The 72089-nt window shown below is 43.8% G+C and overlaps 1 protein-coding gene across 1 annotated transcript; it reads left to right on the forward strand.

The window, feature by feature from the left end:
• The first annotated feature begins 2158 nt into the window (after positions 1-2158).
• On the forward strand, positions 2159-58296 carry tnfsf10l (TNF superfamily member 10, like). Its single transcript, XM_041965347.1, has 7 exons — positions 2159-2741; positions 28496-28645; positions 53892-53928; positions 54025-54132; positions 55327-55490; positions 55963-56073; positions 56159-58296. Exons 1-7 carry the CDS (start codon positions 2493-2495, stop codon positions 56342-56344), a joined length of 1005 nt encoding a protein of 334 aa, XP_041821281.1. The 5' UTR covers positions 2159-2492; the 3' UTR covers positions 56345-58296.
• The last annotated feature ends 13793 nt before the right edge of the window (positions 58297-72089 follow it).

A 72089-nucleotide genomic window follows, 5' to 3' on the forward strand; every position in this document is an offset into this window, starting at 1 on the left:
TCTCTCACCATCTTTTCTTCTTTCCCTCAGTCCACATTTTATCCTGTCACACCTGCAGACCGCCGCACCTCCTTCCAACCCACCAAGATCTGGACAAAAAGTATGGGCACGTCAAGTCCCGGTCAGAGGAACAGATGGCTTTCACATCTGCTGCCGGCCCCAGGTGGATTTCGCTGGAGTTTCCTTGAGGAGAACTTGACTTGGGACCATTTTTCTAGACAACACCTGGATTCAACAACGGCTTTCACGGATTAAAAAGCGCTTTGAGATTCTCAGAGCAAGCGGGCTTGAGTCCAGAAAAAGCACTCAGATCAGGATGCCAAGGGGTTTTACACCGAAGAGGAGTCACTTATTCTAAACGGCACAAGCTTTAAAGGAAGGAGCAGCGGGTAACTGTCTCAGGGAGTGTCTTTGTGCTGAACTGGGTACGATTTTCTCATGGTCTCAGTCTTGACTTGGCTTCAACCCCCATCGAGCCTGGTCCATTTTAACCAAAGTCTGAGCAGGAGAAAAGTCCTCTGATGGTCCATGGCTGTTGGACTGGCAGCGGCCCAAGCTCGTCTGCCTCCCATCCTTGATAAACAGCTCTGACTGCTGGGCACACACAGACCACTTTCCAGCTGTTGGCGGTGATGGAAAGGAAACAAAGGAAAGGCTGTTGTTTAGAGCAACGGTTCCCAAGTGGGTGCTTTTAATAATGCTTCACCACATTAAAAACAGTCACTGATATTTACCTTGACTACGCTATGTGTCTCGTTTTCCCGTTCTGGAGTTTTTCAGGAACTCAGCAGTTTGAAAATCAGTCAGGACTGAGTCTGAGCTGACCGACAGACCCAGAATCAGACTAAACACTCTCGGCTACAGGCTGAACAGACAGGTTTTGGCTGCTTGTGGAAGATGGATATCCATCATTGTAAATATTTATCTGTAAATCTGCACAGCAGGGTTTTATTCCGGGTGAATGCGAATGGATGTGCTATAGTATAATATAATATAATATAGTGGTTTAGAGCTGAACTGTAAACACAGTGTCTGACTGGGAAAATATGAGTTACACCACAATTCTGTGTCCAAAGACAAGCCAAGCCGATAAAGCCGACGCTCTGCTCCATTTTAAAGTGATTTAACACGGGATGGAGGCGTCACAGACAGCAATAAAATCTAGATGTTGGATTCCACGCATGAGGTCTTATCTCATCTACTAGCAACGAAGTCAGCGGCCTGTCTGCAGCTTTGTGATGGTGTAGGACACCGAAGATCAAATATTGAACCGCGGCTACACTTGTTAACAGCGACGAACTGCAGGGCACGAGGCAAATATTTGCTGTCAAACAGTGTGAAACTGTGAGAGAGACCACAGGCAGCAGCTCAGAAGACAAAACGGAGGTTTTCTGCTGTGATTTTCTGTGAACAAAGAATAAACTATCAGTATGTTTAAAAAGGCTTTGAACTGCAACAAACAATTGTTTTCATTATTGATCAATCTGCTTTTCATTTTCATCTGTTAATAGCTTATATAAAATATCAGAAAAAACAAATATTCATATTTAAGATATTAAGAGAAGTGATTTTGTCTGTTTTGCTTTAAAAATGAATCAGAATCAGACTTGCTGCGCGTCAGTTTTCAGTCCATTCACTGCTGCAAAGAGTCAAACAAAGAGAGAGCGCCCTCTGCCAGCTCACCCTGGAACTGACGCTCCGGGCAGGAATCAGTCCGGACAAGAAGAACTCAAAGATTTAGAGCAGAGATGATGGAAATGCATCAGATCTTTATGGTGCACAGATGTTAAGTGGACACAGTCTGGCTACAGGCTGTGGTTCGTTGATGAAACATGGAAAGATTCTGAACATGCAAATCGCACATTGTAAAAATATACAGAAATCATAAATCAGATCCAAAATCTTGCAATTTAAGTCGGGGGATGTGGACAATTAGTGAGAAATGCTGGAGGTAAATAGTTTACTTTGACAACATCTGCTCTCTCTGCTCTTGCTGTTGTTTTCTGTTTGCATGTAAGGAATGACTGTCCCATGCTTAGAAAGCGTCATAGAGAGAGAGAGAGAGAGAGGGAGAGAGAGAGAGAGAGAGAGAGAGAGAGAGAGAGAGAGAGAGAGAGACATTCCTCCACAGCTCCAGGGTGATGAACAGGTTAAGCCAGCCCTCTCTGCTGCTCTCTCTCGGTTGCACTTTATCAGTCCTGCGCTGCCACCTCCTGCAGCTCCAATCCCACTTTTACGCAGCAGCGGGCCGCCGAACGGACATGGACAGATCCAAACTTTAACTTCCAGGTTTCTTTCTCTTCTCCTGCCCGCTCCCTCTGCAGCTCCCCCACTCCTCTCCTCCTCCTCCGTTCGCTCCTTCATCCCGCTGAGCTCCGGGTGAAAAGCTCCATCGGCGGCGCACGCATGGAGACCTAATTTTGCTCCAGTTTTCGGTCAGGTCTGCGGAGGTTGTTGTTGGCCCGCTGTTGTTTTGCTGTTCCCTTGGTTTTATGGTCTGCTCATGCGTCGGGAATGCCATGGCCGCTCCGAGCGCACAGCAGCAGCACCAGGATTATTTCAGATCGGTGAGCAGCGAGTCCACCACCTACATGATGGTCCCGGCCGGCGGGCCGAGCGGGACGAGGCGCCGGGAGGCGCCGTCCAAGATGTGGGTGGCGATGGTGGTGATAGTGGTGGTGGTGCTACAGATTGCCTCCACCACGGGGCTCTTTCTCTACCTGAACATGTCCATATCGCAGGTAAGAGCTGTTTCCACTCTCTTTAACAGTAAATAAGACGCACTTTGTGCTCTTTGGGGGAGATTTGTGAGGGAGGGAAGCCTGCAGAAAAGTCGCTCTTGCGCACGGAACTGCTAAGAAATACATCAGCATGAGTCTAAAAACTAAACTAAACTAAAAGTTCAATGTCATATATTCTCTTGCTGTCACAGCGATGCTCGGAAAACACTGAGAAAGAGCAACGCTTGTGCACATCTGCAGGAGTATCACACAGATACCATGAAGAGTAAGTCAGTAGAAACAATCTGTTCAGCTGCGCAGTCACTTCAGAAGGGTTGCAGAGATGGTTTTGCTTTGTCGGAGCTGCAGTGAAACTTTGGTTTGGGTGGTAATTCATTCTGGAGGCGCTTTGGCGAACTTCGCCCCCGCTCCTGACTTGTCAGGCGCTTGGAAAACAGTTTTCGCCTGACTGAACTCGTTAAACAATGCAAGCCGAAATTTACGAGCAATCGAGGCGGAGGGAATAAGCACTCTATCTGTCCGGCAGTGATTGTCGAAATAAACGGCTTAAATGAGGTGCCTGAGGGAACATGCTGCAGCCATTTGGGTCTGCAGAGAGTCAGATTGCTTCTCAGCGAGCTGCAGATGTGTGCGGAGGTGAAGTATGCAGGTCAGTGATGGAGGTGGGCTCTCCACTGGGGGTTTATTTAAGTCACTCTTATCTCCTGAAGGCGATACCATTGTTAGTGCAATGTGTCTGTAGCGCTCAGCCGTGAAGGTGTTTCAACTATATGGTGTCTATAAAGCACCTTTGCTGCACAGCTGTCACCGCTGCAGCCAGTGAAAGTGACAACAAGGCTTATCTCTGTGGTTTATCATCTGTGCTGCAGATAGACGTGTACCTGTTCAGCTGCTCGCAGGGTGACTAGCGGACTCATTTCTCTCCTCATCTGTCTTGTTAGTGTGCAGAAAATGTGGGAGAGATAAGTTTATCAGGCAGAGTAAAGCTCCGAATGTTTTGAGTACAGCAGTAGAGGTGCACCGTTTCATCTCTGTCCTCCTTTATGGATTTCACACCACGGAAAAGCACTCGGCCTGCCCGATACTCTGGGTTTTAAAGGCACATGTCCCGTGCAGTAGGCCGAATTTGTGGCCTGCAGAGAGAGTCGATACATGTGGTTTCATGGAAAGTGTTTCTTCTTTTTGCGAAACCCTGCGGGGATGAAGATGGAAGCGTGCATGGTCCAGTTTAAACTCCTCTGTCATAGAGAGGAAAACTGGCATCAGTGCTAACCTCTGCATCCTCATGAGAGTACACATCTAAGAAAGAAGCTGGGAAACATGTCACGCTTTTCCCCCTCGCCACGGGAAGTTCGCTGTACATGCTGAGGCGATGAGTTACGCAGGTGCTCATTGTTGAAGACCTCCATCGAGCACATTTATCCTGCAGCAGCGCAGCAGATAACCTAACAGTAAGACTGAAAACCGTATTCTTGGCCTGTGTGGTGGCCGGAAAAAATCCAAATGTCTCAACCTTTCCTCTTGAAAATAAGACAGCAGAACAATGTTTTCCTAATTCTTTTGCAGCTAGGTTTCACTCTAAACAGGCTAAACCGACTTAAAGAGAGCAATCAGTGTGATGGCCAAACATTTGTATACTGAAAGGATCAAATCTGTGACGTTTGGCGAGCCAGCAACAAGCTGGAACGAGTCCAGGCATCTTTTGCTGATTTGCTAATTAAGCCTTCATATATATATATATTTAGGATATAGTAGTTAGCATGGAGTTGGTGAAATCTTCTTAAAGTTCTGGATGCTTTTGTGTTTAGAAATAAAAAGATGAGCAATCTCCATAAATACAGGTTTGGATATAGTGTATAATACTATGTTACACTGCTTTAAATAGCTTAAAATAGCATGAAATACTGAAATAGTGTTCTCTTCTGTATGGAATGAGTCTTGTGTGTCTGTTAAGGCTGTATTTTATGCTGCTTTTTGTTGAGCAATAGCCGTCAGCAGGGAGCACAGCGTACAGTTGGACGATGAAAACTCATTTTAAATCACGCAATAACGCATCAGCCTCCTCGCAAAGTCGCCGCTAAGAGAGTTTGAGTAACGTTTAGAGCAACTTCCAAGGTGAAGTGTGTGGTTGCTCTAGAGGATAATGTATGTTTTTTGTGTCAGAAGTCCGTGTACATTCTCATTTTTTTGTACAAATTTGCACAAACGCTTGATCTGCTTGGTTTACGGTCACGAGAGGAACGCAAAATAAAGACAGATATATCAGTTTGACTGTGTCTGCTTCCAATTGACTGACTGGCATAATCAGCAGAGTCAGAGCGGAGCAGAAATGTTTTTATATACTTTACTGATTAGATAACTAGTGAATATAAATACGTGGCAGGGCCCATTTCGCTCGTTCTTGGAGGTGGCAGGAAACCGCATAAGGAATAGTTTAGAGACGATACTGGACAGAGACAAAATGAAAAACACGGAGCTATGCATCTCGCATGCGGGGAATCCCCCCGTTCTCATGCGAAGGCCGGCTATTTTTAATCTGGAAACAGGCCCGTCTTTGAACGGCAGTGCAGTTACACCCCAGTGCCAGCCTGGTTAAGACAAAAGATAGCTGGGAACAATGAAGAGCTCACAATGAGGAACTCTCCGGCGTTGCCTCAGCGCTGCTGCATTCACGCACCAACAAATACAGACGTGTAAACACAGAAGCCTCGTGGGTGCGTGAGCGCTGGTGATACTGTGCCCATTGTTGCTGGATGGACTATTCACACTGAAACATAAATATACTGCATGTTTTCTGCCATTGGCTGAGGCACGTCTGAAAATAATAGCAATCTACCCGAGGCTAACATGCAATTAAAAAATATGTAAGAACAGGAATAGAAAACGAATTATTGGAGCAAAAATGCAAAACATTCTCCAGTTCTGGCTTCTGTTGCTGCTTCTCTTATTTTCTGTGATAATAAACTGAATTTGTTTGGGTTTGGGAGTGTCGGTTGGACAAAACAAGACATCTGAAGACGTCATTGGGCCTAAGGAAGTTGTGATGGGCGTTTCTCTTTTTTTCTATTATTTTATAGACCAAACAATTAATCGGTTACTCTAATAAATATTCAGCAGAGTGACTGATGATGAAATGAATTATTAGTTGCAGCCCTACTTCTCCTCTGAGTAAAAAAAAAGCTTAAAAGACGGTGGTTTCTTAGTTCTGCCACCTTAAAAACTGTAAATGTATGAATGCTGTCATCAGGTAGTAAAGCGAAGAACAATGTGCGGGATTCTTTGGTGTCTTCACAGTCGATACTCGTCGAATAGTGTTCAAGAACTTAGTCAAAATTGTCCAAATAAACTTAAAAATTAAGAACCGACGTGACATTTTGCTTGTTTGTTGCTTAAATAATTGTTTTTTTATGTGAAGAAGCTTCTCTTCAGTGGGTTAAAATTAAGCGTATAATGTAAGAGGACTGGTCTTTAATGTGCTGTATTTATAGTTCTCTGGTTATCAAATGTACATCTTACAAGTTTAACACTACATCAGATATGCTCTCTGTACATTAAATAGCTGTGATGAAGGCTGTGAAACATCCTTTAATGTATTTCTCAATATTTCATCTTTACATTTGATTTTTTTTTCATCTCTGTGGATAAAATACTGGACTGGACAGATGAAACTATATGAACCGTGTTTCAGCTTCAGTTCCACTGAGTTTATATTGCATCTTGTGTCAGTATTAAAACTTCATAAATTCCATATGTTTTATGACTTCCTTGATCTGGGTCGCATGAGCCTCCAGATGTGTGACAGTTGCAGTATTTAGCCAATATGAAACTATAATACGCGTAAGCCTTTGATGTTTCGGGTGCATGCATGCACATTTGCATGACTGTCAGAAATCTTAGGTTCTCATGGCATCTGTGTTGATTAGTCTGAGATTTGGGGGGTTTCTGTGTTATCTGTGTGTGTGTGTGTGTGTGTGTGTGTGTGTGTGTGTGTGTGATTGGCATTCCATTCCTAACAGTTCACTGGTCCACTTTATTATTGTTTGGGTTCACTGATAGGCTCTGACTCACCCTTGCAACAATACACCGTGCGTGTGTTTGTGTGTGTGTGTGTGTGCGTGGGTCTTTGTGTGTCTGTGTGTGTGGTCTGACTCACACAGAAGAGGTGGTCTGCTTAACTCCCTCCAAAAAATGATCTTTCTTTTTGTCTGTTCTGTGTGTGTTTGTGTGATTTGAGTGTGTTTTTACGTGTATGATCTTGTGCTTTTATCAGTGTGATGACAAGAGGACCTTCAGGCACAGAAAGATGAAGAAACTCCTGCAAAATATTGACATTTCTTCCTGGTTTCCTTAAAGAAACCCACAGGAGTCACTTTAGTTTTCCAGTTTGGAATCACTGTCCGGTTGGATTAGCGGTTAGCGTTTGGCTCCAGGTGGCTAACAGTTAAAGTTAGGAGACTTTGAAGTAGATAAGGGAATCAGGGCCACATTAGAGGACCTCAGCGCTTTGACAACCATGTAATTACATGTTAAAGTTCACAGTGAAAAGGCCTAAAGATTGGATAATTCCTGCAGTTTTTCAGCGGGAACTGGTGCTTTTGCAAGTGATCTGATCAGATTTGAGTTTCTGTCAGCTTGTTTTGCCAAACGTGGGTTCAGCACAGGCAACAACCATCACCGCCAAGAACGGACGGCTACGCCTGCTGCGGCGATTAGTCGATTAATATATTCAACTGGAAACGAATTGGCAAATATTTTGCTGTTAACTTTTTGATTAAAGTTTTCTTCAGCTTATTAAATGTGAAGACTTTGTGCTTTTCTTTGCTTTACATGATAGTAAACTGAATAAATAAAAGCCATGTCAGGACATTGACGAAGCAAGAAAACAAGCAGCAGGTTAATTGGTAATGGACATAAAGGTTATTTGCTGTGGCCTGGTTTGATTCCGGCTGGGCACCGTCGTTGCATGTCACCCCCCTCGCTCTGAATCCGCCCGATACGACGTCTGGTCACAGGATTGATTGGCGCTTTAATTGCGTGGAAGTGAGCCACGAGTTCTGGCTGCACCTGTTAAAAGCCTCCTGCAAAACTGAACTGAAACTAGAATTACGACCCCGCCGACCAGCCAAGTTGCAGTTTGAATCCATGTCTGTTCAGACTCAGATAATATATGTAGTGAAGACTTTGATGGAATTTAATAAAAAGGTATGAAGAGTATTTTTTGGTGTAATAGAAGTTCTCACTATACTGACATGTATGATTCCAGTGAATGATGTCTGGTGAGAAACATGCTGTCTTCACTTACAGACTATCGAGTCACAACCACCTGAAGATCAATATCAGCAGAACCTGAATCAGCTTGTGTTTGACTACCGATGCTTCATGTATGGAGCCACACACTGTAAAACATGGACGCACAGAAGATCTGTACAATCAGCACTGTTTCAAAACAAGATATTCAGTTTCTGACCAAAGTCGAATCTGTTCATCCTCGAGTCCAAGTGAACGTTAGCACCAAATCTGAAGAAATCCAAATATTATTAGATTATTTGACTGGCTGCACACAGGCTCAGATACCCGCTGGAAAATCACGTTAGTGGCCTGTCAATATCAGTCATTCACACACAGAGCCTCCTCGTGTGACCTCAGCTGTCGCTGCCAAGATATTCCTGAGGCTACCACCTATAGTGCAGCATAGAGCACTATAGGCCAGTTGTTCCATTACCACTGTACATAAATCTGCTGTATATTTACCCAAGAGTTTCACACTGGATCGGGTTTTATTGGTGAAGGTCAGAGTTAAAGTTAGGGAATCAATGGATGCCCTGACAAGAAATATGTGTGACTGATGTGTGTTGGGGGGGAGGCATGCGACACGTGTGCTCTGCAGGGGGGTTTGGTGTCATTGGGTGGGCAAGCGTGGACCAGAGTGTGTGTTTCTGTGTGTGTGTGAGAGAGAGAGAGAGAGGGAGAATGCACACACACACAAGTGTCATCATCAGTAGTTCCTCGCCGCAGATATTAAGATTTAATCCAAAGCAACTAATGTAAACCTCCAGCACCAGACTCTGCCGCCAAAATCCACAATTCTCCCTCTCTGTCTCTGCGTCACACCTTTCTCTCCCCCTCTTTGTTCACCCCCCGCCTCCCCTGCTGCCTCTGTGTGTGAGGGTTCAAGTCCACGTCGGGGCATCGAGTTACAGTCAGCTTCAGGGCTCGAGGGGGACGACGAATATTTCAGGAGTGACACAAGCAGTTTTTTCTTTCTTTTATGAGTTAGGAGTTTAGAAGCGGAGTGATTCGTTGCCAGTGTGTGTGTGTGTGTGTGTGTGTGTGTTCTGTGCATCTAAACAGGCCTTGGGCACGTCTCCAAAGTTACGTAAGGTGTTTATATGGGCGCAACGCACGCATGTAGATGCTTGCCAGCACGCATATGGCTAACGGAAGAAAGCATGTAAAGATGTATTATCAGGGATTTTTGACTTTTTTTTAAAGTTGGCAAGCGCCCGTTTTCATTCAAGGATTGGATATATTTTATTGCTCTCTGTGAAATGTGATCATACGCGACACATATCATTTTTAAACCAATAAAAAGAAACTTCCCGATCCGATTCAAACCCGCTGATTGTGTTCACAGAAATACTCACATGTGTATTGGAAGCCTGGTGCAGACACATCCAATACACGCAGTGTTTTGTGTGTGTGTGTGTGTGTGTGTGTGTGTGTGTGTGTGTGTGTGTGTGTGCGCACAGACCTGCATGAGCGCTCTGTGTTTTCATGGCCAGGTCATTTGGATGGGGATGAAAAGGAAGGCAGGGATCACAGGACCGAGAGGGGAAGAGGAGAAAGTTGGCACGAGGGTTGAAAGAGATGAAGGTGAGGGGGGGCAGACAGGAGGAGATGATGGTTATTAAAGACTGACATAGAAGAAGTTTTAGTATCACCAAACACGTCAGGTTTGATTTTGAGTGGGTGAAATCTATATTTCCATTCGGAGAGGTAAAGCTTAGCATACCTTTTATTTCTAAACAGATAAATTCACTGTTCATGCTAAGCTAAGCTAACTGGCTGCTAACAAATAGAAGTGTGATTGGCATCAATCTATTCATCTAACTCTGGGCAGGAAGTCAAAAATGTCGAAGTATTTCTTTGATATAACTCCGAGAAGAACCAGGAAACCAGATTATTTTTCGATTTATTAGCGAAAAATCTCCACATGCAAATTTAAAATCGAAGCAATTTTAAATGCAGCTGCGCCCACCCAGGTAGAAGACAAATGTATCATCACAGAGAGCTCAAGCATTCAGAAGTTAACCTACTATTATTTACTATTTTTCATGCATCTAATTGTTTTAGAAATATCAGGCTCCAGGTGCTGTTCTGTGTTTGAGCCTCTTTTTGGGCTTCACTTCGCTGCAGCTGCCCATGTTGCAAAAATGTAAAGCCCCCCTGAGACCCAGATTTCTATCACAGCTCATGAGCTATCGAATAATAGCGGCTCAGTTGTTTTCAAACATGTCACGTTCCCTCACCGCAAACTCTGAAAGAGTGCCCGAAAAGAAAAATGGCTGGAAACCGGAAGCAGGGAAGCCGAAAGAGCTGAAAGACGGAGAGGGGAGCGACAGATCATTGGCGTGTTCAAAGGGAAGAGAGGGGGCTGCTGCCATCCTTTACGTCTTGTGCAGATATACATACCCACCACACACACACACACACGCCCGCGGTTTAACAGCCTGACACGTGAAAACAGGATATTTACGTTCCCACATTGGAATGCTCATTAGGATGTGGCTACAGCTGTGGTGTGTGTGTGTGTGTGTGTGTGTGTGCGCGCGCCAACAGCTGGTGCTGTGTGTTATCACTTTGTTTGCTCAGTCAACATGGCTATAAAGTGCTGATAAATGCTGCTCATGCGACCCGAGTGGACTAAAGCTCCTAATAAACTTCTGCTACGTCTGCTAACTGATAGCAGTGCCGCTAAATGTTCGACGCACCTGGCAGCAACGCGGCGTGCTCGCGTCTTTACAACATGCCGGCTGCAGAGTCAGCTCAGTTTCTCTTTGCCACGTTTCCTTATCTGCAACCGCCGTGACAACGAGGAAATGAAACCGTCAAAATAGACAGAACAGTCACTGCAGTTCTCCGTTTACGGGTCCACCAAACAAATCAGTCCATAGATTACAGCTTATCCAGAACTCAGGAGCATGAACCAGGACCAAAAAAAACGTTAACTCCAGCACTTTCTGCTGAGGTGCACCTGAGAAACGGATCGCAGACTTGCTCCAACGCTTCAAAAACTAGACCCCGTCCCTTTTCAGTCGAGCACTTCCTTAGATGAGCGCACCGTGTTCGTACAGTATGTGTGATTGCATGTGCAGGTATGCATGGAGGTTTATGCTTACGAGCACTTTCTTGAGATGCTACACAGCTAAAATTTGAATTGACCTGAATGTAAGCGCTAAAGAGCGTCCTGACTTTTTGGAATCGCTTTTGTATAATTAAATTTATTAAAAGAAAAGCCGATGTGCCTTCTATAAAGTGAGAAACGACCCTGATCTGGTCTTTAAGTACCTGAAACTGAGCGTGTTGGCACTGGATAAGAGAGCGCTTTGGTTTCTTTACTATGTGTTTGTTACATGATGCAGACTTTGCAGAGTAATGAAGCCAATGCCGGAGCTTTTAGTTCTATATAAGGTCTAAAAATCAAAAAACGATGCCTGCTCCAGAAACTGTTTTACATTCTACACTGTTACTAGGAAACAGATGTGTATATAAATTGGAGAGCTGAAGTTCACCTCCACGTTGAACCAAATGTCCTTTCCTCTCGTCGATCAGTCATCCCTCATTTCCGATCTCCACAGTAAGGGCCCCATATGGGTCCCATCATGTGGAAACAGAATCGCTCCCATACTTTCTATACATGTATCATATCAAAAGACGGGCAGAAAAGAAGCCATTTTCCCTTCTGGAACATGATCATTTGAACTGCAGCGAAAGCTTGAGTTTGAGGGGGGACAAAATAAAGTGCAGAAAATTGGCTTTTGGTGGTGATTGTGTGCCATTAACGCACTTTTCAAGCTTTTTTGACAACTGAAAGAAATGTCAATGTTTGTAGAGTGGAGTCGCTGATAGCAGACATGTGTCCAGTGTCTTTGAATGAGACCACTTTCTTGCCAAAAACGAACTTTGCATTGCAGTAAAAACATCATTAGACTCTAAGACTCTCAACCAAACCCAATTGAAATTCCTTCAGATTTAGCGGCTCTTAGGAAACACACACACACACACACCTATTCAACAATAGAGAAAGCACTAAACATGCACTTCCCACACATCCTGTAAAACCTGGGTTGCCTTTATCATATCCTTAATTCCCTGCATTTTTCTCCTGAAATGATTAGTCAATTAACTGATTAACAGAGAAATAGCAACTATTTTCACATTAATGCCCCAAGCATAAAGGCATATGATGGTTAGTTATTAAAAATGTCCTGGAGAGGAAATCTTGAAAAGAGTGACTATTAATAGTGGACATTTTATCTCCTATGTGCACTCATATGTGCTGATTGTGTGTTTTTGCAGGCATACTGAACACTGAGTTGAATGTTGTCCATGTGTGCATGGATTTGAGTGTGTTTTACCTGATGAGCCTGCAGTTGATTGGATGGAAAGTTCTCAGCTGGTCTAACAGGATCCAACCCTGGGAACGGGCAGACGTCGCTGTCCTGGCTCAAGAAGGAGGGCTTGTTAGTGTCAGCCTGAAAAGTCTGTCACACTCCCGTTCTCAGTCTGATATCAGCGTTTTCACCTCGAACCCCCCTGTCAGCTCTCATTTCTGTACCAATTAAACAACCAGTGGACTCGTAACTGAAGTCTAATCTCTCCCCAAATGATCTTTTCTATCTTTCCACCCACTTTCACAACAGTTGCCTCTTCCATAAACCTTACTGTTGGCCGTCCTTTTGTCTCTCTCATGTCTGACTGCCTGTCATGAACACTGTGGTTTTGGTTTTTAATGAAAACCCATCTTGACCTATAATCATGGCTTTCGTGGATCATAAACCCACAAAAACATTATCACTGACATTCCCCTTCCTCAGCTCCACGCTGAGCTCCAGGCTGCAGCTCATTTTTGGCTCAGTGTCTCACAACATAACACCACCTCATTGAAAGCGCGTTAGGTTCTTGGACATGTGCGATCGCAGGTCATCCATGAACCAATGAATCAAAAACTGAGCATGGGTTTGGTTTTTGTCTGCAGCTGCTGAATGGAAAACCTTAATCAGAAAAGCTCCGGGAAAAGAGGTGAAATCATGAACCTGTCGGGCAGCCGGTCAGAGCCTCCCTTCAGCCTCCAGAACTGTTGAATAATGTTGTCATTTTTGGTAGAAGTTTTGTCTGCGAAAAGTTGGAGGCGAGCAAGGCAAAGAAAGCAGATGTTGCCTTGATTGGTAGATTATGGCACCGTTACGGCATAAGTTTGGCTCTCCAGGAAATAAAACTCTGGATGAACGAATGGTTACATCTGCATCAGGATGGATCACCATTTTGAAAGAAGTCAATCCTTGGCCTTTGTCCGTCTTCATATGTTAGAAGACTGGAATTCAGCGTCCTAATTCGAGGCTCCATTATCGCTCGGAGGGATCTAAATCAAATATGCCGAGACGTTCCAAAGAAATCCTAACATACTGTACCGACACGGATAAAACGACAGAATCCCTGTTTCCAGAAATAGCGAAGAGATAAAAATCTTGCATGACTGTTATGAAAATTTGTCTGATCTAGGGTTGTGTTTGACCTGCGACTGAAAAACACAAAGACACAAAAAAGATCTCAGGCCTTGCTGCTTTTGAAAATATTGTGACGAAGCAGGGGACTGAAATCACAAAGGCTTCTGTTTCTTACAATTTCATGATTTTGTCCATAAAATCTCAACATCTTGGTGTTTTCTGCTCATGCTCCTCCAATCTTTTAACAAGACTAAGCATCGACAGACATGCTTTAAGCTAAATGCTAACATTAGCATGCTAACATGTTCATAACGTCAAAGCTAAAATGCTGATGATTTGGAGGTTTACGGTTTGCCGTGTTTACAGTCTTATCTTTTAGCGTGTTAGCATGCTAACCATGCTAATTAGCAGTAAACACAAAGTACAGCTGAGGCTCATGGTAACAGCATTACTTTTTCAAGTATTTGGTAGTAAAGCAAATTAATATTTTGACCCTAATGATTGCTGTAGATAACAAACAGGCATCAGGATTCATCCTCTGGGGGTCGTGAACATCTGCACAAAACCCATCTGGTAGTTGTTTAGATGTTTCAGTCTGAGCCAAAGTGAGGAAGAGGAATGACTGACGAACCCTTCCATTGCCATCCCAGAAGACACGCCGCTAGCAGAATTTCACTGTTTCTTCCAGGGTGAGAGCTAATTATTCTCTGAAATATACATAAACTCTTTTGAAGAGCTCAAATCACAACCTTGACCTTTTTGTTTGAAGGAAGGAGTTTCATTGTCACTAAGAACTGGAATGACTTCAACATCCTGCTATAGCTTCTCAGAACGGTGAAGGCATTTAGAAGCAACGTGCAGCAAAGAATCCCATCAGTTTAGATCACAAACAGGTTCTCTGGCCTTTAAGAGTTGGCAAATATGTGAGCTGGCAGCGAAGGCAGCATTCATCGCTTCTCATGTGATGCTCAAGATGTTTCTCAACACGCTGCACAAACGCACGATGATGGCTTCAATTGAAAAGCGAAACTTGAGCACATCAACCAAATTGCAGCCACAGAAATTACCTTTAGCAGCGACGTGCCGGCGGGGCTTTGTCAATTTTGGTTTTACCAAATAGGACCGGATTGATCCAAGTCGTGACCGAAACGAGGAACACATGGCATGTGAATTTTTTTAATTCTGAAGGAAATGTGTGGGATCCATCCCCCGGAGAATTTTCCAACTATCAGGATGCTAACAAATACAAAACCAGCTGCACACATGCCCCCCGCTTAATCACCCGTTTACCGACTCTTGTGTTATTAGTTGTTCCAATTCTCAGAAATTTAACACATAAAAGCAAAAATTCTATTTTTCAGAATAATTAAACCCGTTTGTGAGCTGTTTTTTAAAGCTAATTTCCCAGTAAGCAAACTGAACCCTTAAATCTGCTGCAGTCATAACTGAACAACCACTGATGGCAGAAATCCCTCTGCAGAAACACACATCTGGTTTAAAGATTGACGGCCCTGATGTCTATGCAATACATTATTCTTTACTATTATTAAGCTGAGGCATCACATGTTATACAGGAAAACCCAGTTAATAGGAAATGTAATGTTTGTTGGTGCTTGAATATACAGACGAGAGCCATAGATTCACAGTAAATTTAGTGTTTTTTGTAAGAAGTATGTAATTTTGTGAGAAAATACTAGGATTTGTTTCATTAAAGTGATTGTAAATAACACTAGTCTACGGCAGAATTGCATTACACTGCTACGTTACGCTCTTTATTCCCAGCAGACACACAGGAGTTGTGCTTTGAATGAGAAAGTGTTGTGAGCACATTCCTAGAAGTCAACGGCGTCTTTATTGTGGTAGCTGGTGACACCATCGACCGCTCATCTGCTGCAGCAGCAGCAGCCACACACTCCGGCTGTCGCTACCACACACACACACACACACAGGAGTGATGTCATCGCACCTCCACTTCAGCAACTTCTCAATGCATTTTTTTTTTTACTTCCCAGTGCAAATAAGTCGGCATTAATTAAAAAGTAAAGTTAATTTTAAACATCGCTTTTGTTTCGCACTGGTTAGCATTCAGTATTTTCACTTTCCTTCTTGTTCAGCTAAATTTCTAACAATAACTCTAAAAATACTTGTAACCTTGGCCTAAAAAAAAAAAGCCATTCAACAGGCCCACTTTCCTTCTTCTTTTCTTTCTTGTGGGACCCCACCAGAGAAAAGCTACATCAGCTACAACTTCTACCAGTACAATAACACTTGTAAAGGCCCCTCTTGAGTCATACTCCACATACAAAAACACATTTACAGGCACACTTGCCCACCCATGCTGGACCTGCCCACCCACAGGCACCCAAAGGGCCCCACAGCAGCATGCTGACCTAAACTCTGCCTCGTTCACCACCTTCAGTGACTGCTCTGGCCTCACTTTTGTCATTTCTCCTCTTTAATTTTTCACCCAGCAGTGCAAACTATAATCTTGAAAGTAGGCTTAGTTGCATGCAGCAGACTTGCAAAAACCGCTTGTTTAGCCTGTCGGGACTACAGCTAAAGAATCTGAGGTCGCTCTGGGTAAAGGTTTACATCAGGACGACAAATGATGTCCAGCTGTCTGCCTGATTTGGTCTGGCTGTCACGTACCAGCCATTAGGCTCGCTTTCAACTGCTAGCTCCATCCCAATTTGAGGCTGGCATGGAAGTTCACATGTCAGGCAGATCACATCTGCGATCACGCGAAGAAACAGCAACGGTCCCAAATGGACCGGGAAATGCAGCTTTCTTTTGTCTGAATTTGGTGGACACGACAGATGTCTCTGTTGTGGTCCTCGATGTCCCATAATCCACCAAGTGCCAGTCAAGTTGTTGGGAGGGTTGGAAAGAATTCGTGTCATGTCTTTGTGCTCAAGTCATCAGTCACTGATAAATATTTAACATGGAGTGGACTGAAGAATGGAAGTCAAATGTAAACACGGCTGTTTGGTCTTGATATTAGCCTGGAAGTGCTGTTATTTGTAAGGTCGTAAGCTGCAGATAGTTCGAAGTCTGTCCCAGTTAACCGGTCAGAAGACCTGAACACAGCTCATTCCTCTCGCTGCATCACGTCAACGCGATCGCCCCGAGCGTTTCCGTCGGTATGTGTGCACAGGTGACTGAGGCGAACTGGAAAGTCCTGACCTCTTATTGCTCTTCTCCCGTCCTCCATTCTTTTTCTCTCTCCCGCCTGAGGCCAGATGACGAGAGCCAGAAACTTAACCCTTGGAGCGAGAGCAAAAGTTTGTGGCTGCTCTTAATTTCTCAATGCCACTAACTTAGATAACGCAGCTCCTGCTCCCATAAACAGAGTTTCAGTCATCTCTGAAATACCCACAGCTAATCTTTATCACGGCTAATCTTAACTGCTCTTTTTTTTACCTAAACAGTAACACGCTCAATTGTTTCAAGGAACAAGGAAGTTAAATAGAAAGAAAGAAACGACCGGAATATCAGCAGGCAGGTCCGCCCTGCTTTTGTATGTCTTTAAACTTTATTTAAACTGGAAGGAATCCAAACCAGCAACACTGACAAAGAGAGGTCATAGTTCCACACGCAGAGGCTGGGAGTGGTATGCTGCTGTCTTGCTGTGGGGTTGTGTACACCATCGCGAGCGCCGGCGCCTGCAAACGCGAAAGTGCACGCGCAATCGCTCGCAGGTGAAACAGTAACCCGCCCAGCACACACTGATCCCATCCAGCATTCCTCGTCATGGAGGAAAGTCATGCTAGTTGGAGCACATGCAGGCGCACTGAGCTGGGCACAGAGGAAGCCACCGCTCGCCAGCAGCGACACTAATGCCTCTAAGCAGAAGCAGACTATCTTCTGGACTGATTTTGAAACGGGCCGGGTGAGGAGCAAAGCATGTGTGGACCATATGCTTTCATGTCAGTCTGGTGAAGAAGAATCGCTACCTGAAGCTCATTATCAAATACTTTCTCATGTGCAGAGAGTCTGCTTTGTTTGCTATGATTTAAAGCTCCAAAGGGGAGCTTTGAAGACTTCATTAGCCAGCGACGGCAGCAAGTCAGCCTGTGAACTATTCAGACACGGACGGAGTCGTGTTTGTGGGCGCTTTTTGTTTTTTACTTCTGGGTTTGTTTTTTTTTCCTGCAGCAGTTTTTCTGTATCTGCGCATGGAAGAGATTGCCTAGCATCTCTCCAACTGCAATATTAATTCGTTTTTATTCAGGGATATAAATCAGCTCCTCAGTGGTTGTATTTTCTGATAATAGGGACTCTTTATGACCTCTTTCCCAGCATCAAGAAATAGAAACAACTCACCCAAGCAGGGCTACACCTCCTGCCACAGCTGCACCCACTGCTTAACCATGCAGCAATAAAACACTGATTTGTAAATGCAGACGTACATATGGAGTCTTTGTTCCGTGTGCTGTGCACCTGAGGCCCTGCTATCCTCTGCTCTGTTGAAAATCTCTGCACTGACGTCACTCTTTCTTTTGATTGTGTGTCGTGATTAAAGTCACGGTTTAAAATGACTTTTAGAGCTGCAATCAGAGAAATCTAAAAATCTAAACACACGCTCATTAGTGTCAGCAGAAACCAAAGTTGATGAGTTTCTACCCACAGTGTGATTAAAATGTAAAGGCAGAGAAGGGATTAATAACTGTCATCAACCTGTTTACCTGTGGAATGATCCAAACAGGTGTTTTTGGAGCGTTCCACATCTTTCCCAGTCTTTAGTTGCTCCTGTCCCAACTTTTTTGAAACATGTTGCTGCATCAGATTCAGAATAAGCAGATATTTATAAAAATCAACGAAGCTGATGAGCTCAAACAGTAAATATGTCGTCTTTGTGCTGTTTTCATTTGAGCAGATGTCAAAAAGGATTAGCAAATGATCACATTCTGTTCTTTTTACAGAGCAACTTTATTGTCAGAGCAACGTGTTTCAGTTTGTGGGCTTGACCCTGACGAAGGCCACAATAAAGAGCCGGAGCTCTTCTGCAATTTCATGGCAATCATGATATTTATCCCCTTAATCGGTTTTGTCCTGCGGTATAAATCAGAGACAGCTACGGAGCAGCGACTCCACATTTAGGCAGGAGAGATGAAAGAAATTCGATCCATAAAACAGAACAGAATGCTCTTTCACTGCCGAACAGGGAGCCTGAAGTGTGGCGTGAAACGGCAACGCGGCCCAAGCGCGAGTCGGGATCGCGCCACATGAGCCGTCCTCATCGGAATTCTGCTTTGAAAAGTGTCGTCTTGACCTCGACGGAGACGACTCATCGCTGCTGTTATCTGGGCAAATTTACAAAGACCAAACACGCATTCCCAGATGACTGGTGTTTCAAGGAAAGACAAGTGGGCCATTGAGAAGGGGAGGTAGGGATCGGAAGCCGAGGATCAGCTTTGGTGGTTTTTAAATTGCCTTTCGGCCTGAGCCGGGACTTTCTCGTGTTTCATGATGAACAGCGATTTGTGGATACGTTTCCAGAGCTATGTAATGCTCAGCGCATTGCTTTTAGACTATCCAGAGCAGCGGGATAAGCCTAAACGTATTTAGATTTAAGTCTCATGTCACAAGCAATTAAAAGTGAGGAGTGTAACGAGTTAAACCCACAGCATTTGTTCGTTTGCCCTTTTTCACGTCCTCACTTCAAATGTCTTTCTCTGCAGTTTGATTCTTCACTGTTGCCGTGTGAGGAGAGGGCGCGTGTGGTTGCATGAACCCATGTTAAAAGCAAAAAGGTTTCTGCTTCCTAACCCTCTAATGATTGTGCCTTTGGCTCCGACGTTTAAAATACTCCCCTGAAGTCTGTGCTGCGTGTGTGCTGGGCTCTTCTGGCAGCCGTTTTGGGGGCAGAGTCTGTCTTTTCGCTGCAGACCAAAACTTGGCCTGCGCTGCGAAGCGAGGTAGAAACTCAGCTTATCCTCTGTTCTTGATTGAAACGGTCTTTGTTTTTTCCTCGTAAATATCTTGCGCGTATGGTCGGCAGTAAAGAAACACTCCCCGCGCTCCGCCCGGCCTCGTTGTTCTTTAACGCGGCTGTTGGTCATTAAAAGAATATCAGGGACGAATCAGACTGTTTTAACAAATAAATCAATGTCTGCACCACACTGGCCGCCCGCCAGATATACTGAAGCCTTGAAGAGATGATAAACAGGGAAAAGACACACACACACACACACAGGCTGCACACAAACCTGCAGAGACACACACATTCACATTAAATTCACACACACACACACGCGCGAAAGCAAGTATGTAAACACGCACATGCATCGACACATTGTGCGCTGCCAAACGCTTGTAAGTTCATGTGAAAACACGAGTTTCCAGGTTTAGGTGAACAGAACTACATGCAGAGCAGTTTTTAACGATCGCTTTGGGCCAGTTTTCACAGAGGAGAGTCAGAGCGTAAATATCGGAATGAGATAAAGAGCCAGACGGACTTGCCGAAGTCTCTGCTTCAGTCAAGTAGACATTGCAAAAGTGCAAAGGTCATAAATCACCGGCGCGCCTTCCTCATGATGAACAGGCGTTTATGACTACACTTTCGCTAAATCAGATCAGCAGAGGAAACAGGATGTTTTATGTTTTTATTTTGCGTGGTTTCGACACAGGGGCTAGGCTAACAATGAGACTGAGCTGTTCATGCATTTATCATCATCGTGTTCATGTTTGCTGGTTTCTCAGCTTGAAGCAGTTCGTCACAATAATGGAAGAAATCTGCCAGTTACAACAATCCGCTCAGCTTTGTTGATCTCATCCATGTAGCTAGCTAGCTAGCTAGCATTAAGATGACATCCCCATAATCTGCAACACTTGATTGTTTCTCCTCTTTAGGGAAAACATCCGTTAACAAGCGAAACACCAAATTACTTGAATCGCCGAACAGATTTTGGGTGCTGGTTCAGAGGTCCGGAACCAGAGTACACAAGGACATAACCCTGCTAGGCCTAAAGTGTGAAACCTGTACTGCCGACAATGATGGTTAGCTAACATTACCAGATATTTACTCAATAAAGCCTTTCTAGGCTTTAGACGGTCTAGGTTTTGACATTTCCTTCACGTTTTGTCAGAAGGCCGCTTTGCAGCATCGTGGACGATAAAGTTTTTTTATGTCATGATTAACAAAGCTAAAGACTTAGCAACAAACTTTCACCAACTGGTGTTAAATAGCACCCCTGAGCAGCTACGTCGTTCAGCAGGTTGGGATAAGAATTTAGAGAAAACACTGAATCCCACCACCACAGGTGCTGTGGAGCTCTTTCACACCTGCCCCGTTTGGGCTGATCTGAACCAAAATTAAAAGTATGGAACCAAAGTCTGGACCAAACAGCTGAACCGTGGTCTGACAAACAGAGTCCTGATCAAATTCAACAGTAGTTCGGTTCATTTCTAGTGTGAAAACCTTTTTTTTGCCCGATAACCAACACTTTGTATCAGGCTACCCACCGACCTGACAACACGTCGATATTAGGCACCAATCAATAGCAAGTATGGGGAGATGCAGCTAACGCATGTGATGACGACAGGATGTAGGTATCATCAGAAAATAAAAACTGAGCACTCAAGTGTATGAAATGGAACAAAAACGTAAAACTTTGGTTTGGACTTTCAGGCGTGAAAGAGCAAACGCAGCAGACACCACGCACTCCGCTCTGAACGACATCGTGTCGAAACTTTTCCAGCCGTTGTTTTCCATTAGCATGATGCTTCTTCCCTCCCTCTTCACTTATCTGTTACTGTTATTCTTTCTGCCAGAAGACACATCATACATCAGCCTGGGCGATAATTGAATTTACTCAGACAGCCTTGTGCATCTCCGCCAGTTCCACCTAAAACATGCCAGAGTGCTCTCCACCTCCGCACGCTGACGGCACGGGCTGTAAGGAACACAGCGGGGCGTAGCTCAACATGATGGAGCTGGCTCCGCCGTGTTGCGCTCCCTGTGTTTTACTGCGCTGCTGCTCTTGTGTATGTCGCTGCCTCAGTGTTTGGGTAAAGATATTTATGTGCAGCGGCACTGCAAGCGAGGTCTCAGCTGTTATTTCACCCCCGCTCTCTTGTCTTGTCAGTTTCATCGCAAAGCAGAGAGAGAGTATACGGAAACGCAGCCAGCTCTCTCCCCCTGTGTTCGCTGTTTGCCCCCCCTTCCCCCCCACAACACACACATACATACACTCCTGGTCCAGACTTCTGGCCTGCTGGATTTGAGTTTCGTGGCCACCTTCTCCTCTTCCTAATCCCTTCAAATGAGAGTTTTGGACTGCCAAGGAACTCCCAGACCAGCGCACGCACACACACACACACGCACACACACACACACACAATTGTAGCCGGGTTTCCAAGTGGCCCACTGAGATATTCTTTTCAGGGTTTGGTGTCCAGCGAGGGCCAGCCAAACACACACACACACAATCACTCTGTTGCACATACACACTGAGCGACAGGCCACACACACACAATACATATGAACATGCGCGCACGCACACACGTACACTCATGCAGGGAGGGAACAGTGAAGCATTGTTCAGGGCTTCCTGAGAGAGCCGGCATCAGGATCACAGGAGCTCTGTCAGCCCCGGACCCTTCCTCTCTCTGGAGCCCAGTCATCCAGTTCACGATGCGGAGCCATGAGAGACCACATGTCTTCTGGCTGAGATGGGATAAAAACTTCTCTGTGTGTGTGTGTGTGTGTGTGCGTCCCCTTCCCAAAATCAGACCAACAGGGACGATCCCAGTTTAGCTCCTGAACTCGTAGGACAGCTATAAATGATTAAGGTTTGGGTCCAAAGCCCTAAAATAACATTCTGACAGTCTGAGAAGCCTTATTTTCTGTTTGTTCTTTTGGCTTTAGCAGCTTTGCAGTTTCATCCTAAATTAATCTGACAAGAAAAACAGATTTACAGGATGTTAAGATGTGGTGAAGACCTCATTTTATCATGACATAAAAATGACCCAGTCCTCTTCAATGAATCAAGAGTCAAATGGTCTCACAACACAAGAAGCCGCCTCAGTCTCAAATGAGCAAAGTTATTATTCAAATCAGGATCAATCTGACAAAGATTAACTGAAGCACTTGACAGATAGCAGTCAGCACAACATTTTTAAGGCTCAGTCCTGTTGAAGGCCGCATTTTCCGCATCTTGTGTCGTCGTTCTAATAAGGACCCCCTCTGATTAGCCGGATATTTTCACAGAAAATATAAAAGCGGGATATGAAGTGAAGGTTTTGGAATGGTCGAATGTTTCTTGTGGAAGATAATGAGAATCAACCTGCTTTGTTGTTGTCGATGAAGACTTGTTGAATCACTCAGAGGTTAATTGTGCCTTCTCAAGCCAGCTGTTTCACCTAAAAGACCACGAACATGGCCGCCTAACGGTGTCCGCTGTCAGAGGACGTGGAGGTGTTGCGTCTTCACATCTGTCACTGAAACTCGTCACCTGTACCTCTTTTCTTCTATCGGAGCCAAAATCCTGCGAAGGCGATTAGCCTAGTTTGACAACGCAGCGGAGGGTTGCATCAGATCGTGTGTGTTGCTGAATGGTTTTAGCATGTGTGAGCCTGCGCTTGGCTGTTAGACCGGCCCGACGGACTCATCGCTCAGGAGTCCAGGGGAGGGCGAGACGTCGAGGTCATCTCACTGAGAAAATACGCCGCTCAGGGGACGAGCTACCCGGGACGAGAGCGAAGATCTGCTCTCCGAAAAAGGAAGCATGCCCTTTGTGAGAAGGGAAAACAGAACGACTGCAAAGCACATTATGGGCTACTAGTCAGATTTTGATTCTTCTTAAAACATTTGTTTGGGAATTAGAAGTAATTAATGTGTTCTTTGACAGACGTCAAGCAGCTGAAGGTCACCTGCTGTCAGTTTATTGATTTGTTAATGCTGAACCAGCTTGAAGTGATAGCTAATGAGGCCTGTTTTACAGTTTTGGCTAACTGGAGTCGGGACTTGGCAAAGAGAAACTGCTGTGAAAGGAGCACTCAGGGGAGAAGGGAGGGGGTCTTCTTCTTGAAAACCTGTGGAGCAGTTCCAGTTGCATGCTCCCAGGGCATGGCAATGATGTAGAGGCCGAGTCCTCCATCTCAGAGGCTTGCGTGTCTCTACTGGCCTACAGAAGATATTTTCCTCTTTGCTTTCCAACAGTTTTGCCGAACGGAAAACACAAAGAATCAGGGAAGTGACTGATAAAATCACCTAAGAGAAGATCTAATTTCGGCTCCTTGGCCTCGAGAGGAACAAAGGATATTGCTATAATGCAAATCAATGACTGCACGCTGTAACAGAATAGTCATGTGAGAGGAATGAGAGACTGACTGCAAGCTGACGGAGCAGCAGAATCTGGCTTGCAGGGTGTTAGCAGGATCAGAAAAGTGGAGGAAAAAGGATGGAAAGATCCTGCAGGGAGACTAAAGTTGGGAGGGCTGGTGCTGAGTTCCAGTTACGGCCAGAAACCAGACTGCTCGCTGTGGACAAAAACCATTACAGACACCACAGCTGAGAGGAAGCTTCACACGTTTTTAATGCATGTCAATGGTTTTTGTCATGAAGCATGTTTCTCGGATTCGTAACGCTGTCCGTAACGTGTTGAGTGCGATAAAAATCTTACAGGCCATGAATATTATTGAGTTGTCAGAGCCTGAAGTCGTTTTTTTTTAGCTGCTGGGGATGCTGATGTCTGTCGATCTGGTGGCTCCACCACTGAGATATCTCTACAACTACTGGATGGATTTCTATTAAATTTGAAACCACATGGCCAGACGATGAATCCTAGTGATTTCAGTGATCCACTTTTCATCTACCGCCATCAGTACTTGAATATTTGTGCTTTTGAGCTAAATGTCTCCACAATTGTTGGAGGGATTGCTACTTGTATGAATAACCGGTACCAACATTCATGATCCCCTTAGGACTTTCAATCCTGCTCCATCATGCGATTAAAATACCTGCAAGATTAACGACTGATTGATTCCCAACAGCCTCAGCCGTAGTTTGTGCTTAGTGCTAATTCGCAAATGCTAGCATGCTAAACTACAATGGGACACGTCATACCTGCTGAAAAGCATGTTGGCATTGCCATTGCGAGCATGTTAGCATGCTGACGTTAGCATTTAGCTATTAGCATGACTGAAGACTGAACAGTAATTCACAACCTTCAAACAGGACTACATTTCAGGTATTGATCAGTTTATTTAATGAGTGATGCATTTTCTAATCATGTTTGCTTCTTTTTTGCAAACTTGCTATCGCTCGCTATCTGAAATTATGTAGATTTGTGTTATGTGAAAGTCATTTATTGTCTTTGGCAGGAAAATCTGCAAACTTACTAAAGTAAAATATAAAACTTTCTCAAAACTAGCAACAAATCCAAAGAAAACTGACTCATCACCTGTCTGTAAATCTGGATTACTGACTTAACATTTTAATTTCTGGGTAATGAAGCTCTCAGACTTTCAGAAATTAAAGGATCTCTCACTTTTGATACCTCAGCCAGATGTTTCTTTGCTCAGCTTAAACCCAGAGAAAAGAAAGTGTACCCGCGGGATGATAATGTTTGTCGGCATAGCTTGGTTTAGCCTCTGGCCTCGTCTCCGTATACTAATGGAGCAGAAACGTTTCTCCTAATCTTCAGCTCAGTGCAGTGATGTGTACAGGCTTTATCTCCTCACTAACATGGATGAGACACTCCCTACTGGCCCTGTCAAAACTTAATGGACACGCATGCACAGAATCACACGGACCTGCATGCACACACACACACACACACACACACACACGCCTTGTGAAGGCTAACCTTTAATTCTCATATACAAAAGACACTCCTCAATAGCAATTAATCCTTCAGCCAGAACCACCAAAGCAGGGAGTGTGTTTTGGCAAAGGTGCAAGAAAGAAATGAGGCCTACTTTCACTCCATTTGTTGCGGCGAGCGAGCTCGGATCCACTCATGCATGTGTGAACCTCCCCCAAACTTCTGCCAGTGATAGCTGTCATCACACACCCTTTGTCTCTGCCCAGACTCCACCGTCAGCGGTTTCTGTTTAGATGTGTCCTGATTGTATGCAGATGATCTATGACGACCTGCTACGCTTCCTTTTCTCTCATCACAGAACTGAAAGACAATCAAGCGTATATGGACCAAAGTTCTTGGCAGTGGTGGGAGTATGTTTATGCAAATACTCGGAAGAGCTTTACTAGTCCATTTTAGGGGGAAATATTGTACTTTTTACTCCACCTCATTTATTAAACACTTATGATCACATTTCAGATTGAAACATGCATGATTATCTTACACAATATGTTGCATTATTATAGATTAAACTGCCCAACAGTATATAAAGTTTTTACAATCTGCTTCACTTCAACCAGGAACAACATCAACATGCTACTTAAGCCTTAACATGTCAGTCAAAATAGTCTAACATTACATGTTGAATAATAATGAGCACTTTTTGCAGATGATACTGTACTTTTACTTGAGTAGACGTTTGAATGCAAGACTTGTACTGGGACTTTAACACTGCCTGGTGAAGCGAGAGCAGTGCTCAGAATCGCGTTAACCTTTTGGTGACCTTCTTTTCTTGATGAGCAACTGAGATTTTTTTGTCCGTGCTTCTGTTATCGGAGGCAGCGATTAGCCAAGGCCTGATTTCTATTTGTTTGGCGCGTCCGCCTGGTCCCGTCCTCACACACATCTTGTTTTACAAGTATAGCGATGAGCTAAAAATAAATCGCTTTCATTTTCACTTCTACATTGACTCTGTGAAATTCTTTGGTCGTCGTGTTATTGTCTTTTCACAAAGACATAACAAATTCTAACAGTGCTGAACTTATAATTACTATAAAACTACAGCTTCAAATGGGCTATCATAGGAAAGATGGTTCTAGCCACACTTAAGATTTAGATTTGCAATTTGCCAAAATTAAATAAAAATTCCAGGTGCAGAAGTTTATCTGCAAACATGAAGAAATAAATCAAACCTTCAGAAGAAAACAAGACTTTCAGACGTCAGAACTTTTGTCTTTCTTATCGCCTTTGTCAGAAAGTTAAAAAACAGTTCTGGTTGAGCATGATGTGTGTAATTTACTGACATGTTAAAACATTTTTAGACTGCTGAAGCACACAGACTTCAGCGTCTTTCTCAGCTTTAATCACTTCTTAGATTTGACCTCCTAAAGTTGACCTCGGCCTGGATGGAAGCTTGCAACCAGAATGTGGACCGACTGGACCAATGACATGTGCATCTAATTAGACCCATTACGATTCGTCCCCAGATAGACACGTGCAGCCATGAAAGACATGAGTCATCCTCCTCAGGACTGGGCAACATGTTGAGACTGTTGAGATGTGCCTCCATTCTTTCACAAAGAAACTTTGCTTTTCCCGTAAGAGCCCTGTCCTTCCCGCTTGGGTTGAACTAATTTACACACACACACACACACACACACACACACACTGCTATCTTTACTAAGAACAGGGGAATCCACTCATGCATTAACATGAAGGGAACCGCGGTGGAAACAAAAAAAGGTGAGGGGGAAAGACGAGTGAGAAGCAAGAGAAGGAAGACAAAAGGGGTGGGATTCATTAGAAAGCAGAGGTCAAGCGGAAAGAAATTAATAAAAAATAGAAAACAGGGTGAAGGAGTGCAGCTCTGTAATCTCTCTCCCCATCGGTGCTTGTTATAGAGTCATTAGCAGGGCTTTCAGACCGTGACGCTTACAGCCTCCCTGAAGGGTACACACACACTTACATGCACATAACTCAACAGCCTGCGAGCTACATGAGCCTCTCTCGACGTTTCAGTTCCCAAAGATGTCTTATTTGACCCGTGCTGCCCGAAATTACATGGAAGTATTTCTTTTTTTTCAGATGGAAGTGGCTGCCAAACAGGAGGCGTAGCAAAAGGGGAAAGAAACAATTTCCCCTTCGCCCCCAGAGGAATAGCTGATTTAATTTCTCTTATTAGATGTCTTGATATGGTTGAACTATTTATGTAGAAGCTCCACATAAGACCGTGCATGCATTTAGTTTTGTTACATAAGGAGTTGTGTTTCAGCTGCCTCGTCCAGCGGTCTCAGGTTGCTGCAACCCGGGGACAGTCACGCTGTAAGAGTGAGACACCGGTTAGCGAATGTGCAACGCAGCAAATAACGAAGCGCGTACAGAAAACGCAAACGGACGAGCTGAGAGAGAACATAAAAAAAACCATGAAAAATAAGAAATGCGTGCACGCACGAAACGACGGTGCAGCGTCCTGTATGAGAGAGGTGCAGAGAGACTGATGGCTCACCAGAGGACGGCTCGTTTGACTTCACAGCAGCAAGAAGTGACGTGCACGAACGGCCCAAGAGGGCAATAAGAAATAAATACAAGTAATGATGTTCATATGAACTTATAGGAGCAGTCTGCCGTCACAAAAGAGAAAAAACTATAATAATTGTTGTATTAATGACAATATTTCTAGAATCTGCATTTCCTTTAATGTGTCAGGGGTCGCTACATGTATTTATTATAAAATTATTAAAAGGTCTGTAGCAATGTGAGTCTTCTCTCAGGTCATTCCATTCACCAATTCATCTAACTTTTGATCTTCCATTAGATCATCACCCAGAATCTAAATAAAGTATAAAAGGAATTGTTCTTATTGACATACTTGTAGACCAAAACATTGCAAATATGGGACTTTTTCCACTTTCGATCATGTGTAATTGTTCTTGAGGGTCGTCACAATGCAAACGTCATTATAAAATTGAACTTAAATCTGCTCTTAACGGGAACACCTGCAGTTTTAGAGCTGCAGCTTGTTGTTAATATACATCCAGGCAAAGGCAGGATACAATGTGGTCTTTCACTGTGTATATTATACTCTGTCAGTGCAAGATTTGAGGCACCATAATGGGTTTAGAGCCTGTGGTCTACACTAAAAACTCAAACTCGGTTAGCCCTTTACGCGGTGCAGCTTATATCTCCCCCTGGTAATTCTCTGTTTCATGTGTTTGCTCTGTAGGTGCGTAGCCAGGGGGTCACAGAGGAGCTGAAGTGTCTGAGTTTACTGAACGCTCTGGACAAGGACCAGGACATCCCCGACCAGCTGGCCCAGCTGTTCGGCGAGCCCTGCATCAAGCTGGCCGAAGGCATCAAGGCGTACATCTCCAAGGTAGGAACGAAACATTCAGAAGATGCGGAGCACGCGGCGGGAGAAAGACATCCTGTTTTATCAGGACTGATTCATGATGGAATGCCCTAAAACATGATTTATTTTTTAGAATAAATGGCTTTTAATGGCAAATGGCCTCTAGGGTATTAGAATATTGGGACCACGACTGTCCAGTCTTCAGGAGAGTCAGTCTAATAGTAGGGAGGAAACTCACACACACACTCCCATGAAGGAGATGTTCTCAGTTAACAAGCTTTAGGGGCTTTCTTTGAACTGTAGTCTGGATTAAATCAGTCTAGTCGATGTCCTTTTTTTTTGCAGGGCTTCTTCTAAATGGAAAGCAGCAAACAATGCACAACCAATCAGAACGGAGAATTGTACAGTTCATGGGAGGCTGTTTCATAAGAAAAAATTTACAAAATGATGACATCTTAAAAAGGGGAAGAAGGTAAATTAAATGCATTGCTGCCATGCTAACACCCCCCCATACAGTTACCTATTTTATATCTCTGGTAGCTGCTAAAATCCAGACGATATTTTTAAATCCCTAGATTATTATTATCTGCTGGACCGGGCCTAAAGAGCAGATGGAGGCTGGTTTCAGCGCCGTTACAGTCAGCTGAGAAACATCTGCAGGGACTGATGCATGAACTGAACCTCTGGGTGCGACTAATTGGCCGCATTTGTCATCATAACGGGGGAGTAACACTCATCAAACGAATAGACAAACGGCACAGGGCATGTGTGTTGAATTAAGCAAACTGAGACGGACAATCGAGGAGACGTTTTTGTCCCAGAGTGAGAACATCTCTTTGGGAACGCTCGAGTTTACCTCAGACATGCAGCGTGTGCAACAAATGGCTGGAATTATATAGTGATGAGTTTCAGGTCCGTGAACAGATTATGCAGTTGGCTTTTACGAGATGTTTTATGCGACAGTTTGAAGGAAAGGCTTGTATCATTTTTTCTGATTAAAACAAGCAGATGCAGAGGGTTTAAACAATAATAACAATAATAATAATGATAATATATATTCCATAAAAGTAATGTTTCCCACTTTTCCAATATGAACTTTATGGTCTATTTCATCTGCTCAATCATCTCATTTCTTGCCATGAACTTAAGTGTACCCTTGAAACATCATTAAAATGCTGAGAAGACGGTGAGCATTAATCATGTGAATGTGTACCTGTGTTGGAAACAGTAATGTGCTGTGTGATGGATTGAGTGAAACACCTCATTTTTCTGGGTTTGCACCTGCAGCTGCACCTCAGCTGGCCGCTCAGCTTGTTTTCTGCAGACTCTACAGATGAAGAAGTAAAAGTGGCTCACTTAGCTGTGGACCTGTGCACATTTGTAAGCAAAGCCTTTGAGATGTTTTGAGTTTCTGTAGCGACTTTCTGATTCAGGCGGTCAACAATCTATGGTGAAGCCAATCAGTAGGAAGGAGGAGCCTTATTTAATTAACACAGTTCACGTTTCTGTGCTCTGACTTGTGAATACATGAGTCTGTGCTTGAGAGAGTTTTGAGCCGCGGGGTGTTTTTAGGCACATGTTTGGACACACGCTGGCTTTCGGATTCACTCCTGGCTGGGTGTGCATGTGTTTGCACGCTGTTGGATAGAACCAGCTTGGCTTTTATTGGCTTTACCTGCAAAGCTGATGCTTGGTGAACCCGTGCCAGACCTCAGTCAAATACAGGTTCAGTAAATGTGGGCGCTGACTTACAGATGGCTGGATGGATTGCCATAAACTCAAGCGTCACAGTAAAGGTGTCTTGAGTGGTGCCTCCACCCTGTCTGTATCAAACACAGGTGAAACTTGCACTGTGCCCTCTCAGTTGTCTTTTTTTGCCCCCCCATGAGCAGCCACTGCTGCAGCTCCGACTACCAAACCACAATGAACAACTTCCTGTTTTTAGAACACCTGCAGGTACCCGTCCTGTTCGCTGCCTCACGTCTCTCCTCGGTGAGCTGTTGGCAAATGTAGGTTCATTGTTTCGGGGCAGCTGTGGTTCAGGTGTGTGCTGAAAACAATGTCTTTAGCCAAACACTCCACCCTCGGGGCACCTCTCCATCTGTTTCAACCGAGTTCAGTCGCTTGGCATCAATAAGCGGGATGTGATCGAACAGATGCTAGTATCTTTGTTTTGTACCAAGATGGGAATTTATACTGCGTATTGCAAATAAAGAGACGGAGCGTGTCGTGTGCTGTACAGACTGCAAAGCCCCTTCGAGGCAAACTGTGATTTTTGACTCTGGGCTATGATTTAAGTTTGACTTGATTAGATATAAATATGCGTTTTTACACAGAAAAACAACACAGTCCGCTAGCATCAATAGCTCTTGTATGTATGGCTTCCTCTGGGCTCAAAAACGTGGGAGTCACATGGCTAAAAAAAGTGCTCACAGATACAAACATACACCAATTAAACAAGTCACATTGCTTTTGCCCATAGACGCCCGCTGTGAGCGCACGGATTGTGACTGACACACATTTAGGTCAGACTCCCCTCAGCGTATATGTTGAATCAGCATGAAAACAGCAGTGAGCTGTCGTTCGACAACCCCCCCGTCGCCCCCTCGCACACCCACCCACACACACAGTCATTCATAAGCCCACTGAGTCGCCCCATTGATATAAGTCATCTTCTTGCAGACATAGCCGAGAGGACCTTTCCCACTTAAGTCTGAATGTCTGGACGCTTACAGCGGTATATCTTCAGCCCCCTCATTTCCTACCGCCTGCACACAAACACGCACACAAACCACCGTCTGCTTTTGTTCAAGCCCCTCTTCTCGTCCTTTTTTTCTTCTGGTCCGGTCTCTCTTTCTGGCCCCATCGGCGTCTTTGTTTTTGCTCTTTACCTCCCACCTCCCACCTCCTCGCCCTCCCTCTCTCTGCTCTACTTGTACGATACAATCGGAAGGCGCTGCCTCTGCGGTCCTCATTGGACGGGAACAGGAACAGTCTAGTCTCTCCTCCAAACGAATGAGTAACACATCCAAACAAATTTAACATCCCATTATCCTTTTCCGAACACTCACAAACGTGGACGCACGTATTGTCGAGCTAATCCAAATCCCAGTCATTTCCATGTCAGCACTTGTGTTTTTTGATGCATTTGAACTCCTATCTGCTCCAGTGGAGCGTCTTGGCGGCTAACAGCTCTCCAACCTCGGTGATTCCTGCAAACACCGTGTTGTGTTCTTCGTCAGCTTGCGTCACTGGATTTGAGTTTTTTGGTTTTTTTTTAAAAAAAAGAAAGGAGTCGTTGGGTTGAAAAAGCCAAAATAGTGGTTGGATCGAGCTGGCAGACCAGGCAGGCGCCATCCCTTTCCTTGTAAAATGCTTCAGTGAAAGTACTGGAGATCCAGATTTTAAACAATCTCGCTATAATAGCTTTTTACATTTCACACAGATGAATACTGAGGCTGGACAGCAATTATACAGTTTGAATTACACTAGTTTTATAATGTTGAGCTATGCATGATCTGCGTGGCAATCAGGGTCATCCTGGCCTCAGTACTTTTTTCTTTAATGTCAGACAAATATTGAGGTGAATTTATATCTGAAGCTAAAACCTCATCTAGAGGCACTGCATTTAGCCTAAAATACTCAATTAGGAGCAGAAACATAAGCCTAGCTTGAATCACCTCACCTCATTCCTGTTGGTATTTTTAAGACACATTAAGAGAGAATTATCCAGAGGTGTGAGAAGGAGCTAAAGATCTCTGTGGTGCAGGACTAAAAATCATTAAAAACTCAGACCGCTACGAGGATGGCGAGGCCTGTCGTCTGTCTTCATCGATGGCTGATAAGCTGCTGGTGGTACTTTCGAGGCTGGAGGGAGATTTTCCTTACTGCTCTCAGAGGTCGTTTCTCTTGCTAAATGATCGATTTGCTGAGGCCTGTATCTCACGTGGTCTGGTTCGCTGGACTTGGCTTTGAACCGGCATTCCTTTTCTGCTTCTTTGCTCTCCCCGGTTGGCATCTGACCATCGTGGCAGAGCGAGCAACCTTCAGCACAAAGGGAATGATCCTATTGCTACACCACCACAGGCCAGACAGCCTGTTTTTCTGGACCACAGATCAACAGGCCACAGGTTTGAATGCCCAGATTTGTTGGCATTTAAAGGAAGAGTTTGACATTTTGGGGAAGGCTTTTACCAACTTTCTTGCCAAGAGGAACAGTCCACGAGAAGACCAATCTCTCAGATCTGTCCATTCAGTATGAAGTTAGCTTAGTTTAGCATAAGAGCTGTAAGCAGGGGGAAACAGCTAGCCTGGCTCTGTCCAAAGGTGCAAAAGATCGACCCTCTAAAACTCAGTAACATGTTCTGTCTCATTTGGTTAATCTTTATCATGATCCAAATGTATAAATGACAACTTTGGTTTTAACTGCGGTGACCTTTGTTTCTCCCTGCTGCCAGGATTTTATCCTAAGCTAAGCTGACCGTCGGTTTCTCTAAAAGATAATCAATCATGTTTGAAATATTCAGGCGGTGGTTTAAAAACACTTACTGCTGCTCCTTAGTAGTGATTCTGTTTCCTGTCTGAGCTGCCATCTTTGATTTGGAAACAGAGGCTTCAGGGATCCTGGAAATACTTTCAGAACAACGCTAAGTGTTATAAATCTGTGTTTTTTCAACCATCGTCGGTTAATTATCTTTTAAAGAAACCAGTGGTTAACTCTGTGACCATCTCCTGGCTCCAGCTTCATACAGATATGAGTGTGATCAGTGGGCTCTCTCCCCAAAACTGTTCCTTTAACCCTGAAAAACCAGAAGTTACGACTGGATCTGTGTGTGCTGGGCAGGTGTAAATGTGCAGCAGAGGGCCACTGGGTTAACAGAAGCAGCATTGCTGAGGACAAATATGGGTCAAGTGTGATCACAGTTGCCTGTAAAGGCCTGTTGCTGCAGCTTGTTGGTGTCTGGAAGGCGTTCCAGCTGTTGCAGCTAACAGGTGCTGAGAGGAGGCGCTGATCACGGCTCCTTACTGAAATCAGCTCCCTAAACGGGTCACCAAGGAGTTTTTAACTGGATTTGAAGCAGTCTCGATTTAATACTGACACCTCCATATGACCTGCATATGCACGTCGTTGCTGGATCAAGATCTTTACGCCATGAGGCGATAGAAATAAATCCCGCTTTTGTCCACAGGGGTCGCCAAAATCAAGACAAAATGAGCATTCCTTGCAGTTGCTTTGAAGCAATTTTATCCAGTGCTCTTTTGCAACAAGTACAAATATTTTTGACTTATGGTGTGAATGCTAAACCCTTAGCGATAGCAGGATCATGTAGCAGTGAACTGTATCAAATTCAGAGGAAAAAGAAGTAAATGTTATGAAGACAGGTTTTCACAATGGGCTGGATTAAGATATCAGATATCTGACAGGTCAAAAACAAGTCTTAACTACCCACATAAATGCAGGAAACTTCAGTAATATGTTGGAGAATTCACTCGCGCACACAGTCTTTGTGCCGTTCAGCTCTGGCACACAATCCAACAAGTCCAAAGAACAGATGCTCGGATTCGGTTCACTGATAAACTATGCGGTTTGGATGCGCGCTCTGCCTCACACCTCATGTCAATTACACAAAAAAATGAAGAAGACAAGTGGTGAGTGTGAGAGGGGCAGAGTGTTGAGGATGAGGCGAAGAGGAACGATTGGACTACTGGGAAAAATAGATGAAAAAGAGGAGCTTTAGCTCAGTTTTGGCTGCAGTTTATCTCCTGGAAATCATTATGAGATGCATTCCGCATGTAGATTCCTCTGCGGGGCACACATGCACAGAAACTTAATGGGATCAGTAAGTGATTATGACGATGATGGTGATGATGTGACAAATATGAGTGAGAGTGGATGACGGAGGAAGATAATGACGACGGTGGTTTTAGCGTGGGATGATGAGGATGGCGACGAGCTCGTAGTGCGGAGTGATGGATGGGAGGGTGCCGAAAGACGCCGGGGGGACTAATGGAAACAGCGTTTGAAAGGGAAAAAAAAAAAAAGGAGGGAGGACGGGAGAGGGAAAGAAGCTATTAACAAACCCAGCTGGACCGGAACAAATCAAAAAGAAAGAGATGAGAGACGTGGAGGAAAGTGAAGATGCTGGGGAAGAAGAAGAGAGATGAGAGTAAGCTAATGAGCAGGAAAGCAAAAAATATATATATCACAATGAGGTTTTAATTAACAACACTATGGAGAAAAAAAAAAGAAGGGCTGAGTTAAGGTCAGAGCAATGTTTGAGCCCCCAAATAAGAGTCCCAAAGTTGAAAGGAAATGAATAATACATGGGACCACACTGGCTTCACATGTTTCAGCTCGTTACTAACAAATCACAACCACGCACCAGATTATCAAATGCTTTCAAACCATTTAAGGACTTGGATTGATTTTGTTCCCCTTTTAGGAAGCCTCGAGCTTCAGACCGTTTCATTAAATCAACTTGCAGACACTTCACTGGGGTGTGTGTGAGCCATCGGCAGTTAGTCAGCTCATTCTTACACCGCCGGAGTCATTCAATCTTCTGTTCTTGGCGAGAATGAAACCCAGAAGACAAGCTGGGAGGAAGCTGATGTGACTTTTATGACAAAGAGGATTGTCAGCCAATGTCATAAAAACATAATTGACATAAAATGTTCAATGTGATGGGCTGTTAAAGGAGAAGTTCACATGTTTTCAAGCTTGTCTCATTATGAACGTTGAAAGAATGATTCATCCTGTCCATCACAGCCACAGCTATAATTAGCCAAATCAAGATCTCGCAAAGTTTAGTCCAAATTCGCCTCCTTTTGTTCCTATTCTTCACTGCGGCTCTGCAAGGTCCAGAGAAATCCAGACGATCGGGCCAACGCAGACTGACGAGGCCTCATGTTAGTGGTGAACAAGAGAATAAAATGTCTCATGATGATTTTTTAATCATACACTGTGTAGAGGCAAAAGACGAGGAAGAAATATTTAAATAAATGTAAAAAAAAGCGTATAGCTTCATTGTATTTGACACCATGTGAGTCCTTAACTCAACTTTAAAGCACAACGCTGATGATTTTGCACACTTAGGGTCATCAGCTACAAATCAGATATACTTTGCATTCCCTCTGAAGATTTTTCAAAGCACATAAGTGTTTAAATTGATTTGCATCTTGTCTTGGCAGTCACTCCTAATTCCATTATAGCATAAAAAAAAACAACTCGCAGACACTTGAAACTTGCCTGAGATATATTTTATCCGTCACGGCAGACAACTATTTGGCGTATTTTTACATTATTATAGCAGGGTGAAAGCCTTTGTGAGCGGAAACCGTTTTGTAGACTTGCATTACATTCGGGGCTTAAAGTAAACTGGAGAAAATCGAAGCCAGGAGTGAGTTCGCCAGATGTGAAAAAGCTTCCTCAGCAGCTTCCTGCGTGAAAATAATGTAAATATCTGTGATTTTAAGTCTGCAACTCTGCAGAAAGGACTCCACGTAGGGTGGAAAATCATCATGTATCGTACAATGATCTGCAATAACGGTAAGTACAAGCCGTTTAAAGTTAATGGGGTGCGCTGCGGAAACCAGTGGGGGCTTAAGGAAAAGAAAAGAGACAGGAAGAGGAAGACGGTGAAGCTGTGCTTTCATGGAGATTCCTTTTTTTGGTCTCGATGATCTCCGTCTGGAGAACCAGCCAACCGCCACCAGCTCGTACGAGAACACGTACGACACACACATTCGCTCCCGCACATGTAAACTTATCGCGCCGTCCTGCTCGCGGCAGCCATGTTTAACGTGAATGATCTAAAGCGCGACAAGCGAAGTTACAAGGGAGCACGAAAGGCTGGAAGACGGCGGGGGAGGAGGAGCGCAGGGGGGATTTCCGATGGCATGTGTGCTGAGCTCAGGTATTCGAGTGCACGGCTTTCAGCCAAACTTGAGACCAGAGTAACTCTCCTCCGCTCGTCCACCCTGCTGCTTTCAGTTTAGCACACAGCGCTGTAACATCTGCACCTGCTGAAACAAACTGCCAACACGTCAGCTCCCAGCTTCCAGTTGCCGTGATGGATAACGCTGGGAGGAATTGCTATTATTGCCTGCTCTAATGCTCTCTCCTGAGCTGTGATGTATCTTAACCATTACTCTTTCTGAAATTATGATGATGGCTGCACGTCTGACTGAAAGGACGCTCAGCTTTCGTTTTGTCTTGCTGTCAGTCCGCTCTGACTGGCTCTCTGGTTATCCTAGTTTCCCATAAATAACTGACTGTGTGCAAACAGCTAGATGCTACAGTGGATGAACTGCAGTTATTTTGTTTGAAGAATAATGTTTTTACTTCCTCCAGTTGAGGTCAAAGGGTGAGAAGAGAGTTTCCCAGCACAGAACAGGGATTTACCTTCCCTTTTAAATAGGCCAGGCTTTGACAAGGCTTAGAAGGAGCGGCTGAAGCCCAAGCCGGGCCTGCTCTTGGCCCGGTGGATTTACTGAGAAAGACTTTTATGCCTGTAATGATCAGGATTTTGTCTGCAGGGTGCTGAGATTTGTGTCTCGCAGTAATAATGTTGGATGAGAACACCAGCTGATTGTAAATGTAAAAATGAGGAAAACGACTGAGTTACAAAGGTCACTATCGGCCTCCGAAACAGCAAAACAGTCTCACCTCACCGTGCATTTGCTGCTAGTCACATGAGCTTTTGACCATGTCACATGAGCTTCATCATCATGGGCCAACAGGGGACGAGGAATATTTAAAGTGCTCTGAAAAAAATGAGATTTTTTTACACATTTCCGTGACAGACAGACAAAATCATCCGCTACGATCAAAGTGCCACTCAATGGACCTTGAGGTGAAACTGTTCAGTCAACAGAGGAGAATATCGTGTGTTTGCATTGGCTCTGTCTGAGAAAGGTCTGAGAAAAAGGCAAAAAAAACCCAGCTGTTTCAAGTTTTTTGGAGCTTTTAGCAATTAATCTTGATCAGACTGGTGACATGCAAGCTCACTTACTAGCTTTTTCCAGGGCTTTCAACTGTATTACATGGTCTTCATCAGCACCAGCAAGTATTTTCAAGGACAGGAATCAACTTTGATGCTTAACTTTTTGGAATAGAAGTCCGGAAAGTGCTATGGGTGAAAACACAACAGCTCACACGTCACATGACCCGGCTCCCTGAGCGCCAAGACAACACCACCCGCTGATGAAGACCATATGACGTGTTTGAAAGCTCCTAATAAAGATGTCAAGTGAACAGTGAGTTGGGAAACTTCTATTTGCGGGTTCAAGAATCAACTTCAAAGCTTAACTAAATAAGTTCATAAAGTGCATTTCTATGATTCAATCCAAGAACAGATTTTTTTTTGCTTGTTATATTTATCATATGTAATATAAAATGATCATAATAATAATAAAAGACAAACAATAAGAAGCCGTTTTATTTGTACTTTTCACCGTTGACCTTCATGCTCCCGCGAGTTCTTTCCAAAGGTCACCCTCTTTGAAGAGGGACCAGCTCCACTGGTCCCTCTTTGTCTAGCATGGATGCATTGTGGTGCCATATCTCTAAATCTGCTCCGTGTCGAAGCACTGATGTCATCGCAAATATTTGGCTTTTGACTGCTGATACAAAACAGCTGTTTTGACATCACTGGTCAGGGTGGGGACAGGCTTGCAACAGGCCTCGGAGTCCTATCCTTCGGAAAGCAGCGCACCATCCGATTCAGTGTTAAAGTATTCTCTGAGGCCGAATGATGTCCTTTGAGCTCTGTAATGAAGGAAGGCATTTGGATGTGGAAGGTTCAGTTCAAGCGTTGGCGCCTTTGTGCCACAATATTTAATTATTGATGAATAAAAGATAAAAAAAAGCATCTCAGTCTTATTTTATCTTATTTTCTTATTTTCACATAGTCAAGACTTGTCCCTTGTTTGCTGTATGAAAGGCCTTTGTGCTGTCAGAGACACATGACTCCGTCATTTATCGCCGTCTCATTACCTTTATGCGTAAAACTCATGAGTTCAAGCAAGACTTTGGCACTCAAATGATTCTTAGAAAAATTTCCCAACATGAAATCAATGAGCCCATGCAAGAGGCAGCATCAGTCGGTGCAGCCTCTCAAAATCAATGAACAATCGGCGATGCTTATTATTAGCTTGACAGTGTTGATGAATGGCCAGCAGTTGACCAGTCTTCAGTTTGACTGTGTGATGAGCACAAAGATAATAGTGTTTGCCTTCTCTTGTTACTTGTTTCCATTTTTAATAACAGTTCCCCAAAGTCGACTCACCGTGAGGCATCTTACTGCTCTTACTGAACCTTGACTGCTCCTTCTGTCTCTGTGACGCCTACTTGTCTTATGGGTCTCACAATAGGTGCGTTGCTCCACATTGAGATCTATATGTGGTAATGTGTTTTTAATAGTTTCTGGACAAGAAAGGCGTATGTCACTGAAGAAATAAATATGTATATGGGGCTTTGGATGCACAGCAACAATACTTGTTTGTAGGATCAATTCATTGTTAGTTTAAGTGTTTGAGTTGGAATTTTTGATAGCAAGAAAAATCTAAAATATGACATATATCTCATAAGCTACTATGACGCTGTGATGTACATTTGTCCAGTGGCGGGCACGGGGGGGCGACTGCCCCCCCCCCCCCCCCCTTGTGGCCCAATTGTTGAAAAATGCATGCTAAAGTGCCTCCTGGGAGCCAAAACTCGCATTAAAGTGCCCTCTTGGGAGCCAAAATGCGCGCTAAAATGCCCTCTTGGACACCAAAATGCAGGCTAAAGTGCCCTCTTGGAAGCCAAATTGCATGCTAAAGTGCCCCCTGGGAGCCAAAACTCGCATTAAAGTGCCCTCTTGGAAGCCAAAATGCGTGCCAAAGTGCCCCCTGGGAGCCAAAACGCACATTAAAGTGCCCTCTTGGACGCCAAAACGCGTGCTAAAGTGCCCTCTTGGACACCAGAACGCGTGCTCAAGTGAAGTCCTTTTCGCCCCTGCCCTTCAAAAAGTCTGTGCACGCCACTGCATTTGTCTGCTTTCTAAATATAAAGATGTAGTGTTTGGTAAAGTGACGGATATGCTTTCTCTAAATGTAGGTTTAACTACCTCATCGTACACCAAAACTGACCAAAAGTCGGTCGCCTCTCTCTTTTGTAACGGCGAAGAGGCGACGGGAGGAGTGACGTGACCGTTGCTTATTTAGAGTGACGAACTCGTGGTCTGATAGGGGGTTTCTTCCTGAGCAGCACTTCCTTATCTCATTCTGCTCTACGGTTGGCTATTCAAAAGCAAATGTCAGTCACTGACATGTTGTGTGCACACACACACACACACAGGGAGGGGTGGAGGACTGCAGTGTTGTTAGCGATTTCCAGCTGATACACAAACACAAAAGACCTCTGTGTCTGGCGTCGACCACCCTCCCTCTCCTCATTCACCCTCATTCCTGTCCAGCAACCCCCGAAAATTCCTCCGTGTCTGCATCCCGATTCCTCCTCTGTGAAACGGCTTCTTTAGCATCGGTTATTTATTGAATGCAACAGACAAGAAGCTTCAGCGCTGTCACGATATGTGCATTAAATTCTACATGCCTCATACCATCTTTGGGAAGTTTCCCCAAACCCGAAAGCTCCTGTGGGATGACCTTCACCTGTTTTAAGTCTATGCGCAGCACATTCTCAGAGCACTTCCAAACTCATATATTAAAGCTCACAGTCAGCATTCCTGCAGCACCTGTGCAGCTTTAACTTGTCCATAAAGCCTGATGAGACTTTGCTTCTCCGTATCAACATTTTCCCTCGTGTGGGGAGCGATGCACCAGCCGATTTCCCACTACCTTCATTTCCAGCAAAACATTGTAAACCACGTGGGAACAAATGCAGAAAGGAGTCAAAAGCTTAAAAAATTAGAGGGCGCAGGGTTCAAGAGTGAGAGAGGGAAAACAAGATTGAGATTATTCTCGGTGAAACCTGACGATGCTCATGCGCACATGAACAAACATCAGCGCCGTAACACACTTACTGCACTGTGGACAGTTTTATGATGATCTGTTTAACGACATATTTTGATGGAAAACGGTCACACGGCAGAATCGATTCATTGCACTAGAATTGCCATGATCAGTGGATTAGCTTGTTGGTGGTGGATTTAATACGTGTTACATCACATTGCGTAGATTTTTTTGCATTGATGAGCTTCGGCACACAAATGTGAACTTTGAGGCAACAGCGAGACAGAGAGTCCAAAGCGGAGGAAGTTATCGTAGCTTATTCGATAACCTCCTCTGCTGATCACCTGCTCCACTAATGAGGCGTTGTTTGCAGACAGTTATGACACAGCTGATGGTACAAACACATCTTTTAAATAAACTAAGTGAACTTATTGTGGAATGTCCCGTTAGCAAACAAGCTAATAAGCTTGCTAACTGTCATTTAGCAAGCAGCACAGTAACTTTTCATGGAATAAAATGATGTACAAAATGTCAGGGAGGACTAAACTGAAACGCTATTATGACTAAATAGTGCTAGCATGTTAGCTGTTAGCTTAGGAGCTACAATCGTTACTCAACAAGCCCTATGAGTCAAGCTCCGGAAGCAAATATTTCCCTTTCTGTTGTGATCAGGCCTCAGGTGTAAAACTTATAAGTAAACTTATTTCTTAGAAATGTTAACAAAATCCTTATTCACTCCGAGGCGGTTAAAAGCGTCTTTGTGTTTTATTTTTTCCACCACTGTTTTATTTTGGAGTCCTGTTCTATCGCCTGCTTTTATGGCCGCAGTTTCATGTTTAAAATAGAAAAAAAATGTGGGGGTTTTTTTCTGGTAAATTTTGGAAGTTTAAACAGGCAGCACTGCTCAGATAAACCTTAATAAGGATGAGAAGCATCAAGTCAATAAGTGCCAAGCATCTGCATATTTGGACATGGAGCCTACAGACCAAACATTGTTGAAACATGGCTTCCAGCTTCCATTAAAAACTCAAAAAAAACTTTTAACAGTAGGTCTGTTGGCATAAACAGGCCCAACATTGTCGCTGATAAAACATACTGTCGGCTTTGTTGCGACCCTGAAACTGTGACATGTTCATCATATCTGATGGAGTCATGGCTTCATTAGCGCAATCAAGGATTTTTTTGTTGATTGGGTTTTATTGCATTTCCTTCCGGGGAAACGTAAAGTCCCTACAGAACACCCTTGGCTGCAGGAAGAGCTTCTGTGAATCCTTAAAGTGTTGGGTTCATGTTTAATATCATCTCTTGACCACGCCGTCTTCTTGGCGCGGCCTTTTATCTCTTTTTTATTTATAACCGTTCCCTAGATGCGCGCCGGTTTTCCCGGACCACAGTCTGCCCCAGCTGTCAGCGTGAAAGATAAAATGGAAAAGCTGGAATAAACACAACTGTGAGACAAAAAGGATAAACACACAACTGCGATGAAGTCATCGCACTGTCAGCAAAAAGCCTGAAGCCTCGCTGGGTGTTTGATAAACGCGTCCGTTTTGACAGTCTAAACAGTCGGTTTGAGCCTCGCCACCTTGCAGGTTTTGGAAAGACTCACTTCTTCTTTTTCTTTTACAGTTTAGTCAAAGGAAGTTGTGCTGTTTAGCATCTTTAGAGACAATTCAGTGTGAACCACAAACAGCCGAGTCTGAGCCAAACTCTCAGCGTCTCTGTTGACCTGCCAGATGTAGCAGATGGGCGGAGTCATCTCAATGCACGAAGTTATGAAGTTATGAACCGGGGTTGTTTGGTTTTTGTTTGGCGTTGGAACTTGGACTCGAGTCAAAAACGAGACATAACCTAGAATATGATCCACATGCAAAATACTCAATTAGTTGCTCAAACTACTGCAAAGATACAGCATGAATTGAATAAACTTGTACTACTGCTGGAGCTAAAATGAAAATAAAAGCAGAAAAAACATCCAAGAACCATCACAGGTTGACTTATGGAGGGGGTAAAGCTGGCAGCGTGTGCTGACCCGTGAAGTGGTTGAAGTGACTAAAATATCTACTATTCTAGAGAGCTTGACGGTTGCTTGGAAACAAGACCTTGTAATTATGAGACGAGTAAAAATCTTTACTGTACTTTAATGAACCTGACTGATGCGTTCAGGGTGTGCGGGCAGACCTGTGCTCTGTTGAATTAAATGCAGCTTTCTTGTGTCCCAATCATTGAATAAGGGTTTATTCTGGGATGTGGATCAAAACCTCAGGGGAAGCTTATCCAAGTTTTTCTCTTCTGCAACACGATCCGTGACAGCGCTCGGTCAGAAGCTTGTTTTGATTTGCAGACTTCTCTACATCTTAGCTTTCACCACATTCGTAAATGCAAAAATACCTCTTCTCTGGCCCACAAGGAAATAATGCTAAATAAGAGCATTGCTTTAGACCAATCAATATGAATCAAAAACTACTGCACAAACAGAACAAGTATAACCTGTGGTAATACAGTATACCCTTGTTTTTGGCGGGGGTTACGTTCCAAAAAGAACCCGTGAGAGGCAAAATCTTTTTTTTTTTTTACAATTATTATACAATTAAATACTCTATTATACATTGAAAAGAAAGAACAAACCATTTTACAGGCTCAAGCATTTGTTTCACAAATAAAAGTACTTTAGAAACGTTTTTTTCAACAAATAACTTCTCGACTGTACTGTCAAATAATAATTTTAATCATCGATGTGAACAGAAGGCTTCAAATTGCGGAGATTAGCACCGCCCACCGCGACCCCAGTAATTGGATTAAACGGGAGAAAATTGTGTTTGTTCGGGAGAAGAACATAGTGATAGGCAAAACTCTAAATTGCAAGAGAATTTGCACGTACGTAATGTAAATTTGGCAAGCTGTTTTACGTACGTGTACATATTAAACTGCGACGTTACTGACGCACAGGTAGAGAAGAAGCGGAGTGACTTTTTAGCCAATCAGAATGCAGAACACAATGCACGATGCAAATCCGTGAAGTAGCGAAACCGTGAAAAGTAAACCGCGTTATAGCGAGGGATCACTGTATTACACATTTAACCAAACATGTACTCAAGAGCACGCCTGTATTCATCACACGTGCTTTGCACAAAGCACGTGCCGTCGCAGTTATTTCTGCACTATGGGCCTATAAAAGCTTCTGTTTGCCTCGCACATCATTCCCGTAAAGGCTGTGCGCCTTGTGTTGTTGTGTGTCAGCACCAACTGAGAAGGTCGAAGGTCTAAGAGTGACTGATAGCAGGGAGTCATGGAGGCCAGTGATTCTGCTTGTATGCACCAGTATGGCACCCAGGATGGCGATGAATTTAGCCCAAATTCTGGACTGCTTAAACTACATCAGGAGATTGAATACTTGAAGCTGAGAACACAGAAAAAAAGAAATCATAAATCAGCGATATCCTCCCAATAAACCTGACATATCTCATATTTGCAGACGCCATGAGGGCGCCACACGTCTTCATCGTGACGTACTCGTGCAGGTATTGATGTCGATATTCGTATCTGCTTCTGCGAAACGAAACGTAACACACTGAGAGTCCAAACAAGAGAAGGCTGAAGCTGTAAAACAACCCCACCCCTGGCCTAGTTTCATGCTGTTTGTGTTCTTAGGAGTTAAAACCACGTTGCGAAAGAGATTAAGTGTGACAGACGGAGAGGTGGAAAGACATAAAGAAACACAGGGCGGGAGGACAAAGAGAGAGAATTAATGCATTAATCCGCTGAGCAGAACCTCCTCCACTGCAGTTTTGCAGTAGTTTGTCTTTTGTGGAGAGAAAGAAGCACTAAACAAACATGTATAGGAAGGTGAATACACATACAGAGTGAAAACCGACTCATTAATGCAGCGTTTGTTGCGTATAAACAGCTTCTTCCTCTCTTTGTTCTGGTCGCGCTGAAATCGATCGAGCTAATAACCCAAAGTCTCATCTGCGGCACCGGCGAAACTCGAAAGGCAATAAAGGGTGATATCAATCTCTTCCTTCTCGTGTGTGTGAAGTCAACTGCTTCCTGAGCTGTACACAACATTCGTCTGGCAGGAAACTCCCACACCAAACAGGTCAGTTATCAGAGGCCGGCATCGAGTCGGCCACTGGTGCGTTACCTGTCATAAAAACCTCTGCTCGCTGTTTCACGACGATAAACCGCTAATGGCAGATTCCTGTTGGGCTGCAGAGTGAGTAAATCACAGTCAGATGACTGTGCTGAATGCGCACTGTGACTGGTGGCATCGCTCTCAGCTTGATATATCAGATCCGTGTGCTTGTATACATCTTGCATTTTTACGCATTATGAGATTAGCCGACATGGCGGAGCTGCAGATTTGGATCTTCCTGTGTCGCTCTGTTAATTCTTGTTGCTGGTGACGTTTGTTGTGCAGCACTTTGCTGTTGAACGTCTGTCTTCGATTGGAGTCTCTTTTCTGCTGTGGCTGTATTTCTTGCCACAGACAAAGACAATAACACTAAACTAACCCTGAAAAACGGGTGCAGGAAATATTCTTTTTCGTGAGTTTGACAGAAACGGTCAAAACGTCCGCAGTGCAAGTTAAACCAATTCTTAGGAAAAGGTCCACTTACTGTAAATTCTCTGGAGATTTCGGCCACATCTCATGGCCTTCATGCGTGGATGGAGTTTGCTCAGTTGTCATGGAGATGGTTCAGTCATGTGACCTGGGTTTGAAAACAAGAGATGTGGCTGAAAGCTCGGGAAAGTCTCCAGTCGGCAGTCGTGAGAGCTGAGAATTTTCATCCAACTACTCTTAAAAGTCAGTAATGAATCATCATCATCAATAAATTATTGATTTGTTTGAATGTAATTTCAGTTCTTTGGCGTTTCGATGATTCAGACTCAACTTTTCGAGAGCACCGTAAACAGATGTTATAAATCAGCCATTGCTTGTAGGACACCACGTATAAACAGGTGTACTGCTTTTTCTTCATCATAGGTCATGTTTCATATTCAAACCTGAGCAAATGCACAGAAATCTGTATCTGTGTTGAGCTTTTCCATTTACCTGTGCTGTGATCAGAGCCGAGCTGAAGAGGAGAAAGTCTCCTGCTTCCTGTTGTCATGGCTGAATATGAGGTGTCACGGCTCTGTAAGACAGGAGTTAAAGAAGTTACTAGAGAAGAAGTTACTAAAGATGCCGTGAAAGAGCAACGCGAGCCAGATTTCTGTACATTTTCTTGACTGTTTCTTCAAAACCCCCCACTGCTCTTCTGTCTTTCTGCTCTGCTCCCGTCTGATCATGTGAGGGAACCAGTGAAGACGTCTACTATTACGTACCGCGATCCTTCAAACCTTTCGACAACTGTTTCACACGGAGATGCTGGAGGATCTCGGCCTGAAACCACGTGTACATCAGAACTGCCACACTGATAAATAAAATAGTATGGTCCATTTCGGTGGTGGTTTGACTGCAGGTGATCTGATGTGTGATCTGCATGTGTCCATTACGTGCTGAAACTATTGTTTACTTAAAGGGGAACTGTGCTGACTTTACATACTAAAGTCTGGTGTTTCATGGCTCCAGAGGGGGCTGTGTGAAGTTTCGTTAAGTGTCATCACTTGAGTCAGCATCATTTGGGGCTGAACATTAAAGACTGAAAAGGAAAATGAATCTGGGGATGTGGAGTTAGAAAGAAGTGAGCTCACCAGGTCTTTGTAGCTCTCTCCTCATCCACACTTCAGGCTCGATAAAGGCTCGAGGCTACATTGGTGGCTGCTAGCATAGCACGCCCAAATCTCCAACCAAACTGTTGGTTTTTATTGAGTTGCATTGTGGGCAATGTAGGCACAAGGTTTGGGAATACAAAAGACAATATCTCTGGTTCCCCTGCTTTGATTTCCCCCCTTATGTTAACGAATAAACATGGTCCATCAGTGTGATAGAAGAGCAATACTACACCAGTGAAGCAGTCCTTTAAAACCAGGAACAATTAATTTATCGGCAACATTTATTTGTTTCAGCAAAAAATACCAACGCTGGCTGGTCCCAAATTCCTTCATGGGAAGATTTGTTGTTTTTCTCCTTTTTCTATCATTTTAAATGGAATATCTTTTGGGTTTTGGACTGCTGGGGAACTGCAGTTGGCTTTTTTACAGTATTTTCTGATGGCCTAGACTCAATAGATTACTGATTTATAGCAAAATAATCATTGCTTGACTCTCTACTATGTGCTTGCTCTGGAGCCTCGTTGGACACTAGAATGCTGGAATATTGTTTTAAGGCCAAAGTAGAGAAGCAGACAATTCGACATACAATGCTTTATGAATGGAGAAGTGTGCGTGGAGAACCACCTGAGGTACAGTTTCCCCGGGGCTTACCGTGTCAGGATTCAATTACTGGCCTGGCTCGGAGGAGATTTTAGAAAGGAAAGAGGTTGCGAAAAAGAAAAGTGAGACGTTGCAGAGGTAGACAGGTTGTGGCCGCAGAGGTGTTTGGTTTGAATGAAGCCAAATATACAGTAGAAGGACCCCGTGAAAACACCCAACTGGGAAATTTAAATTATCACTCTCGGGCTGGTGCCAGTTTCCTGGAAGGCCAGATGTCTTTTTCTTAAACAGAACAGCTCCCTTTGACCAGGCCAGAGCAAGAAGAAAAAAAAAAAAACCTTTGTGTACATTCCTCTTTCTCCAAATCTACATACCAATCTGGCTTTAAACACTTTAAACAAAGTCTGAGTTACTTATTAATCATGGGCGCAGCTTTAAGGAGCAACACTGGCCATCGGACACACAAACATTTAGGTGTTTCGTCTCCATCTTTGGTGCACATCTACTCAACTGGCCGCTGTGGCTTCTTGCTCGACACTTCCCAAAAATCCCATTTGCAAGCCCACAAAGCTGGACGACACACACACACACACACAGCGAGGAATGAGCAGCCTCTTAGACCAGATTAGAGCTGATAAGAGTTTGTCGCTGTAGCTCAGAGGACTACACACTGCCGACACACACTCAAACACACACACACACACATTTCAAGTCCGGGCCTGTCTGGGTTGAGCAGCATATTAAAGTATTGGGTTGCAGCTACCACTAATCTGCAGAAGAAACGCTCCTTCATGTGCATACTTGTCCCTCTGTCGATCTCCTTTTCCTCTCTCAGTCCTCTCTTTCAGGCCTATTTTTTTCCACTCTGACTCTCCTCTGTGTTTCTCCAACTCATTCCTCTTCTTCTCTTGTTTCCCATAATTGTCCGTCATCTTTCGCTCTCTGGTTCCCCCCCCCCCCCCCCCCACCAACCTCTGATTTTTGGCAGTGCGGTCTCACTCTGCATGCTTGGGCCCTCACATCAACTTGCGTGGTTATTTCTGGCTGCACCCTAATCGGCTAGTTGCCCTTGTCGGTCGTTAAAGGGGCGCTCCACCAATTTTATCACCATTCTGTGATATCGAAAATGGATCGAGACCTGATGTTTTTAGTCTCGCTGGCGGCGTGACCACCAGTTTGGTCCAGTCGGAAATATCATGAAATGTGACATTCATGGTCCCCAGAGGGTGGATCCTCTGCACTTTTAATGATTCCTTTTACGGTAACACCAGCACGAAGTTGACATTAGTGTTTTGACCACTGTTGGATGGATTGACATTAGACTATTCATCCTGTATCAGCATCAGGTCGAAATTTCAATTTGTCCGATACTTTGATTTACAACTTTGTGTTTAGAGCCAATTAGCAAATATTAGCATGTTAACTTGCTGATCTAAGATGGCAAACACAGCTTCATATAGCATGGCTGTGCACTTTTAGTCTTTTTAATAGAGAATCGGCATTTGTGGTATCAAGTACGAAGGGTCTCATTAGAGGAAAGGCTCTGCTGAGTTGCATTGTGGGAGGTGTAGGATCCGGCAGTTTTGCAGCTCGGCACTTGAAACTAGAGACTAAAAGTCATGTTAACTCAGCCTCTGACGCTTCAAGTTTGATCATTCCTTCATTAATTATCCTCCAAATAAAGTTGGGAGTGTCTAAATCGCTGGAGTGCACTTTTCAAGCTGCAGTGAAACACTGGATACGTGATATTTGGTCGTAGTAGTAGTTTTGGATGTGGCCACAACTGCAGCAGGAGGCATGAAGTGGATTAACTGCCAGAAAAGAATTTGTAAGGATTTACTCTCACCGTGTTTCCTTACTCTCTATTTCTCTCACTTGTACAGTAATCTTTCATTTTTTCCCCCCCATCTGTTTCTCTTATTTATGGCTCCTTTTTTTAGCTTTTGGCCAGACAAAGTATGATATGAAGAAATCAGACTCTTTTTGTCTCTCTGGCCGTCCTGAAAAGTGCGAAAGAGGAGAGTTTTGACTCTTGTTGTTGTTATTGCAGCTGGAAAGGTTTTTTTTAGACTTGTGCTGTCAGAGACTGCCCCAAAACCTGCAGAAACGTGCACCGACGGTGCCCCGGTGTCGGGCGAGCCTGCATGCACACACACGAGGACATGCTGAACTCGAACTCTGCGGCTCGACACATCAAAGTCTACGGGCTGATTTACTGGAAACAAAAGCGGCCCGCTTAACATGGAAAGTAGATTAATGTTTCACAGCAAACCACCACGTGACAAATGTTAAAACACTCGTTAAGGGCGAAGCCCACAAACACATAAACATGGCGTAGTTCCTGGTGGCAGGAAGCAGGCCCAGAAGTCTTTACTCCACATGGGGTTAGTCAGATGTACAGTAAGTTCTGGCTGTTTTTTAACGCGTATGGTTATAAAGCTGAGGTTGACTTTAATGTTACATCTTGGTTTCATTTCTGCAACAGAATGAGTTTGCAAGAAACACATAAGACTTTCCTGCAGGATGAGCAGCATTCACACCTCCACCACTGGCTAATGATGCAGCTGGGAAAGGAAGGCATGTCGCATCAAATCTCTGAGGCCTCTGGAGTATGAAAAAAAAGGCAAGCTGGGGATATTGATGGCTCACTTAACATGTTTGCTGACAGGAGAAAGAGTAAAGGGCAAGTAAAGCCACAGGAGCCCCTTTTTAATGTTATCACAGGCCATCTTGGTGCCCCACAGGCAGGTATGCGTAACCCTAACCATGTTTATGACCTTTTCAGCCCTTCTCTGTGGTCTCTCGTAAATGAGAAGCACCTATGGAAATAATCACCAAGATTCATCCTTAAATAAGAGGTTTAATGTAATAAAAACGGATTAAATCATTTCAGGTGAGCAGAGGAGGGAATGTGAAAAAGGGTTGACTAATTGTAAATGTATGTCTCAACAGTGCTGGTGCTTAAACAACTGGCATATCTGACTGGCTTGACAGAATAAAAGGGTCTCAACCGCCCAGGGAGCCCATTTTGGCCAGGCCGACAGGAAAAAAAAGACGACAGATTGGCTAAAACTCCCACTCCTTTGTTGCAGCCAAATCCCGCATACTGCTCACTGCAGCCAAGAAAGAAATAATAATGACCCGGGTAACGCGGACCTGTCTAATATAACAAACATGGCAGTCAGAAGTTATTGGAAATAATGGCGAGGCCGCAAACGCAAAGCCCAAAGGCCAACGGTCAACTTGGCTGAAGACGAGCTAGGCCTCACTTCACTGTAGATTATAGTGGGAACCAGCGACATGAGTAATTGCTGCCAGTAGTTATCGTTTGGGTTGTTATTATTCGGTGAGGAGGTTCTTTTCTATGCTTGTTCCCATGGATGTAAGAGCAGCATGAGGCTGGAACCACATGGTCCAAATAACCCAGTTCTAATGAATGGGATCAGATCGCTGAAAGGTTGTTCTCTTGGTTTTGTTCAATGCATGCTGTTGTCATTAGCAAAGTGCAACAACAACCCAAAGCTATTGTTACATGGGATTATCCCTTGGTGTTAGCCATAATTGACCTTTCATATTTATTTAAAGGGCAGAATAATGACTTCAAGCTGCAATCGTCCAAAGAGGGCAAGATGAAAAGCACCCGCCGGATCCTTTGATTTCAAATTTATCACACTGAAACACCTGTAGAGCCAAGAGTGTGCTGTTTCTACAGCTTTATGGAAGTCTGCTTCTCCATCCATCCATCCATCCATCCATCAGCTTGACCCGTTTCTGTTTCTGTTTCTTTCGACGGTCACGGGCGGCTTGAGCCGATCCCAGGCGGTCTATCAAAAGGCCGACACACCCAGACAGACAAGCATTCGCCAATTAACCCCACCTTTCAGGAAATCATTCCTCAAAAATAAATCTCCTCACTACCTTAATTGTCACGTTATTCTTTTTCCTCTTAGCTGTTCATTTTAAACTGTAAATGTACGAACGACATACAATGTGTTAGAAAATACAAACCAGACGCGAACGGTAAGGAAACACAGTAAACGATCTAAGGCAGTGGCGTTTCACCTTAAATCACGCCGCTGACGTCGGGGGCTTCCACCGCTGTGCACATCAATTATGCACGCAGCCACTGTAGCTGATTTCACTCTTCAGCCATCCATTAGATTCCCAAGTGAGCCTTTAGCCGTCAAAGACAGCAGACACGCTGAAGTTGTGTATCGAAAACATGCTGTTCCGAAGTCGCCCTGACCTGGCAGTTCACGCTGGGTCCAAGCGGATGACAAACACCGTGCCATATGCCGGGCAGAAAGTCTGTTGGCAATTTTCTCTCTTTCTGTAAGTGCGTGTGGGTGTGCGGGTAATTTTCTGCTTTTGGGACATGAGGAACGTGAGGCCGAGACAGGCATGCTACGCCTAGCGAGACGAGCTAGCACGGCCGAGTCAACGCTCTGTACTTTTACTGTATTGGGTTCCCCTTAGAGTATATAGTGTACACAAAAGCGTGGGGCCCAGTGCTTGCCATTCACACACACACACACACACACACACACACACGCCAAACCCCAGAGCGATCATGTCCAATTTGCAGGTTGGGTTGAGTGTTTGGTGCAGGAGAAACACACCAACTGCCAAGAATAACACCGCAGTTAAAGCTGGATGACCATAAAAAACACTGGAGAAATTAATCATGCTCAGGATTTTGTGGCATTTCAGCAAATTAATCAGGGGCATTTGTACCGCAGGGGGGCACGGCGCCTTGCCTCGAGGCGGGCCGCTTGCCAGCTAACGGGGGATTCAACATGCGAGCTTTTCGGTTAAAAGGCGAACAGGCGGAGAGAAAAGCTGAGAGGGGAAGGAGGAGCGATGTCGTGCAAAAGACGTCGAGAAAAACGTGAGAATGGGGGGGAAGTAAGACGGAGACAGTTGAAAGAGGTGAAAGGTCAGCAAGCAGAGAGAGAAAAGGATTTATGAATGACGGGTGATGAAGAGGCGAGTGGAAGGATGAGAAGAGGCAGGATGTTAGAACAGAGGGAAAGATATACGACTGAGAGAACATGGAAAAAGAGCGACTGAGGCTTGATTTACAAAGTGGGAAAGACGAAATCAAGGTGCAACAGTTGGTTCAGAAGGCGTTGGTGAGTGAGGATGTGAGAGAAGAAGAATTAAAGAGTGTGTGTGTGTGTGTGTGCGTCTACATCTGTGGGGATGAAACGGAGGCCGCTTGCTGGGGGCGGGGGATGGCACAGAGGAGCAGGGGAAATAAAGCAGAGACGGGACGAAGAGGAGACGTGAGCTGTCGAGGTTTCTAGTTTATTACGGCGATGATGGAAGAAAGCGGTGGGGGGGGGGGACGTGGTCTGTCCCCCAACTTCAAGTCAAACTCTGTGGAGGTCGTTCTGAACAGTAAAAGCCTGCAGAGTGGAGACACGTGTGGCGTGAAAGAAAACTAATTTTAGATTCATTTCAATGTGATTTCACCTTCAGCTCCAAAATAAGAGCTGAACATTATTAAGTCTAGCTTGTGAAGGAAATACTGTAAATATTATTTATGGTATTTACTTAGACTTTTAAACTCTGCCTGAGTGTACTTTTTAAATTACTACATTAATATTTACTGACTAATATATTTCTAAAATAATATAATTGTTCATTCATCCCCTATAGGAGAAATGTATAAGTTACTGTATACAAATAAAAAGCTGCAGGGAAATAAAGAAACTAATTTAAATTAAAATAAGAGCAGATTAAATAGTGTTAGCCATGATTAATATTTAGAATTATTAATAATATAATTTGAAAGCAACATAAGAATTCATATATTTATTATTTTGTAATTTCTAGTTTGTTTATTTCAGGAAGAAGATGTAATTTAACAGTCATTTAGATTCGTGACTTTTAATTTGATAGCGTGCGTAACGGCTGACGCACTTCAGAACTGAAACCACGGTGGAAAGAGCCAGAAGGATTTTAGACCAGCACGGATGTGTACAGTTTTTCGACCGTGCTTGCTGTGTAACTCTGAAACATGGAAACTGTATTTGAAGACCTTTTTTGTTCACCTTTTTTATTAGATAAAGTATTTTGTTTGATTAAGATACAACATCAGCAATGCAATCAAACTCAATAAGCAGCAGCAGCAAAGTGACAATGTGGTGTGATTGGAGCATAGTAATGATTATGTAATTATAGTTGCAGTTGATTATTAATATCCAGATATAATGTAGTGCATTATGCACTGAACTGCATATGTGGTATAATAGTGCAGTTATTAGATATAATAATGTAAATATAACAAAGTATTATGGGACATGTAATGATGAGAGCATAACAATGCAACATTCAAGGATATAGCAAAGAGGATGATATGTAGTAAGTAAGTATATATATATTACTGGTAAGTAAGTATATTATATATATATATATATATAATAAGTACAGTATCAGTATAGTGGATTATAAAAGGACATACTACAATATACTATATAATATAATGTGTAACAGAATATATTAATGTAATATCATGAGAAGTATATTAAGTATTTGAGTGCTTTGTACTGATTTTCCACACTGTGATTCGTACATGACGTCATCTACAGCATTCGCTCTGCCGTGATCTGTTTTTACACCAGAGTGGATTTTATGTGGTTGATTTTTGTTTAAGGAGGTTGTCAGGAAGGAATTTGTGATTTGGGGCGACGTGAATAAAACTGACTGGAGTTTCTGGAACTAATGAATAAATTACAACCTGTTTAATGTTTATTAGAGGCTTTTCGGTGCGCACGGCTACACTCACAACCATCACAGCAAAGGACAAACAGAACATTCACGGGTTAATATTTGACCTCACACTCCTAAAAGTGAAATAAATACTTGTGAATAACTGCTTAAAACATCATCATTTATCTCCATACAGGTGGACAGGCAAATGTTTCACATCGTTTTTACTGTAAGGTCGGCAGTCTAATGTAAACTGTTATTGATGGTTTTTTTCCTCGCTATATTTCAGGTGACAGAGAACATCATCTCCAAACAGACCTTCATAGGTGAGTATCTCTCTACGAGACACACACACACACACACACACACAACAACGCCACGAAGTCGTTCCTGACATTTTTTCCGTTCCCTCTCTCCCTCAGAGGCCAGAACCATGCCTCGCACTTTCAACGACTCGGGGTCGAAGTTCATGACCTCGGTGACCCAGAGGCCATCGGCCCACTTGACCCTCAGAGACAGCAGCTCTCAAGGTGAGGCACCTGGCGGGGCTCAGATTATCGCTTTGGGTCAAGGACTTCAGGAAGTGTGTGGATCATCGATTTCGAGATTAGACGTTTATGACAGCTGCGACGTTTCGTGCGCTGAAGCCATAAATCAAAATGATAAGAAATAAAGCGGGCTCATTCCCACAATGCACCTTTAAAAACCCTTAATCGTTAATATAAGTGCAGGCTAAGAAGCTATAGCAGCATTAGGACACAAGTTACTGATCTTGTGCACACTAAAGGATTCAGCTCCTTTGAACAAATGTTCCTCAGATAAATGTCACTTCCTGTGTGCCAGAGCTTTCACGAGCTGAATCAGTGAGTAATATATCAATGAACGCAGCCGTTGAAGTTCTTTATCGGGACACTGTCAAAGATAAGAATTAGGATGAACATATGCGTGTCATTAAACGTGGAATTTGAAGTTGGGCCGTGTTCTTCGTGTGCGTGTTATCCAGACCGTCGCATTGTTTCATCTGAGGCTGGCGTGCAAGCCGATGGGTGTCGACAATCTGGCAAAGGCTGTGTGATGTTATTTCCATAGAGCTGACAAAGGGCAAAGATGAAGTCGTGTGTGTGTGTGTGTGTGTGTGTGTGTGTGTGTGTGTGTATGTGGGGAAGAAGGAGGAGAGGGTGAGGTTTGCACATTCAGCCTGGATTTCTCATAAGGAAGCAAGAGTCTTTGAGGGTTGACCTTTGATGTTGTTTTCTAATAAACCACTATCTTACAAATGTGAAGGCAACAATGGCGCGTTAGCCGAGCCAGAGCATTACCACACACACACACACACACACACACAGGTTCAGGTCCCACATGTGACAGAGAAGTCACCGTCCTGCAGCAGGAACACCTACAGTCAAAACTTCTCTGCAGTATGCTGCTCCTACACAATATGCAGACGTGCACGTGAATGGTGACCGCGTGAAGTAGGGAGGCAGGAAGTGATGCATGCATGCACAGGAAAAAGATCCTTGTTGAATGTGGAAGGAAAGCCCAAGACTTGCTGGCTACTGACTAACGCCTGGCTCAGAACCAGCCAAGAGACAATGAGGCGCCGCCTTGACTTTTAAAGACACAGAAAATGCTGATTGACTTGCAGCTGAAAAGGACGCGTCATGCAAAGTTAGGGGGGTGCTGCGCACTGCACTAATCCCACCCTGGACTCTTCTCGCCAACAGGGTTCCCCCCCTACCCGATCCCCACGCCGGGTCTCCACCAGTCCTGTCGCCACGTGGTCCGCTCGTGGGCCAATCAGAGCTTTGGTGCTCACCTGCACAACATGACCCTGACCAATGGGAAGCTGCGAGTGCCACAGGATGGGCGTTACTACCTGTACTCACAGGTGATCAGACTGTACTTTCACAACTATTTCATTAATATTGAATTCTTTCTGCACGGGGGTTTCAGCTGCCTATAAATCAGGTTTTGTGTTTTTACTGCTGAGGTGATGAAGTGATGATAGTTATGGCGACACATCTCAAGGAAAAGTGAACCTATATTATTTCATTTATTATTATTCAATTGATATTTACTAGTTTCACATTTGCAAATGTAATTTAATCCCACTTCATTGGTGGATGTTCTGTTCAAAAGTAAAGCCGCAAATAATGAGAATTTTCCTGTCTTATCTCAGTTAGCTTTGTAGGCTAATTCATTCATTTCTGGTCTATAAATTGCCCAAAAATCATGTCATCATGCTATCAGACAGAGAGAAGCCATTAATCCTCACACATTAACAGCATGAGTGGAACAATCCTAACACTTTGCATTACTCTGATCCTCCGTCCCTCCTCTGCTCTGCCCCCCCCCTCCAGGTGTATTTTCGCTACCCGTCTCCAGCAGCCAGTGATGGAGACCAGCGCAGCGTCAGCCACCAGCTGGTGCAGTGTGTCTACAAGAAAACCTCCTACCCAAGCCCCATACAGGTACATCATCCCTCTCCACTTGAAACAGCGTGCTCATGTTGATTGATACACGCGATTAAACGTCTTCATTCTCACGTGTCCGCAGCTCCTGAAGGGGGTGGGAACAAAGTGCTGGGCTCCAGATGCCGAGTACGCCCTCCACTCTGTCTACCAGGGAGGACTGTTCGAGCTGAGGGCCGGCGACGAGCTCTTCGTCTCTGTGTCCTCTCCGACCATGGTCAACGCAGATGATTCCTCGAGCTACTTCGGCGCCTTCCGCCTGGACCTCTGAGAGGAAGAGGATGGAAGAAAAAGAGGATCAGATGGGACGATGGACAGATAAATGGGTGGGCTGGAGACTTCGAATATCCGTTGATTGGAAAAAGGGTCATTAGGACAGAGCCGTGGGACGTTGGCCTGGATCCTCAATGTTCGCTTGGGTGGATACACTGAAGGATGGAAGGATGAGGGTTTGAAGGCTTCACCTGAGAGAACGCTGCAACAGGATGGGGTGAAATGGAAAAGAAAGAGTGGATTTGTCTTCCTTACTCTCCACTAAGTGAAACCAAACAATCAAGATCAAGATATGAAAAGACAGAAGTGCAATCATGCAAAAATAAATGTGAGGATATTGATTTTCCGTTGATTCTTGGGGAAGGAAAGTGCCTTTTGGATGTCATAAAAAGAGAAGTAAACCACATAAAAACATTTAAAAACTTCCTGTTAGACGAGAATCGCCCCAAAAAAATTTAGGCCACCCTGCTGCCTGTGCCCCAAATTAACCCACGAATCTGAGCGTATCTCCCACGTCAGCGGCCTTTCTGCGGGAAGCAATCGGACCCTTGGATTTGGACTCCAGACCGAAGAATGTACCTGCAATAAAAACTCAATCCTCTGCATCGAAGATGTGAGGAAGGACGGTGAAATCGTAGCAGAGAAAAATGATCAAACCAAAGCAAAGAATTTGTAGAACTTATTTTTTTTTAAAGCGTGCCATGAAAGTAATGTACATATGAGATTTAAGCAATGAACTGTGGTGATTTTAAAAGTAATTCATGCGTATTTTACCTTGACTGGACTAAAAACCACTTGGACTCTACACCACAACTGTGGGCTTTATATGCAAGGACGTTTTTTTCCGAGGAGAAGGATTGCTTCTTTGTACTGGATACAGTAATAAGACTATTGAGAAACACTACAGAGTGCCGTTTGAACAAAGGAGTCTGCAAGGAAAGGAGGAATGAAAACAAGGAGGAGGGAGAGGGAGAAATCTCGTAAATGCCAATAACAATGAGCCCCGAAGAGGAAGATGAAAGGAAAGCGAGGGAGAAAGAGGCTGAGGGTGGTATGCAGCCCGACCAGTCTGTTGTTGATCTCTCTCTTCTCCCTCTCTCTCGCGTTCCCTTGTGATCTTTCTGCCTCTTTTCATGTAAAGAATTTGATCTATCTTGTCCTTCTTGTCTACCCTGTGGAGCTGCGTTCAGTCAGATTTTAAGGTTCACTTAAGCAACTAACCAGAAAACAGCAGACGGACAGTGTGTGGGGACACGCATGCAAAAAAAACACCCAGATGTATGAGATAATTTTGACTTTTAGCTCCAAACGTAGCTGAGTTTGAACCAAGACATCATTTCTCCTGCAAATCACCAAAATCAGCTGCTTTGGAGTGTCGTCATTAACCAAAAACTGCAAGTTGCAGCAATATTGAGGCCCACAAAAACACTAAAATAACACCTGGATGATGAAAGAGAGCGAGACTTACCTTACTAAAGCGCAGAACGTGAGATTAACGTGAAAGAAAAGGTCTGATATTTGGGGTCTTTTGGGCTTTCTTGCCAAGAATATTAATCAATAATGCAGCTTTAATTAGCTTAGCACAAGAGCTAGAAGCAAGGGGAAAGAGTTAGCCTGCAGGAGGACTTAGCCACTTTTGGACAGAGTCGGGCTAGCTGTTTTGCCTTGTTTCAATTGTTTGTGCTAAGCTAAGCTAACTGTCTCCTGGCTGTAGCTTCACATGTAATGGACAGTTATGAGAGTGGTATCAGACTCATCTTATTCTTGGCAGGACAGCAAATAGAAATAGTCAGTTAACAAGATAGAAGTTGCTCTCAAGAAAACAAAATTAATTTGGTGTATTAGTGCTGAAACTGTTAAAATCATGGTGAAATTGTACTTTCAGACACACTGTTGACCAGGAGATAAACGCCACCTGACACGTACACATAAACACATGCAAACCTTTTGCACAATTCTGATACTGCATGGCAGCTGGAAACACTTGGAGCACGGCGTCCCTGAGCAAAATGGCTCATCAAGCAAACACAGTTAAGTTGGATTTTAAGAAAATACAGACCAGAATTGGTGACAGGACACAGACGCGCATAAAGAAAGATTTGGAAAGGCCGAGAGAGAATATGTGCAGACATAAACCATGTGCTACCCAGCACTGACTCAACCCCTACACACATTTTTCCCTACACACACATCACCTCGCGCCACATCCGGGCTCATCTGCGCTCCGCGGAGACACACATCATCAGCGTCACATCCAGAGCCGTCCCGCCTCCCTGTGCCGTCTGGTAGCTGTCAGTGATCAGTGTGTGATGGTGTGAGTGTGCACTTGCAGGACGTGTTTGCTCAAAGGGCTTGGTTCACATGGCTGACCTCCATAAAACGAGGTCAGGCAAACGTACACACGCAGATTTTTTTTTGTTTTGTTTTGTTTGTGTGCTCAACCTTTGATTTGTTTTCCCTGAGAGAAAAGGATTTAGACGCCTACACACACACACTGACACACTTTTAACGAGGCGGCATTCAGGCTAAGCCCGTCCCTCTGGCACTGTGGTTCACACGCACCTGTGTGGATAATCCCTGCGAGATTACGTTTCTACCGTCGGTTTGTCGGGAACGCTATGAAAACACAACACATCCCGTTTATTTTTCTGTGCAAAGCACAAAATTGAAGGAAGGTTTGGTTTTGTGTTTGATTGCTGTTTGAGCCGCTTCCTTCGCAGAGTGGCACGCACCAGGCCACGTTTCTCTGGGCCCACCGAGGCATCGGACAAGCCAAGCTCGCTCTCCCTCTGTGAACTCAGTTTATTATCCAGGGGGAAATCTGTGGCCTTTTTCTTTCTTGCACTCCAATCAAAGCAGTCAGTTAATTGAAACCCGGCCCGGCGATGATGACGGCCAACTGGGAAAACCTTTGCATTGAATGTGTCTGTGCTGGCGTGTTTGTACAGGACGGTTTTGTAGCTGTGAACATGTGTAGCACATTGTTGCTAAGAAAATAAACGAATATTTGAACTTTCTCCGTGTATGTGGAAATTTAGTGTGGCATTTCTCAACTGCTTACCGCAGTAAATACGGTTTTGTCATCGTCCGCAACAAGTGGACAAACCGAACAGAAAGATTTGTGTCCACCAACATGCGCAGATGTTTCAGGAAGAACATAAATCACACGGTTCAACATCAACTGCAGTTCTGGCTGGAGGATGACTCGCAGAAACCAGCGACAACGCCGACTGTCCCGCGTTCTTCCACCAAAACGACCAGCGGCCCGCACTGTTTATATGCAGCGTAATCTGGACTGAAAAGGCCAAAAAAAGGAGGAAAAACATGCAAAGTTTGAGCAAGATCCTCCATTTGATTTGTCCAGTGCAGCCTCATAACCCCTCTGCGACGTCATTGGTCTCCAATCTCAGCTGCACATATCAAATGTGCTTAAAAAAAAATCTTGTAAGTTATAATTAGCCATTGTTTCCATGAGTCTGTTTCAACATGTCGTTACGACCTTCACGCAATCATGCAGTCATTTAAATGCTTTACAAACACTGGTAATCTAGATGAGTGGTTCCCAACCTGGGGGTCAAGGCCTCTCAAGTGGGTCAGGGTTACAAGATGCTGAATGGGAAAGACGCTGCTTCATGTCGAGGGCTGGGAGCTGATCGTTAAATTACATACATTTTAACGCAGATGACTCCGTCTGCGAGTCAGCTGTCACCGGGACGCAGTCGCTCCGCTGGAGACAGCCAGAGCTCTCTGCGGTTCCTGAGGCTTCGCCGCAGGCAGCGCGACTCCTCCGACCTCCCGCCGGTTGATTAATTGCGTTTCTGGAGTTCGAATGTCTTTCATTTGCAGCGCCCTGCAGAGAGAGTTTGCTCACTGCACAACACAAGTGTCACAACACTTTACTTTCTAATCATAAATTCAAAAGCGATGGGTTGCTGCTTTCATGCCAGGCTCTGTTTATTCTCAAACACATAAAAGTCTGTCTACACAGCGTGTCACCATGTCGTCAAGGCATCTCAATAATTGGACACATGTAAACTAAATCAGGCTGCATTTTGCAGCATAAAGACCAGAGTTCACAATTTATTTGCCGTTAGAATAGTGAATAATTCAGTCATAAAAAAGCAAGATGTCTTTGTCTGTGTACTCACATCGGTTGAGTTTGTAATGAAACAAGAGTAAGGGGGTAAATTGCTAAATTTCCGTTTTATTGGTGTTGGTGGGTGTTTGCATCCATGTCCACCCAAACAGTGTCGGAGTGTTTCACTGCAGAAGACCAGAATGAAGGCAAAAAGCCACTGACAGGAACACGAGTGAAGCTGCGGAGCATCACCAAGACACTCAGAGGCTTTAGAGAATATTCATTAATATTTAATAAATGCACTTCATTTTGGTTTATGCTAACTGGTCTAATTATTTCCAGCCCCTGATTCCCTGAAATTTGGGGGCTGTGCATAAAAATGGTAACAATTCCAACCCTCAAATTAAAGCTGAGACTCAGCGCTTTCATTATATGTCACTATTTTACTTCAAATTCAGCGTCAACGCGCCAAAAATGTGTCCCTGTGCTTTCTGACTGCGCTGAATTCACATGAGAAGCGACGCAGAAACAGGAGGAAATTCAAACCATACCAAGCCTTTCCAGCCAGTCAGGTCAGGTCCGAACCGGGGACCTCTTTACTAACCGCTGAGCAACCGTGGCGCCCAAACACAATTTATGCAACCGAGGTGATCAAGTTAGACTCTTCATGCAAGTGCTGCTCCGAAACATGCAACTAATCACCCAATTAAAACCAGATCAGCTGGACGAACGGCCTACAGGAGAGTCATGTCATGTATGTGAGTCAGGGAGAGTGTGTGTGTGTGTGTGTGTGTGTGTGTGTGTGTGTTTGACATTTGAAACCAACACTTTGTTAGCGGTCTGCTGTGAATCCAGTACAAGGCCGACTTAATCAATTACGCTCTCAAAGACGAAAACAGCCCAATACTGCTGACTTTGGCAGTTTGTATGGCAGAATAAAGCCCACGTCTCATCGTTATGTAAAATACTCGACTCTGTGTAATCATGTGTGTTTGTCTTGTGCTTGAAAATGGCTTTGGACGAAGGTGCCTTTTGAACTGCATGTCCACATTATAGCGCCACACTGGAAGCTGCCAGACCGCGAGCGGGACAGATTGTCCATCATTAGACCCGAAGAAAGATACTGAGCAGTTACTGTGAAGTGCCGCGAGCCCTAAACCTCATATAAATCAGCCCTGAGACCAGTTTCCAGCTGCGTTCTGTTACGAGCTCCATCCAAGATCCGTGCTGTGTTTATATTTTGAAAATAGTGCGGCTTGCTCAACATAATTATATATTTCCTAGCCTCGTTTCAGTTTGACAGGCCGCTTGTCCAAAAGCAACAGTTTCTCTTGCTTCGGCCTCGGAGAGGGTGGAAAAACACCGCCGACCAGCCACAAGATGGTGGTAAACATGTAGCTGAGAGCAAAGGTTTGTGTCTAATACTTTCATTTTTAGCTAAATTTTAACATCTATTGTTTACATCTATGCTTGATTTTGTTTTTGGGTGCACAGTTTCGTTTCCTGGCACGTTAGCATCACCAACTGTGGATCAGTGGAATAGCATGTAGCCATTAGCAGGACCCCATAGTGTGGAGTGGTGGTCAAAAACCCTACATCACACCGTTAACAAACAATTGTTTGTTAGCGGATTGCATTTTTAGCCATGCAGCATGAGATACCGAGGCAGAAATAATGTCACCGATTGAGTTGAATCTCAGCGAAAAAGACAGCAGGCTAAGCTAACTAGCCTCACTCCAAGTTTAAACAGGTGTGTACCTGTCGAAGTTAGTTAGCCGATCTCCTGACCCTCTAACATCACAAACACCACCTTTGTTTAAATGGCTGGAAAGAGCTCACTGTCACATTTTGTTCATAATTTAATCACATTTCCTGCCTGATGGTTCCACTTTGCTCATTTTCCTTCCAGAAAACGTGGCTCCTCCAGGTGCGACCGAACCAACGAGATTATTTCTGCTCCCACACGAGCTCCAACAAACATCTGTGAAATTTATGGTTTTAAAAAGCAAAAGTGGCTAGCTACCCCCCCAACCGTTGGACCGCAGCGCATAAGACTTTACATCATGCTGCTGGAGGTCGAGATGGATCAACTTATGAAATCATCAGGACCTGATTACAGACGTTGTTCCACTAACTGTAATGCGTTCCTGTTGCCGTCTTTTGTCCGACCTTGACATGATGAAAAGCAATGTTTGTAGCAGTGTGATCCCATTTGGCAACCTTAGCAGATGCAACCAATGAGGGTAAATTCATTCCAGACCTTCAGCCCTGCAGAGCTTTCTATTCCCGAATAAATGTGAGAAAAACATAATTTGGTTTGTACAACTGTAACCTTCAGCCTAAATTTTTGCCCAAAGCATAAATCTCCCCTTGACCCTGACCAGGAACACATGCCACAGACACTCAGATGGACATGTGTGCACATCAGACCTTGTTTTCTGTTGTTTCACTCTGACGTCTCTGAGAACCGCAGCGCTGGATCACTGGAGACCGAGCAGCTCCGCTTGTGTATTAAAACTGCAGCCAACTGTCTCAACTTCAGTACTCCACGTCAAAGCTCACACTTCATTTATTTTTTTCACCATAACTTGACCTATACAGCTGTTATATTGTCTTCTGGTTTACATTTTTCCAGATCTTTGATTACTTCTACGTCCCCGTCCAACGGAGATATCGTTCATTACAAATCTTTCCTGCAGAGCTCATCTGTTGATGCCTGTTAAAATAATGCACCTTTGTGCTCTTTTGTGCTTAAATAAAGCGTCAGACGGGCATCTCGCTGCCTCGTAATTTATTTTTCTCTGAATTAAATCTAAAAGAAAATACATCGCTTGCATTTTATGTTTCAGGTCAAGGAGATTAAATTGATTAGCAGGTGGTTAATTTGGTTTCATTAGCTTGTGAATTCACCAGCAAACATAAACATAGCAAACATAAATTTTAATATTGGACGCTCTCTACCGCTAAGAGGCCATAAAATGCTACATATGTACATAGTTTATATATATATATATATATATATATATATATATATATATATATATATATATATATATATATATATATATATATATATATATATGTATACATAAGCATGTGTAGCAGCCTATCTCATTTTATGATATATTCATTTGGGACCCAGCTTCCAAACCCTTTCTGGACAGCAGCTGTGATCGACCACAGACGGTCTGAAGTTCTGGCAGCGTAATCACACACTGACATTTGTGCATTGTGTGCGTTACCCCGCCCACAACGTCTCCCTCAAGGCGCTGAAACAACTGACGTGTTTTTATTCGATTTGCCTGGTTGAAAGGTTAACCCAGCGCAGCTCACCTTTGCTCTGCGTCTTTTCAGCCACATTCACGCGGGAACTTTATTTTCCGGGGACGTCCAGTAATTTGCGATAATTGCCGAGTCCCGCGTGAGTCTAACATGTCTGTAATTTGTCAAATAAAAATTCCAGCAAAAATTGCCTACCGTGATTTCGCAGGACGGAGGTCTCCAGATAATACTGACCTTGTGCAAACTGAGCTCTCACTAAGTGCAGCCATGGATTTGGCTTTGGGCTGGATTTTTCGGTTTTCGCCCTGTGTGTTATAGAGGGAAATTACAGCTGGAATGTGTTGTTGCACTTCGCAGTGCAAACCTATGACCACTGAAAGGGAAGCTAAATCAGATGATCGAACATAAATAAATCAAATCTTAGAAGATAACAAGGTGGATTAGATACACATGCGAGCTGGGGAAAATTATTCTCAATTGTTTCATTGTTTTGCAATGACTTTGAAATGTGTTGTGAATTTCAGACTCAGTTTTATCCCATTTGAACTGGTAATTCATCAATAACATAACATCATAAATATCCTCTGCAAATAGGTCCAAAAGCTTTGAACGCTGTGTTTTTTTCTGTTTTTAATGTTGTTTATTTACAGGCACACTGAATAGTCGCTTCATGTTTTGTTAGGGATTTGTTAGGCCACACAGAAATTATTATTAAGAGTTATGGCCTGTATCTCCATAAGTTTTCATACAGCAAATATCTGAATCTGATTGGATAGTTCTTAAAAACAATGTTAATGTAATGAGTTCTTATTGTTATTGTTTAAAAATGCATCGAGACAGTAAAAAATAACGTCTTTTTTCACTTGGGACATATATATATTTTTTTTTTTTTTTTGGGGGGGGGGGTATGTTGTCCCCGGGCCTCAGGACCATAGGGGCCCCTGAATGACCCTTAATTTATTTTACTTTACATTCACATATTTCTTATTAAATTAAATAATTACCTGATTAATTAAATATTATTTATATATATTTTCCTTTTTTTGCACAACACCCCTACCCCCCTATTATGGTCTCTTGTCCCCGGGCCCCAGCAAGTCTGTTGACAGCCCTGCTCATACAGTCTGCAGAATGGGTCACTAATGTCAGGTACACGGCAATATCAAGCTAAAGTTAGCTAACACAGGCTAATATTAGCCACAAGTCATACCTGAACAAGACTGTGGCAAAAGATGGGTTTTGTTGCTCAGAAATTCAACTTTTAATTCACAATATGGGACATTTTTCTTCACTCAAAACTTAAACAGACTAGCGAGCATTATTGCTCTTTGCAGAAAACTTCAATCTGTATTCAAACTCAAATGGTCTCAACAGACGAACAGTAGGAAGCGGCAGAGATGGAGAGTCGGACCTGGCCTGACACATCTCCGTCGGGTTTCTGTGGACCAGATTCTGCGTCGTGCTGGAGCAAAATAAAAGCAGCAGCTGTGTTTCCGCGGAGCGATGCTTCGAGCACATGTCTTAATAACATCAGCGTGTTCTTAGGTGTGTCGCTCTGGGCGTGTGTGGGTGTGAAAGAAGCACCTTGGCGACACGTCAACTCGAAGCATCTGCAAGCGCTTTGCCGCTAATCTCACTCACCCAATAAAGCTTCTCCTCACAAAACCAAGACTTACAAAGGCTCCAATCATGGAGCATTTCCAAATCAGAGCAGATGTTGCTGTGAATTAAACCAGAATTCGAAGCCCTTAACACTTCTAGAAGTAGCAGTCCTGCGCAATCATGCTGCAGCTCTTTACTTTTCATCCTGCTCCTCCATTATGGCAACTAATCCCACCCAGAGAGGGGGTGCCATGGGAAAAAAGGTGGTTCAATGAAGAGCTACGCTAATGTACAAGACAAACAATCCACCCACTTTCATCTCAGATGCATCTCTCAGGATCTCTGATCCAGGTGATGCCCTTTGACCGAGCTCAAAGCTGCTCTACAGAGGGGGGCTAAAGGGAGCATCCTACACCCTACAAACTACCTCATAAATTAAATGCAGGTAAAAGCTGCGAGGGGGCGCTGAAATTCCTCTGCTGACTCACTGCGCTGTATTTCTTCCAGTGGTGCCTCCTGCAGAGAGAGGTTGCAGACCCCTGACAGGATCGCAGCAGCGTTTCACAGAAGAAATGTAAGAATGGATACAGGCCGCTGCAACAAAAGGCATTAGACCGCTGGTGTGACACCTGTTGCCACTCAGAACTGTTATTACAGGATAACCTCGCGAGTCCCGTCCAATCAGAGTAATGATTTAAAAGCCAGAGCAACCTTTTGGCAGCTTGCCAACTTCTCTTCAAAACTGAACCAACAGAGTTTTGGATCGTACGTTCACGTTTTCAAGTTGTGCCTTTTGAAACCGAAGCAAAATTTCACCATTTGAGCAAAATTCACTCCCCTTTTACGGATGTTTGACTCTCTTCGCAGACTTCTTGTTTACGTTGTCTTGCCGTTAGCTGCACTGGGCAGGTTGCGACTCGTGAGCCGGTAATTCACAGTTTTCGAAGTAGATCTGTGAGATCAGGAGGGACCGCGAAACCAAAACAAGAGTGAAAGCTGCGTGGAGCTGCGCTGGGATCAGCAGGACTACAAAGAATCATTTTATATAGAAATATCACTTCATGGAGTTTTATTTGTAGCGCATTGATCAGGCTAACCGGGTCACAGTGCCAAGGAGTGCCAGTGCAGTGGATGTAGACTTTAAGATGTTGATCCTAGGTTTCTGCTGCTGTCAGGTTGATCTACGCTACAATAAGCGAGATCTAAGTAAGATGAAATACGTGCTTGTTCTTGTCGGATAATAAGATATTACAGCTTCTTACTGAGATTTTAGTTCTGGTCCTGAGTAATTTAATGCTACAGTTAGAAAGCTGGATGGTCGACACTGACAAGTACATAACTGCTTTGTGGAAGTCAGAAATCATCTCGGCACGTGAGGTTTTCCTGGTCTGCATTTCAGTGCTTCTGTCTTGTTTCTGGAAGTTTTTGCAGGGATTTATGGACACAAACACACCGAGTGCTGTGGCTCTTCAGGTTTAAAAATTCAATCAACAATGAGGCTGCAGTCACGACCTCATATTATTGAAATATTTCGTTTTGAATGTAGAGCCACCTTTAGAAATAAGTGTTTGTGCTCTATAAAGACGGTCAAAGTCAGATCAGGAGTGCTCGAACATTTACAACTAGTGTTAGCCAAATACTTTCAACTGCTGTCCCTTGGCCACATGCAGAATTAGACATTAAAATAACATTAAAACAGTATTTCAGTCCATACCGGGTGTGTGTGATCGATTTGCATTTGAGAAAAACACCAAAACACAAACGAATCAAGAACAAAAACGTCCAAACTGTGAGATTAACAGTGAATAAATCAGAGTTTACTGAACTCTTCTGCAGTCAGAAGGGGAGGGGAAAGAAGGGCAGGGGCTTCATCCATGGTGAAACATGGTTTTCATTAGATGCACACATACTGTGCATTAAAGTCACCGTTAAAACATAACACGAGCCATCTGGGAGTCGGAATCCGGATGTCTCACAGGTTTAAGACAAGTCCAATGGGACCGTCGGAAAGACCGGTGGCAGGCTGATAATGAAATTATCTCCTTCCTATACGTGTCACATCTCTCTGCATCCCTGCTCCATAAATAAAGAATCCAGCGTGGATCCATGCAGACCATCGGGGTTAAGCGAGGACAGTAATGTTGACACGGTGCATTGAGGCAAACTGCAGTAACATCTGAGATTCACATTCAATTGAATTAGCTCCCGCTAAATTTACGGTCTTGCTGACGTTAGTATATCAGCAATAACTGGAACCATGCACTTCAAGCAGCTGTGAGAGAGAAAGCCACATGAAACAGACTAAACAAACACAGCAACCTCGAACATCACACGACAAACAGAGACTTGTTTTCGTGTCCACCTTTAATGGACACGAGTGAAAAGTGAAGCCAAGGCAGTGCATTAAAACCTGCATTCTTTCTGAAGGTCAGCTCCGCCCTCTCTTCCAAATATGGTCACTTCTGGCTACATGGCGGCCATGATGCCAAACTCACAGTGGCAACGTCCACTATTTACTATACAGTTTGTGGACATAACACAATCACTGCCATGATGAAGAAATTGACTGAAAACTAAAGGTGTTGCATTAGTTCTGCACATTCCCTCCCGATTTGGTGGACAGTGCATGCATATGTGTGTGTGTGTGTGTGTCCTCGTAAATGCAGGAATGTTCGGTGTCATTTCCCTGCAGATGGGATAAGAATGTGTGTAATTTAAGCATACTGTGCACGTGTGTGTGTGTGTGTGTGTGTCCTCTCTGCTGCACAGACAGCATGGCGATCCAGCCGTGATCGCGTCGGACTCCCGTCAGATATTATGTGGAACACGGAGAAACATGTGCGGCATGAAGAGGAAGACGCGCTCACGTGGGAGATCACATGACGTGCCGATACCACGCAGTAGAAGAAGTCTGTTTCAAGCAATATGTCGGTAAGGTAAGGTTAAAAGTAAAAGAATACAATGCAGAAAAATGTCCTCTGTTATATGGATGGATGGATAGATGGATAGATAGATAGACTTTATTTATCCCAAGCTGGGAAATTGCAGTGCAGCAGCAGCATTACACACAGTGAAATAAGTGAAAATAAGTCTATAAAGAACAAACTATACATAATAAAGTATAAAAATAGTGAGCAGTAAAAAGATTATATAAATAATAATAAAATAGCCAAATAGTGAACAATAGTAAAAGTATTGCACAAAAAACAATATCAAATGCAAAATGAATATCATAATAAGAATATCAAGAGTAAACTATTATATATTCTGTCATTAGATTATTTTTACTGATGCATTAACATCAAAGCAGGATTTTACTGCTGGAGTCGGTTGAGCTCATTTTGAACTATTTTGTACAGTTTTTATCTTCATTATGGATTAATCTGCTGATTATGCTCTCCATTAATCAATTGATTCTTTGGTTTGTAAAAATAAATAAACCTTCACAATGTTTGTTTTGTCCAGGCAACAGTCCAAACCTGAAAAACATTCAAGATAAAACTACAGCAGCAAATCTTCACATTTGAGAAAGTGGAACAATTAAATGTTTTTGTATTAAAATTAATTTCTGTGATTAAATGGTTCCCAACCAATTTCCTGTCAATCAACTGATTGATTAGTCAGCTCTTTTCAGCTGTACTTGTATAGACTTTATAGCTCTTTGTATGTTTGGTGTGCAAAACAAATTGAAGTGTAGAAGCAGAACATAGTGAAGTAAAGTACGAGTACCTCAAATCTGTACCTGCAGTCGGTACAGTACTCGAGTAAACATACTTTCTACACTTACATTTCACCACTGCACATGAATGCATCTCACACAGCCACAGTCAAACACCATCAACATCGATATATATGACATAAATGAGATAAAGTGAAAAGTGGCTGCTGATATAAATAAAATAAATAGGTAAAATGATCATTACAGTTTGGTAATTGATTTCTATTTCATATGTTGAGACAACACTACAGTGGATTGATAGCTTTGAATTTTCAGGCGCTTTATTATATACCTGTATTCATTATTAAATACATTATAATATGTCAAAGAGAACGATGAGTGCAGCAAGGAGGACGCTTGCATGAGAAATGTCTTCATTAGGTCAAAAAATGTGAATATCTCAGGCACGACAGAAAGAATAAGTACCTGGGCAAACCAGAAAGGCCACTGTTCGATTCTGGTAAGTTTAATTTATGGCAAAATGTATGTATTTATTATGTAATTAACAGTTGATGTAACTATCAGCGCTACTTTCTGACTGAAATGAAGCTTTTCGTGCATGTTGTGATAACTCAATTGTCACGATGCAGACTTCACACATCATGCAAAAGCAAACCTTTGAATTAATTCAACGTATCGCCCAACCAGCCCTCAGCTCACGCCTTTCTGTCAGATTTAATGTTTCCACAGCTCATACGAGAGCCGTTCTGAAGCAGCCGGCTCTCTTCACGTCACAGGTCAGAGCTGTTGAGACGGTTCGCAAATGGTCAACGAAGTTAAACTCTACACAAAATCTTAGTGCAAATTTACTCAACCCTCGTTAGCGAATTTCACCTTAAAGTTTGACTGGTGTGACCGAGCCCTGCAGGTGTGACCGAGCCCTGCAGGTGTGCTGTGAAACTGGTCCACAACATCTTGGCTTATGTTCCATGAAGCATTTTAGTGTGAAAAAAAAAGCATCCTAATGAAAGATTGCATGCAACTTTATTTAAAGCAGCTGCCAGAATGAAAAAGTCCGTCCAGCAGGCAGCCTTCTGATTAATGGAGGTCATCGGTGATATTTAAGACTTAACGTACTTTTCTCTGACCCGCTGTGTTTTCATAGGAGTGTTAACAAAAGACCTGTTGCTTTTTTTTTTCCTGCCCCCTCGATACAGAGCCACCCTTCCTGACACACACCACCCAGTCACCTACATGCAGCAGCTATCTCCACATCAGCATTCTCCTCACCCTGCACCCACTTTTCCTCCGTCCTCCCCTTTCTCACACACACACACACAACACATCCATCACGGAGCTGCCACACGCCCTTCATATCAACAGCGCTGCCGTTCTCTCCGCGTCTCCTGCATTATTACCCAGCGCACTCTGTTTTCCTAAGAGCCAGCCAGGAAATTAGCTTTATAAAGCTGCGAACACACACACACACACACACACATGCACACAGACGCGCACAAAAAACCCAAAACATCCTGAAGAGACTAAGTGGGGCCAGACAAGAGCTCGACCTGACACACACACAAACACACACACATTTTTTTTTTTTTTTTTTAGGAGAACAATACTACTTTCAACCCTGCTGCCCCGACTACCGGCCATTGGAAATGGGAATTTCAGGATCAGTGGGAGTGGCGCTATCAGAATACCTTGCAGGGCACCTAAACAATGCAGTTATTCCTGCAGTGAGGCAACAAACAGTATTAAGCCTTTGATAAGGTCTTTAAAGCAGGCCCCCTTGGCACTCGAAGGGTTTGTCGCAGGAAGCCAGGAGAAAGCCGTGAGGCTCAGACTCGCTGCTTTTTCACACACGCAGATGAAGAGGTTTGTCCTAGAAATGAAACGTCGCAGCAAATGAGAAGAAACTATGGAGACGAAAACACGGATCCTATCATTCACAAACAAACTATGGTATCTTATTGCTGGTATTTCTTTATCAGTGCATATGTTGGCCAATAAGGAACAAGAAGAGATGCCAGAAAGTCGTCTGAGGCAATTCAGAAAACAGTGTTGCCAGTTTTTTAATACACAGTGAAATGTGCCAAATGCATTCTTATGGAAGCTATTCATGGCAAATGATATTTTGACCCACCACTACATAGTTTATCCACCAGAGAGAACTGGCAAGATTACTTTCCATCCATCCATTACTTCTAACCTTTTATCCTTTCCAGGGAGGGGGGGCGCCAGAGCCAGGCGGAGTGTAGCCTGGACAGGTCGCCGGTTCATCACATAGAGACAGACAGCCGGTCACACCATTCACAGTCCAACTGTCCCCGCAAGGTCACATCAAGGTCAAAAACCAAAGGATCTGCAACAAAAATGTCGGGCACAGCTTTTCGGCTTTGCTTCGATTCGCTGTTTCTGCTCTCAACCGACTCATTTCCAGATGCAGCAGGCAGCTGTACAAACCCAACACATGCTTCCTGCCCAGCGCCGAACAGCACGATTAGCAGCTAGCTGTGTCGACATAGAGAAGTATTTTGCAGCTAAAGACATTTTCTGCAGGAGTTGGGAGAAACCAAACCAGTGCAGCAATTGCATCAGGGCGGCCTCGTCGCCCCTGAGCCCCGTTTCGGCAGCACCCCCTGGCCATGCTCAGTTTTTGAACACATTAACCTCTGCGATGGCTGGAACTGCTTCTCTCTGGTGAGGTTTTCTGATGTCAGATAGTGATGGTGCTTATCCAGTTTAGCATGTTTGGAGCTGTAATGACTCTTGAGATTCGCCTTTTTCATTCAAGCTCGACCTCGCAAACCGACAAAAGAATAAAGGTTTGTCCATTTGTCTTCAAAAAACCAGCACTCTGCATCTACTTGCATTTTGGTGACAGGCGCCGTGTCATTTCCTGTTGCCAGTAGTTGGTGCTATGAAGATGGACATGAAGTTTGGGGCGATTTGAGGGTGTGCAGTCGAGTTACAAACTACTTCCTGTTTTGTGGAGAAACATGGAAATCAAATTCTTTGCCATAGCAACGAAAACTCAAGCTTTAAAAGTTATCATCATCAAGTCTGAGGTGGCTCGGATTAACCTCCCAGCAGGAGTTTGTCAAAGGGTGACTCTGG

Source organism: Chelmon rostratus, chromosome 23, assembly GCF_017976325.1.
Source record: "Chelmon rostratus isolate fCheRos1 chromosome 23, fCheRos1.pri, whole genome shotgun sequence".
NCBI lineage: Eukaryota > Metazoa > Chordata > Actinopteri > Chaetodontiformes > Chaetodontidae > Chelmon > Chelmon rostratus.

Excerpts from the sequence above, each read along its gene's own strand:
- tnfsf10l (XM_041965347.1), top strand. The coding sequence starts at position 2,493 with ATGGTCTGCTCATGCGTCGGGAATGCCATGGCCGCTCCGAGCGCACAG. Across the intron at positions 28,646-53,891 it reads TCAAGGCGTACATCTCCAAG|GTGACAGAGAACATCATCTC; the intron begins GTAGGAACGAAA and ends GCTATATTTCAG. Across the intron at positions 56,074-56,158 it reads CCTACCCAAGCCCCATACAG|CTCCTGAAGGGGGTGGGAAC; the intron begins GTACATCATCCC and ends ACGTGTCCGCAG.